The sequence below is a fragment of the Phodopus roborovskii genome, unplaced genomic scaffold (assembly GCF_943737965.1).
Source record: "Phodopus roborovskii unplaced genomic scaffold, PHOROB, whole genome shotgun sequence".
NCBI lineage: Eukaryota > Metazoa > Chordata > Mammalia > Rodentia > Cricetidae > Phodopus > Phodopus roborovskii.
In genome coordinates this window covers 11,481,105-11,552,429 of record NW_026126480.1, presented here as the reverse complement: position 1 = coordinate 11,552,429, position 71,325 = coordinate 11,481,105, and the positions used below count along the sequence as shown (strand labels likewise).

The following is a 71,325-nucleotide window of genomic DNA, read 5'->3' as shown; positions in this document are numbered from 1 at the left end:
TGTAGGTCTCTAGCCCTTTGTTTAGGTTCAGTTTTCCATAGTCCTATTCTTATGGCTGACCTTAGACACTTCATGTAATTCTCTTCTCTATCCCGCGCCCTCTCTCCTTTCTCCCTCTCTCTCTCTGTAGCTCTCCTTGTCTATGTCTTTTATTCTGTTTCTGTCTCCTGATTTCTCCCTTACCTATCTACATTCTCCCATGATGCTTCTGTTCAAGCACATCGAGCTAATCAGCCATGAACCAATCCCTCTGAAACTGTGAACCAAAACAAATCATCTATCCCTTAAGTTGTTTCTGCTAGGTATTTCGGTCACCACCATGGGAAAGGTAACACACCTGATTTCCACAGCCCTGTGCAATAGTAGTCAGCGGGGCTCAAAAGCAGACTGTGCCACACAGCACAGCATCCCCATGTATAAGCTACTTCCCGTGATACACTTCCTGTTTCTGTGACAAAATACCCTGACAAAAAGCTGAGGCTGGTTGTTTTTACTCTTTGCTTTTTTGGGGGGGCACCACCCAGCTCCCAAATAAATCAAACATGGAGGCTTATTCTTACTTATAAATGCCCAGCCTTAGCTTGACTTATTTTTAGCAGCTTTCCTTAATTAAATTAGCCCATCTATCTTTCACCTCGGGGCTTTTACCCTTTTCTATTTCTGTATATCTTTCCTTCTTATTCTAGGTCTGGCTGTGTGGCTGTGTGGCTATGTGGCTGGTGTCTTCCTTCCTTGCTCCTTGATCATCTCTTCCCAGACTTCTCCTTCTATTTATTCTCCCTGCCAGCCCTGTCTATCTTTCTCCTGCCTTGCTATTGGCTGTTCAGCTCTTTAGTAAATCAATCAGGTATTTTAGGCAAAATAACACAGCTTCACAGAGTTAATGCAACACATCTTTGCATCATTAAACAAATATTTCACAGCATAAATGAATGTAACACATCTTAAAATAATATTCCACAACATTTCTCCCCTTTTCTAAATAAAAATGAAAGGTTTTAACTTTAACATAGCAAAACTATATACAACAAAAACAGTCATCATGAATTACATTTACACTATTCAGTCCATTTGTATTTAGCAAATGCAGAGAAAATACCCTATTGTCTATCTTATCTTGGTGATTACAAAGTTTTATACCTAATTAACTTTCTAAAAAACTAAGGAAAACTATGAACTATTTAGTCTTTAACTCCCTCAAAGATACAAGAAGGATGTAATATTACCTAACAACAGAGACGTTTGGCTGCCAAATGTCACCCAAAGTTCCTCTGCATCTTAAGTCTACGGGCCTAGAAAATCTGGAAGACTTTTCAGTGAAGCAGGAATCTGAAAGGTCTGTCCTGCCTTTTATGGGCAAAGTTCATCAGTCAATTTCCTCTGTGTCCTGTAGAATATCTGGCAGATTCTTCTGTGAAGCAGGAATATCAAAGAACTGTCTTACCTTGCCTTGGCAAAGGTCAACAGTCACTTTCTGGTGAGTCCTGCATGTCCAATTTATACAGCATACTGTGAGAAGTCAAGGTAAAAGCAGTTTCTTGCCCAAATAGCTAACCTTGCCACCTTGAAAGCAAACTCCTATGGAGGTTTTTTGTTTGTTTGTTTGTTTGTTTGTTTTGATGCCCATCGTTCTTTTATGAAGTTAATTGGTGCTGCCAGGAGCAAACATGTCTCATTGTCATGTAAAACTTTAGTGCTGGGATGAAAGGCATGTGCCACCACCACTCTGCTCTACTTTATTATTTTTAAATGATTTCTTTTTTTTTTCTATAACTGTCCATACTCCTTTTCTTTCTTTCTTAAGCCTACACACATTGTAAAATACACTGAAACCCGTTTGGAGGGTTTTTTTTTTTTCCATCTGAACCTCTTTTACTTTGTATCTTTTAGCAACTCCCCCACCCCATTTTTTTTTCTAAACTAGTAAGCTACAGTGGGGTCCTCCCCAGGTCTATTGGCTGGCTCCACTCATTTCTAGGTTGATGAGAGTCAAGCCTAAAGTCTGAGACCAGGTCTAAATTGTGTTTGACCAGGAACTGCATTGAGCCTTCCAGCTCTGGAATGCCATTCCTGCAATGTGGCAGGCATTTTTACTTAGTTTTTTTTTCTATTTAGCTGAATGGCAATACTTTTTTTGGAGATGGGGTTTGAGACAGGGTTTCTCTGTGTAGCTTTGGAGCCTGACCTGGAACTTGCTCTGTAGACCAGGCTGTCTTCTAACTAACAGAGAAACCACCTGCCTGTCTTTGCCTCCCAGTGCTGGGATTGAAGGCATGCACCACCACCACCAGGTGTCTTTTATTAATTTGTTTGTTTATTTATTTATTCATTAATTTAATTTTAGACCCTATGGAAATTCAAGAGCTCTGTGTCAGGTGTCAAAACTTAATTGATTGTTTTTACTCTTTGCTCTTTTGGAGGTACTCCACCCAGTTCCTAAATAAATCATACATGGAGGCTTATTCTTACTTACTAATGCCCATCCTTAGCTTGACTTATTTCTAGCCAGCTTTTCTTAATTTAAAACATCCCATCTACCTTTTGCCTGTGGGCGTTTACCTTTCTCTATTTCTGTATATCTTTTCTTTCCTTCTCATTCCATGGCTGGCCCCTGTAATCCCCCTCTCCTCCTTTGTTTCCTACCTCGATCTTCGCTAAGACTTCTCCTATTTATTCTCCCTGCCAGCCCTGCCTACTTTTTGCTGCCCAGCTATTGGCCATTCAGATCTTTATTAGACTAATCAGGTATTTCAGACAGGCAAAGTGACACAGCTCCACAAAGTTAAACAAATGTAAAAGAATGCAACACATCTTTGCATCATTAAACAAACATCCCACTGCATAATGGAATGTAACATGTCTTAAAATAATATTCCACAACAACAACAACAAAAAAAAAGCAACTTAGGGGAGAAAGGGTTTGTTTTAGCTTAGTTTCATGTTTTTGGGAAATCAGTGTTGGGAACTTAAAGCAGCATGTCCAGTCAAGATCAGAGAGAGCATAAATGCATGCATACTACTCAGCTCTTACACAACTTTTACACAGTTCAGGACCCAAATTCAGGGAATGGTGTTACCCACAGTGAGCCGGTTGTTCCTACATAGATTAATGTAATAAAGACAATCCCCCACTGATAACCATAGACCAAACTGTTCTATAAAATCTCTCACTGCTATGCATTGAAGAGTCTATATTGTAGCAAGTTGACCTTAGAACTAGCCATCACAGATAATGACAAATCCAGTTTTATTTTTAGACTCTGAACAAGGGTACACATTTCTTATTTATTTCTATACTCTCAATAGTAATGTCCCTTTGTTTCACTTTGTATTGTAATAAAGTCTTCTTTCTTTGTTTCTTGGTTACTACAACTAAATGTTGATGCATTCAAACAGCCATCCTAGACTTTGTTTTCTGTTTTATTTTAATTCTCTTTCCATGTATTCCTGCTCTTGTTTTTATAATGTTTTGATTATTGTATATTTGAGTTTTGTTTGCTTTTCCTTTCTAATTTCTTACAGTTAAAAGTTAAGTGATTTGAGTTTTTCCCTTTAGTGTAAGCACATCTTTTGCTGTACACCATAAGTTTTGGTAGACATTCTCATTTTCATTTCCCAAAGTATTCTCTAATTTTCTCTGTGATTTCTTCCTTGATCCATCCATTGTTTCAGACTGTGCCATCCAATATTCACATTTATGAGTGTAGCATCTAATAGCTGAGCTTTTTATTGCTTTAAAGATAACATGCAAGGCCAAGCCTGATGGCACATGTCTGTAGTCACAGCTACCTATGAGCTGAGCCGTAACACCAAAAAATAAAATACCCAGAGACAGATATTGGGGTTCAAGCTTCAAGCTGAAGATCAGCAAAGCAAGCAGCCAAGCTTCTCTCACCTTTACCTCACGCTGAAAGGGCTGATTCTGTCTCCACAAGCTCTCTCCGAGCCTCAGACTGCTGCCTCTCCACAGCATGGCTAGAGAATCAATGCCTGATACTGACTACTGAAGACCCTGATCCTGTCTTTTTACACCTCTCCAGTGCTGGGATTAAAGGTGTGAGCTTCAATTTTCTTTTAGACTGATTCAATCTGGTATCCCTGGGTGGCCTTGAACTCAGATCTATCTGCCTTTTTCTCCTGAGTCCTGGGGTTAAAGAAGTTTTCTATGGCTAACTAGTATGATAGCTTTGCTATTTTGATCTCCAGTGGCTTTAATAAACCATAAACAATATATCACCACACTGAGCCAGGAAGACTGGGAGTTTGAGGCCAGTCAGAGAGTTCTCATCTCAAAAAATTTAAAAAAATCAGAAATACTGAACAGGTTATTTAAACATGTTTCTTAAACCAAAACAAAAAAAATGTTTGAAGTATTGGAGTTTTCAAAGAGAGGCAAAATTTTAGTGGATACAAATCTGGGAGTGTATTTTGGAAAAAACAAAGGAGAGAATGAAAATTAAAGTGAATCATACAATTTGAAACACAAAGAGAAAACACAAAATAAGAATTTGATATTACTAATTTTTTGCTATCATGAACATACACTGGGGAAACAGTATCATTATAAACATCATTCTTATAATTAAGTCATGACTACAAAAATAACTGCAAGAGTACATTAGCCAGATTCCCATCACTGTAGCAAAATACCCAAGCTAATCAAGTCATGAGAAAGAAAGTCTATTCTTGGCTAATAGTTTCAGAGGCATTACAGGGTGTCATGGAAACTAGGAGGTGGGAGCTGGCTGGAGTCAGTTGTTCAGAGGGCATGACTTACATATACTCATCAGTCCTTCTAGGTCACCTTCTGGTTCCTGCCTTCCATAGGCTGAGCAGCTTTGCTCCAGCATGTCTGCTTGCCACCATGATGTTCCACCCCACCATAATCTCATTACAATAGAGCCAGGTGACAGAGCATGTCTGTCATTGTGAGTCAAAATAGATCTCCCCTCCTTTAAACTGAGATGGAATGTATGACATAGATTAAATGTAGTCACATGCCCCACAGTGACATAAGATAGCCATTGTTGGACTACCTGGACCATAGCCTTTGAGCCAATTTAATTACACACACACACACACACACACACACACACACACACACACACACACACACAGTTTGTGTATGTAATATTCATATTCATTCTATCACTGATCTTCCTGCCTCCCCCTCCCAAATTCTGGGATTACTGGAGTGCATCATCACACTTGGTTCCTGTCTTAGTCAATGTTTTATTGCCGTGAAGAGACACCATGACCTCGTCCACCCTTATAAAGGAAAACATTTAATTGGGGCTGGCTTACAGTTTCAGAAGTTTAGTCCATTATCAGCATGGTAGGAAATATGACAGCACACAGGTAGATGTGGTTGGTTCTGGAGAAGGAGCTGAGGGTTTTACATCTGGATCTACAGGTGGCAGGAAGAGAAGAGACTCTGGGTTTGGAATGGGCTTTTTGTAACCTCAAAGCCTCAATGACACATTTCCTCCAATAAGGCCATGCCTCCTAATCCTTTCAAGTAATGCCAACTCCCTGGAGACCAAGTATTCAAATCTATGAGCCTATGGGGGCCATTCTCATTCAAACCAGCACAGCTCCTCTTTTCTTTTCAGCTCCTGGCCACAAGGTGGACAAATCCTTCTGTCATGCATGTTGTCTCAGACCCAGAGCAATTGGGTTAACACATTATGGAATCAACTTTCAAATACTCTGAAGCAAAAATAAGACCTTCCTCTCACTGAGCTGATTTATCTCTGGTATTTGTTATGGTAACATAAAGCTAACTAGCATATATCATTTTGAGTCTTTATCTTTTTGTATAACCCTAAGATCTATTACTTGATTTAAAAAATCATGATTTTGATTATGTTCATGACAGTGCAGGTGTCCATGGGGGTTGGAGGTGTCAGCTGTAGTTACAGTACAGGAGGTTGTGAGCTGTCCATCATGAGTACTAAGAACAAAACCCAAGTCCTCTGGAAGAGCAGCAAATGCTCACACCTGCAGAGCTATCTCTCCTGTTCCAATTCTTTAACTGGTGTTTTTTCCCTGAACATTTCATAAGTTGAAGAAACGGTATTATGCTGGATCAAACAGTACCTGACTTCAACATGAGAAACCATGTTTTAAGAAGTGGTTATACCAATTGACAGCTCTTGGTACCACTACCCTAAAGACCAAGTCTTTGCTATGTGGGATTTTCAGAGGCATTCAACATCTAAACTCTAAAAATGTCCACTGCTGGAAGGTAGGAGGTATGGGTATGGAAAGTTTTTGAACACCTTGGGCTGTAATTGATGCAAGGACCAATGCTGGGATGCAGGCAAAGGAGAACAAACCCAGGAGAAGGAAGAAGAAAGACATCACCATGGTGACCTACAGCCCATGTATGTCTGGAAAGTTCCTAAGCAGTGGGCCTGTCTTTAGAGCAGTTGTAGCAGAGAGAAAGTTAGCTGTAAGAAGTTAGTGATAAGGAATTGTGTGGATGTCTTAGGGTTTCTATTGCTGTAACAAAACACCATGACAAAGGGGTGGGGAGCAAGTTAAGAAGAAAGGGTTTATTGGGCTTACAGTCCCATATCACAAGGAAGTTAGGACAGGAACCCAAACAGGCAGGAACCTGAGGCAAGAGCTGAAGCAGAAGCCATGGATAGCGGTGGCTTACTGACTTGCCCCTCGTGGCTTGCTCCGCCTGCTTTCTTATAGAACCCAGGACCACCAGCCCAGGGATGGCACCACCCACAGTGGGCTGTGCCCTCCCACATTGATCACTATTTAAGAAAATGCCTTATAACTAGATCTTATGGAGGCATCTTCTCCACTGAGTTTCTCTCCTTTCAAACAACTCTAGCTTGTGTATCAAGTGATACAAGAAGAGCCAACACAGTGGGTTTACAAACTGGGCTATGCCGGCAAGACCAAGCATTTCTCACCAGGAAGAATGGATAGATTAAGAGCAAAATCAAGGCTGGGTGGTGGTACATGCCTGTAATGCCAGTAGGGGGCTGAGGCAGGAGTATCACAGGTGGGTGAGTGAGAAGTCCTCTTGTCCATTACAATTCTGCTGTTGAATAGATTCTTTTCATACCTGTGACCAAAGAACAGCTCAAAGCAGGTTTTACTAGAGCCAGAGTTCTCAGGGATGTTAGCTCATCGCTGCTGAGACCTTGCTTGAATAGAGCAGCACGGTAGCAGGAGCACAGAGCTTGAGCTCTTGCCTCAAGGGGAACAAGAAGCACAGGAGACATGGACTGAGAACCATGTACAGCCTCAAAGGCCCCTCCTAATCACCTACTCTCTCCAACGAGGACGCACCTCCTAAAGTTTCTACTATAGCACAACCAGCCAGTGACCAAGTATCCAGAAGTGACCATTTGGTCATATTCAATCCATATTCAATCTGGGGTCAGCAGATGGAACTAGGGAATCAGGACAAATCTGGAAACCAGAGCAATCAAGCGATGCTTGAAGGCTTTGAGTAGACCATACATCACTTTCTCTCTAGCCATCATTGTTACCCCAGCATTGTTGGGAAGTATTATCTTAAGATGTGTTGCATTTGTCTATGCTGTGGACCATTTGTTTTAATAATGCAAAGATGTGTTGCATTCTTTTATGTTGCATGCATTTGTTGAACTCTGTGAAGTTGTGTTACTTTGCCTGCCTAAAACAACTGATTGGTCTAATAAAGGGCTGAACGGACAATGCAAGGCAAGAGAAAGTATAAGCAGGGCTTGCAGGCAGACAGAATAAATAGAAGGAGGAGAATGTTAGAGGAATCAGAAGGAGGAGCAAGAAAACAAGGAGAGGAGGGGCAGCCACACAGCCAGCCATGGGGTAAAAATTAGTGTAAAATACAGAAGTAAGAAAAGAAAAAGCCCAGAGACAAAAGGTAGATGGCATATTGTAAATTAAGAAAAGCTGGCTAGAAATAAGCCAAGCTAAGTCTGGGTATTTATAAACAAGAATAAGTTTCTGGATGATTTATTTGGGAGCTGGGTGGTGGGTTCCCAAAAAGAGACAAAAATAATAATTTTTAAAAAGCTAACAACTCAACATCCTCTCTCTCCCTTTCTCTCTCTCTCCTGTGTGTGTGTGTGTGTGTGTGTGTGTGTGTGTGTGTGCATGAGTATGTGTGAGTGAGTGTGTGTGTGTGTGTGTGTGTGTGTGTGTGTGTGTGTACATGGAGACCATACATAGGTTAACAATAGTTGGCTTATACAATTTCTCTCCACCTTAGATTTGGAGATGAGGTCTCTCACTGAACCTAGAGCACCAGTCAGGCTAGACTGACTGGCTAGCAAGCTCCAAGGATCATTCTGTCTCCACCTCCCTCATGCTGGGATAACAGGCACAAGTACTGAATGGCTTTCCACATGGGTGCTGGGGACCTAAACTCAGGTCCTCACATTTGCATGGCAAGCACTTTACCAACTGAGCCACCGAGAAATGTTACTATATAATAACAATGCTCAGGTTTATAGAAAAACATAACAGCAGTGATTGAAAATGTTGGTCCATTTTGGTAGAAAAGAACAACATTTGCAAAGATCTGGGCAGTAGCCTCAGGAGCCTGAAATTCAGTCCCACTGAGGGAAAACTTCAGTCAGCCTATCTTGTAATGCAATGGTAGGCTTGAAAATTAGGCACTCAATAACATGTATGTAATACTGCAGTCTTTTGGGGTGGGATAACAGAGAGATTTAACACTTATGAGCCAGACTGAAGACCTCAGGGCAGCTTTCTAACCTTAAATCCTTTAGTTCTAAAGAAAAAATAAAGTAACAAGAACCAAATCAAGACTACAAGGTCAAAGGGCAGGTGCCATCCATCCGAGAGAAAGAAGAGGAGGAGGAGAAGGAGGAGAAATTGTTCAATTGCTAGGATGCTGACCAGAAAATCTAGTTGCTTCCTTAAGGACATGGCCAAGGCTTCCATTAGTTCCTGCTGCCATGGAGGAAGGAACATTCTGGTGTGGGTATGTGGACCAGTCTCCTTTGATACAAACCCCTCCAGTATACATCCCTACTTAATTCCTGAAGAGGAGTCTTCAAACTGAAGGTAACAGACTCACTGAGTAAGAGTGAGTGAAGTTTAACCCTGGCTGTGTGTGGAGGGTAGGGTGATGCGGTTTACTCTGAGGTTCTCTTAACTGCACCTCTGAGCCCAGAGGAGTGGCACTGGCCTCCGTGAGAACTCAGCACAGGAAGGAGGTGTGAGGGACAGCTGGCACGCTCCACTCTGCTCTGTACTGGATTCCATTTCTCTCCTGCCTAACTTTCCTGTCCCTCCATCTGGGCGGGAAGATGCTGATCCAGCCTTTACTGGGACTTGTTTCTTTGGCAGCTGTCCAAGGCAGGGCATGCTGACATCTGGGTCACTGCTACTTCCTGCGATGCTTGAGCAATTTGATTCCCCTTGGGTTTTCCAGCATCACCTCCTGCTCTCTTGTCTAACACAGTCTATCTTTCCAGATTAAGTGTGGAAACGGCCTTGAAGAGAGTCGTGGCTGTGCCCTTTCTCAGGACTGTAGAAATCAGGCTGCGACAAGGTGGCATAGACGTGTCACCTCCTGGTCAGAGGAAGGTCATTGTCAGATCTTGTCTAGTAACCATACTTCCCAGACATGGTATTGGCTCCTTCTCCAGCAAGCCAGTTTGTCTGGGCAACTTAGACTGCCTCTCTGGTTTCATTTCTCTAATGAGGCCAAAGGTTTTCTTCTCTGTTTCTCAGGCAGGTGTCCGTCCGAGACAGGTATAAATTTCAGTTTTGTACCCAGAGAATTTAAAACAGGTTCAGATGGCCTGGGTGATAAAGAGGTGCTCTGAATAGTTAGAAAAAAAATGTTCTCAAATGTGACTTAAGAAGAGAGAGACTAGTCACATCTTCCTGAAGAGAAGTCCTTGCAGCTGCTTCACATCTGGAGGGTAAATCTTGGCCCTTGCAACCTGGGTCACCATGAACCTGTGCCAGTATTTTTGATTGGTGAGTTCATTGATAAAAGGTCTAAGCTCCCTCAAATGGGTCAGTCAGCAGACCTGTAGCATCTTTTTAAATTTTCTTTGCTTTTCTCAACCCAGTAAACACAAACAGGTACCTTCTCCAAAAGCGACAAGTCTGAGGAAGAGTTCCTGCTGATTTGGACCTGGAACGCCAGAGCCAGGGTTTTGGTTTTGACTTTTTTTTTTTTTAAGCTGTTGTTGCCAATAGGTCGGGGAGGCCCAGAAAGGGCTATGCCATAGTCTAAGACACATGGTGGGCAACTTCAAAGCAGAGCCGGGCACCCAAAATAAATCAGGGCAGGGGAGAGAGTCCCCAGGCCCCTCACTGTCTGCCTTTCCAGACATGTCCTCCCAACACTGGGCCCCTCCTTGGGCTATACCCAGTTCCGGACATGTTGTTTTGTTTTATGTGTATGCCTTTTGCCTACATGTATGTACATGTACCACATGGATGCCTGGACCCAGGGAGACTAGAAGAAGCCATCAGATTCTCTGGAACTGGAGTTAGGGATGGCTGTAAGCCATCATATAGGTGCTGTGCAACTGCGTCTGGGTTTTCTGCAAGAGCAGTAAGTCCTAACAGCTGAGACATCTCTTCAGCCCCAGAGCACTTTAATTTTAGCTTTCCTGTCTGGGACCTTTACAGCTTGTCCCATGCCAGCCCCATCCCGGGAAGTTGCACCCGATCCTTTCTCTCCCACCAAGTGCCTCAGTGCAAACAGCCAGCTTGGGATGGTGCCGGACACCACAAGTCCCCCTAAGAGCCTGCCTTACTAGCTGCTGCCATCTTGGCCTTCGAGGATCTCTTGCTGGAGCTGTGATCTGCATTTTAGATATATTCTCGGGTGGCTTGTTAGCTGCTACTACTGGGCTTTGTGAGAAGAACAACAACAAGATTAATCGTCCTCACTGGGACACAGAATTTTGTGTCCTCTGGGGCCCCCCACCCACAGAGCAATGGCTGGTATCATCACCTAAGGATGCCGTAGATCTGAAGCCCCCCATTTGCTAACTCTCTGTGTAGCTTCCATGTCACCTGGTGATGCAATGAGAAAAGGTGTGAGGATTCACTGTGGGAGTGGAAAGTGGCCATGTGGACCCTCAGGTGTCTGAAAGCTGTAGGAACAGGCATTCAGTTCCCAGGCTTCACTTTCTCTCATTCACTTGCCGGTTCTCTCTCTTGCTCACTCTGGCTCTTTCTTGGCTACCTTACAATTAGCTGAAGTATAGCCTCCAGCAGGGAGTCCTCCAGCTGCCAGCGTGTCCCCTCTTCATGGGAATAACCAGGCCCAGCTGTGAATGCTGCTGTTTTAAATCATAGAGAACACTGCTTCATCAATCATTCTGTCTTGAGTGAAGCTGGCTTGATCATGGTCAACTGTCAATGGAGTGGAGTGACCTGGCATCCTAGCTATTATGATCTGTGCACTGGGAGCCCAGAGGAGGGAACAAAGTAGGGTTACCTTGTGGTAACCAAATTACCAAATTAAATGAGGAGAGCTTGGCCAGGCCCGTGAGGATGAGATCAGACAAGCCACAGGGGGTGGGAAGCTTGGGAGGAGTGTTAGATGGATAGGCAGAAGTTTGTTTGGAATGCTATGTGTATGTCTTGTATTATCTATCACACAAGGCCTCATGTAGTCCTGGCTGGCTTCAAATTGACTATGCAGATGAAGATAACCTTGAACTCCTGATCTTCCCGCTTCTGCCACCCAAGTGCTGGGATTAGAGATGTGTGTTTCCTTCCTTCCTTTCTTCTTTTCTTCCTTCCTTGCTTTCTTCCTTCCCCCTCCCTCTCTCCCTTTCTCTCTCTCTCTCTTTCTTGACAGGGTATCACTATATAGCTCAGTCTTGCCTGATACTACTGTACCCTGGGCTGGCCTCGATCTCTAGATCCTCCTGCCTCGCCCTCCGAAGTGCTGAGGTTAGAGGCCTGCACTGCCACACTTAGCTGACTATCTGTGATACATCTGAGGGCTGGGGGAGATTCTGAAAAGATGAAGCTAAAGTAGCCAACAGGCCAAAGAGAGAAGAGTCTCTACCTCCAAGCTCAGGATGAGAACTCAGTGTGGGGATGCTGGGAACCTGTAAGGGATGATTTTGTGTGTCAGCTTGACACAAGCATCAGAGAGGAAGGGGTCTATGTTGAGGAAATGCCTCTGTGAGACCCATCTGTAAGGCATTTTCTCAACAGTGAAGCCATCCCTGGGCTGGTGGTCCTGAGTTCTGTAAGAAAGCAGGCTGAGCAAACCATGAATAGCAAGCCATAAGCAGCACCCTTCCATGGTTTATGCATCAGCTCCTGCCTCCAGGTTCCTGCCCTGCTTGTGTTTTTGTCCTGACTTCCTTTGGTGATGAACAGCAATAAGGAAGTATAAGCCAAATAAACCCTTCCCTACCCAACTCGCTTTTTTGGCCATGGTGTTTTGTCTCAGCAATAGAAATCCTAACTAAGACAGAGCCGGTCCAATCCTTAGTGAGACTAACACAACCAGGTACAGGTATCAAAAGCTCATGGGTTTTGTGGCAAGAACAGTGGGTTAGGGCAGGAGAGGCTCCAAACAGGCAGATTGGCAGGGTGCAGGGTGGTGAAGAGGGGGACAGAAACACAGCTGGCCTCAGACAGAGCTGTCCTGTGCCAACAACTGTGCCCTAGTGCTCACATACTTGACTTAATATGAGCAGTATTGATTTTGCTATATAATATGATTCCTGGGGCTAGGAAGATGGCTTCTTTGGTTAAGTGCTTACCACACAAGCATGAGGACCTGAGTTTGGGTCCCTAGCACCCATGTAAGAGCTGAGCACAGCAGAGTGTGTCTGTAATCCCAGCACTGGTTTGGGGAAGAAGGCAGATACAGGGGGATCCCATAGTTCATTGGCCAAACTCAGTACTCCAGGTTCAGTGAAAAGCTTCATCTGATAATAAAGTGTAGAGTGACCAAAAAAGACAATCAACATCAACCTCTGACCTCTACACACACACACACACACACACACACACACACACACACACACAGACACACACACACACACACACACCACACATTTGCACACAGCAAGAGAGACTCGAAGAGAATGTTATGTGGCATGTTCCACAAAAAGCCTCATGTATCATAGGCTTGTGTCTCTGTAGGTGGCACCTCTGAGAAGTGCTCTTGTGACTGAAGGCATTTAGAAGGTGATATCTGGTCAGAGGGAGAGGGTCACTGGTGGCAGTTAGTATGCCTTTGATGGGGATATCTTATCCTCAGGTCACTGGCCCATGTCTCTTGGATACGGGGAATTGAGTAGCTTTGTTCTGACACACTCTTCCTCCCATGATACTCTGTCTTCCCATAGGCCAACAGTGATGAGCCAAATGACCATGCACTAAAGCCTCTGAAGACATGAGCCAAAATAAATGTTTCCCTTCCTAAGTTCTTTGGAGGGGGGTATTGTGTTACAGTGATGGAAAGCTGATTGTAACACCTTGTTTCATAGATTAGGAAGGTCAGAGAGGTGAAGTAGCCAAGGCTGCCAGGGTCTTTCTGAAGAGCCAATAGCATGTTTGCTGTTAGTGTTCAATCCATCAAGAATATCTTTGCCCTTTAACCATTAAGGATTAGAGACAGCATGGAGAAATAAAAGAGCTGATGGTGGGAGACTTTAATATCGTGTGTTTGGTCTTGGATGGAAAGAGACAGTATCGACATTGAGTGAGATGGAGAACGTGGTGGTGGGTAGCAGGCAGCTGAAGTGAGATGAAGGGTTTAGAAAAAGATAGTGAGTCGAGCTTGGGACACATTGCATGTGGGGAGTTTAGGGGATATCCCCAGGGAGGCTCAGAAGAGAGCACTGAGGTGCAGGACATGACCCTGGGGGATCCAGCTTGAGGTTGAGACAGGCAAGAAATATCTGTAAACAACAGTGAGAGCCACTTGCACAGGGGGTGAAACACACACAGGGGATGTGTGACATGTGGAGGAGAGGGTGCTAACCAAGGTGAGTGCCAGTGGACAGCTGTGCCAGCAACATTGTACAATACAGATAGAGGCAACCATGGGGTCACACATTCATAATCCCAGCAAGAGGATTTAGAGTTCAAAGCCAGCCTGGCTACTTATCAAGACCCTTAACCACCAACCAACCAATAAACAAAAATACTACTAATGATGGGATCCAGAAAGATGGGATATGAATATGTCTGTGAGATTCATTAGAGAGGTCCCTGGTGACCTCAGCATGATGGGGTACAGTAGTAAAGAAGCTATGAAGGTCGATCAAATGGAGAGATGTCTGGCTGGGGTCAGAAATATCTAAGGACAGCCTGGTTGCTATATCAAATGACTTCAACCTGGGTGATTGATAGATGACAGATTCAGGAAGCTCAAGGTCAAGTTTCAGTGGATTCCTAGGCTTCTGCTTCATAAATACCCTCTCCTAGCTGGGCCTTTGCATGGTGGGGCCCAGACAAGCTCCTCTTGGCACTTACATAGGGCCACTGATCCACCCGCGAGGTCTCTGCTCTTATGACCCAAATGCTCTTCCCACTGACACACTGTGGGCGGGGTTTCAGTGTCTGACTTGTGGGAAATACTTCGGGGTTGAAGGCTGGTGTGGTGGCTATTCTTGGTTGCCAAGTTGACTGCATGTGGAAATAACCAAAACCCAAATGACTGGGCACACCTGTGAAGGATTTTTTTTTCCTCTTTGAAGTGGGAAAACCCACTTCTAATTCGATCTCTGTGGTGGGAAAATATGCCCTAAATCTATATTTTTTTTTTGTGGTATCAAGATCTAGCTTTAAACTGGGCTATACCTTCTCCCGGCAGCCTATATACGAGACGTGATGGAGGAGGCTTGCTCTCTCTGCCTACTGGTTCTTGCTCTGGCTAACAAGTCCCTTCTCTCACTGACATTAGAGCCCATTTCTTCAGGATTCTGGTATACACTGAAGACCAGCTGAGACATCCAACCTCAAGAACTACTACTGGATTCATGGACAGCTATTGTCAGACTTGCTGAACCACAGCCTTTAAGCCATTCTTAGAGAAATTGCCTTTCTGCGGTTTGTTAATGGGGAACCATGAGCAGAGGGTGAAGCATGAGGTATCAGTTGCTTTTCTTGTTGCTGTGGTGAAATACCTTAATGTGTTAAGGAAGGAAGGAAGGAAGGAAGAAAGGAAGGAAGGAAGGAAGGAAGGAAGGAAGGAAGAAAGGGTGTATCCAGGCTCTCAGCTTTGGGTGCAGTCCTTTATGGGGAAGGCATGGCATCAGGAGCATGAGGTGCCTGGTTACTCTGTATCCACTGTCGGGAAGCAGAGAGCAATGCATGTTGGTGCTCAGCTCACTTTCTCTATTTTAAGCAGTCTGAACCCAGAGAATGATATCACCACATTTAGGGTAGGTCTTACCGCTGAATTAACTCATGCCCAGAGCCTTGTCTCCTAGGTGACTCTTTAATAGAATCTGTCAAGTCAGCAATATTAGCCATCACTGGGAAGAAGGAATGGGTGAGCAGAGCATAAGACCTCTGAACTTAGGATCTGGGCTCCAGGCACAGGTGGGGAGAGGCAGGCAAAAACAGAGAAAACTAAAGGGTACCTTGTGAGCTGGGGTGAGGGTTAGTGGCAAGTCTCCTTTAAGACTTAAGGAATGGGTTCAGAGGCTGTGCATTTGATCACCACTGGGTAGGCCTGGGGATAACAGAGTGAACTAGGCTCAGATCTCGGTGATCTAAGCTGACTTAGACCCAAGCCTTGCACATCTGATAATCTGTTTCCTTCACTATGAAACAAAGGCTGTTGATCAAGTGAGGGTTTCTTAAGAGTTCTCTCTGTGCTGATATAGTGCAGGTTAAAAAGAGGTGAAAGGTGCAAGCAGACACCACAAACACATCTCATCCATGCTGCACAATCCATGTCCCTCTCCTCCAGGACCAAAAGAGGTCCACATGCTCACCGCCCCTTCTCTCCCTAACTGTGAAGTGGAGAGGTCCTGAGATGTCTCCAGGAGGAGTCACACATCTCAGGAGCATGTACACACTCAAATCAGAAAACAGTCTAGGGCAGGAGAGATGACCAATCCCTGCAACCTAGGTGGTGGAAGAAAAGAACCAAGCCCTGTGAGCTTTCTTTGTCTTCCACATGAACACACCTGTGTGTGTGTGTGTGTGTGTGTGTGTGTGTGTGTGTGTGTGTACACTAAAATGAAGAAGAGAAGGGAAGAAGAGGAAAGAAGGAAGAAAAGAGAGAGAAAGGAAGAAAAGAGAGAGAAAGGAAGAAAAGAGAGAAAGGAAGGGAGGAAGAAAGGAAGAAAGAGAAAGGAAAGAAAGAGAAAAGGGAAGGAAGAGAGAAAGAAAGAAGGAGGGAAAGAAAGAAACAGAGAGAGAAAGAGAAAAGAGAGAAAGAAAGGAAGGAAGGAAGAAGGAAAGAAAGAAAGAGAAAAGCCCTCAGCCGCACAAGCAGCTGGCCAGCTGCTGGTGCCCGCCTGGACACCTCTGCCCTGGGAGAACTGGGAATGGTGACGTGCTGTCTCTCTCTGTCTGGCTCCCACTGTTCCTCCTCATCACCTCCCCCCCCCTTAGAGGTGTGAGGTTCTGACAGACATGACAGGCTGGAAAAGGAAAGTGCCAAGGAATGAGGGGAGTTAAAAATACATCTCAGGAGAGCCTGGGTTCCTTCCCAGCCATGGGAAGGAGGTCCACAGTGCATTGTGGAACAAACCAAGCTCAGCACTCCATGTCAGGGCCTCTAGTGTGGCTGTCCTTGTCATCCTCACTTCCTCCAAGAGGCAGTGTGACCAAAGCAGATGTCCATTTGTCTCCAGGGTCAAATGCACCTGCGTTGGGATCTGTGCTTGGAGCCACCAAGCTGCTGTGCATCCTGGGCAAAGGGTGATCAGACAATTGATGTCTCAGGTGAAAATTTAGTGAGATAGTTTGTGCGAATGATTCCTTTGCAAAGGGAATAGCTAAGCAGCCTCTGTGCAGCTCAGCTCACTGCCACAGAAAGCACACATGCACATGTGTGCAAACTCACACGCACATACACACACCCCTCCCTCTGAGGCTTTGTGCTGAAATAGCTGCCATGCCTCACTTGTTTTTCTTCAGGGTGTGCTGCCCTGTGATGAGTGACCCCAGGGTACCTCCATCCTTGGTCTAAGGTCTTAGATGCAGAGGAGGAGACTTTGTGATGGGGCCAGACCACCAGGCGCTCTTTAGCCTAGGACCTGGGAAGCGTAGGTGAGCCTGACCGCACCCATGTTCTTCCAGAAGCTGAAGAAACATTAGTCATCTGGGAGCGTGGGTGGCCGCGAAGGATTCAGGAAGGGTTTTTATCAAAGGAACCGCTCAGGCTCGGGCATGGAGATTGGGGGTTCATGGAGCAGCTCAGGTGTGAAGACAGAGTGCATGGAGCAGCTTAGGCATGGAGACAGGGTGCACAGAGCTTCAGTGAGGCTAGGAGAGAGCTTATGCCTTAGAAGTGATGAGCAGTGGGCATTGTGTTAAAGAACAAGCTTTGCTCGTGGAGAAAGCTAGGTACAGGAAGCTGGGGGCTTGGGGGATCCTTGGGAAGGATCAGGGGAATTGGACGAGGGTCCAGGAAAAACGTGAAGTGGACTTTGGGTACAAGGTGGGACAGGAGCAGAGAGGAAAGTGAAGGGCATTGCCGTGTAGGTTGAGGGGAGAGACACCGGTCGGGGATAGGCCTGGTTCTGAATAGACTTGGGGTTTCGGTTCAGAAAGACCAGTTTCCAGGTGAGCCTCCTGTACCTGAGGTCAACACAAAATGGGGAGACACAGTTCGGGAATGGGGTGGTCTGTGCTAGAGCAGGGACCTTGGAGTCATTAGCTGGAGCTCAAGTGCTTCCTATTACATGTGGAAATCTGAGATTTGACAAGGCAAGTGACAGACAGGCCTAGACCACCCAGACAGTTGCCAGTGGGTCAAGCATTCACTCAGTATCAGTACTCAGCTCTGTACTCAACACAAGACATGGAGACCAGTGGCTGACAACCAAGTTCACACTGGCCTCTGAAACAGTTAGGACTCCGACCACGGACTCTGACTACGGGTTTTGCCAGACTACCTAGGTTCTGACCATGACCTGTCCATTGCCAGCTGTGTGACCTTGAGCAAATGCTTTAGCCTCTCTGTGCCTCAGCTTCCTTGTCTATAAACTGGAGATACTAGTAGGTTGTTGGCAGCATTACCTGAGCCAACACATGCACTGAAAACAGCGCCTGACATATGGTGAGTGTCAGCCGTCATCAATGCACTCTTGAGGCAAGCATAAGGAACTGAATTTGGATCTCCAGAGTTTGGTACCATGGGGCACATCTGCAATACCAACACTCCTGTGGTGACATGAGAGGCAGAGATAAGAGAATCCCTGAGACTCTCAGGCCAGCTGTCCTGGTATGTGCTGTAGTGAGCAAGAGACACCATCTCAAACAAGGAGGAAGGTAAGGACCTAACACCCAGGTTGTGCACCGTATCACTAACACACATACAGAGAGAGAGAGAGAGAGAGAGAGAGAGAGAGAGAGAGAGAGAGAGAGGGAGGGAGAGAGAGGGAGAGGGGGGCTTCTGAGGCCCACTACACCACAGTTCTGGGCCCAGCTCTCATTCCAGCACCACCCACTTTCTAGGGGAATCCCCTGCCCTTGGCTTGGGGAAGCCATTCCACCTGAAAAAGCTGATTTCTTCCCATGTGAGGGTCCCTGGGTCTGTTCTCTCTAAATAGTGAAGAGAGGACAGCATTTGCATAAGGCCAGCCTTATCCAGAACAGTTTAGACACATGTTCTAGAACCTGAAGCAACCTTGTATGCTGAATGGAGGGCATGTGGTGAGGAGATGGGAATAAAGCAATCTCCAGATGTAAGCTGACAAAACTCTGAATAAACAACAGTGATGGAGAGAACACTGGACCAGGTCCTGTCCTCCCTCGACCCATAGTGTTGGCAGCAGCAAACAGGTACCCTGCCTAGCCCAGCCTTGGCTCCAATGCCAGGCCAGCCCTTCTGGAAATGCCATGTGACCCAGGCCCTCTAAGTGAACAGCCCAGAAGCTACTACAGCTATAGGTCACTAGTATTCTTGTCTTCCACCATCAGACTTGCAGGCTCATGAGCCATCAGGGAGAAAGTGAATCATCTTCCTGCATGAAGTTGGTGGTGTGTTCCCCAGCTGTCATGGCCTTTGAGAGCTTGGTAATGAATGATACAGCAACATGACCATGGGCTTCTAGACATCACTGCTTGCTTTTAAAGAAGAAAGCAATCATGGTGTTGGATGGACACCATTACCCCTTGACAGTTTCGCACATAGTACATGTACTAAGGGCCACCAAACTTTCCACCTAAAAATGGGCAAGATAAGAAGAGCATGGTGGCACACACCTATAATCCCAGGAGTTAGAAGCTAGGAGGATAAGGAGTTCTTAGCTACATAGTGAGTCCAAGGCCAGCCTGGGCTATATGAGACCCTGCTTCAAATAAACAGTCTCGGAGGCTGTGACAGGAGATTGGGTGTGAATTTTAGGTCATCCAGGGATACAAAATGAGACTATCTCAGAAAGATGAAAATTAAAAGTTAAAGAATGCATTTAAGCTTGTGCATACCTCACCACTGTGAAAGTGAAGTAAAACAGCTGATAAGTGGGGAAGCCAGAACTCACACATACAAAACATCCTTGTTTGTCTGATGCTGGTCCTTCCACAGGCCACTTCTGCTGTTTCTGAAATCTGGGAGGAAAGGCCAGGGTGAAGACTTCCTCTCTGCCTCCAGGGGGCAATGTTGCAAAAATCTTTGGGGGAGCCAGGCTCTTCCTACCAACTCCTCCTTGCTGGCCTTCTCCGGTTCCCTCTCTGCCCCACTCTGTCAGCACTCTAGCTCCCACTCGTGCCCCCTCCAGCTTTGCTGCACCTATCTGTCATCTCCTCAAGGACACAAATTATTACTAACTGTAACCCCATACTTGACTCTTTGTGAACACATCAGTTTATGCCATCCTTCCAAAGTCAGAGATGAATGGGACCCCCTTCAGCAATCTCTCCATTTTATAATAAGGAGACTGACAACCAGTCAGGGGCAAGACCTAACCAATGCTAGCATAAAGATGGCAGAGTGAAAGCTGGGGTCCCAGGCTACCTAGTGCCCAGCTGGAGTCCTGTGAGAGACCCCCTGAAGCACCCACGGAGCTCCCACTGTTGACACTGCTCCGCAATGCCCCAGCCAGTCTGCTGAGTTCCTGGTTTGCCCTTGAGCTCCCTTCCATCTGGCTGGGGAGTTGAGGGCTTCCTTCCTGGAAATTTATTGCCTTGGGGCCATCAGTCAGGTCAGGCTGACATGATGTATACCTGCTCTGATGGACTTCCTCCCCTTCCTCTGCTTCCAGAGTCACAAGTCATCACTACAGTCAGCATGGTTGCCATATCAATAATGAGCCTGTGGCTGCTCAGCTCTTAGAACTTAGCAAGCACTAATCCATCCATCCATCAACTCATCCCAGCCTTGATAGCTCTAGAGAGGCATTTCACAGACAAGAGCATGCAGGATCAGAGAGGTCAATCAACAGGCTCCAGGTCACCCAGAGAAGGCCTCTCTGGAGAGAGGATTCTGCCTCTTGGAGAGAGAGACTATCCACTCTCTAGGGAGATGGAGCACAATGATGATGCTCTGTGTGGTCCTGCAAGGAGGTTTGTTTGTTTGTTTGTTTGTTTATTTGCTGCAGGAAGGACACTGACCCTCAGAGCATTATTGCTGGGTCAGGTTTGAAACATCCAGTGCCTAAAATGCATTAGATGACTAAACTGCTCTCTGGGAAACCAGCCTGCCACTTCCAGAGGAAGATGAGGTTTGTAGCCCAACATGGAGGCAGTGGGACCCAGGGGAAGTCTGCTGAGACATAGAACCTGGAGTGAGTGACATTCCCATAGTCTAGGCAGTGCTGGGGTGGGGGGCAGAGTTCAGGTGAGCTAAGCATCCTCTGTAAGTACAAGTGGCTGAGCAGATTGGAAGTGCCAGGGGCAGGGCTGAGTTAAGGGAAGGATCGTGGCACAGACCCTCCTAGAGCCCCCTTCATCCAGCTGGCCTGCAGACCATGATGTCCTGAAAATGACACCTCATCAGGATAGAGCGGGCCAGCAAAAGGGGAGGCCCTGACTCTTAGCGGGATGGAGGCTGTTTCTCCTCTATGGGCCAGGGAGAAGTAGACAGTCACTCCAGGGCTCACTGCACTCCCAATCTGAAGAAGGGACATTGAGTTAAATGAGCTCTTTATTCCTTCCAACACTGACCTCGATGCAGCACACCTACCTTTGATGCCCTTACTCAAAGCCTGTCTCCTGCTGTAGAGAAACTAGGGTATGTGTGTATGTGGTGGGGGTTGACTGAGTAAGTTACCTTTCTGAGTGGCAGTGTCCTTCCCTGAACAGGGCTAATGAGCCACACAAAGAGCAGGTCTATATAGCCGCATCTAAGGCTGGGAAAGCCCAGGCTTACTGAAGACCCTCATTTGCCACCCAGCTAGGCTACAGTTCATTTATAGATATCCGCTCCCTGACTGGCAGGCCAGAGGGAAGTGAGAATGAAGATGCTGAAGGTGCAGTTTGGGGTGTTTTGGGGGAGGGCGCCTCTAACTATTCCTCCCCTTCTTTATCTTCTGAGCAAGGTCACAGTGACCATCAGGACCTTCCTGGTGGGTTGAGGCTTTGATTACTTAACAGATGGTAAGACTGGGTCCTAAGGAGTAGAGGATTTGCCCAGCATCCCAGAACAGGGTTGTGACAAAGCTCGGACCAGACCAGAGCTCAGTAATCTGGTTCCCTGCATCCTTCTCGTGTACCATGAAGCAGATGGTTTCACAGATGAAGTCTCCTGTTGTGTCAGGTTTACAGAAAGACCTGTCTCTACATGGGCTACTCAGAGAGAAAGGCTCAGGTTCTGCCAACAGCTCGGGGTTTACAGCAGCATCCGGCTTGGCATGAACCACGGGACTTTGAGAACGTCAAGGACCCTAGGAGCTACAGAGTTTTGCAAACCATGCCAACAGCAGGAGAGGACGCTAAAAAAGGCATCAAGTTTCACAAACAATGGGAGTCTGCAGATGGTGTTTTGGGATCTGCACACCTAGTGCGGCTGTGCAAAAAGCACGGGTGGCAGCAAACACCAGCGCCCCCAAGTACTCGAAGCCAGGGAGCAAGGCAGTATCATGAAGTCTGGAGCGCCTGTAGATGGATCCTACCAAACTATTAGTTCAGGAGCTGGTCTGAAGGCTTCTTAGCTCAGGCTTCATAAGCTCGTGTACGTCCCTGACCTTTTCTCCAGTTAAGCACACCTGGATTCAGGAATTTTCTGGTTCCATATAGAGAACCTCTGAGGCTAAGCTGGTGGTAAGAGAGTTTCTAGAAGTCTAAAGGGACCTTCCTTCTTGCAATTGTGCACCTATGACTTGGAATCTAGAGGGTTCCCTGCTCTGCCAGTCTCTAGGAAGACTCAGCGCTGACTGTGGAGTGAAGGGCTGAGAGCCCAGATCTAATGTGTCTCCCCAAGCAGGACCAAAGCCTGCTCTTTCTATCAGTCCAAGACAACTGCTGGCCCTTCCTACACTGCCATGTGCTCACTTGGCTGGTCCTTCAGGGACTCCATCATTCTAAAGGTGCTGGACATTCGCTGAGTGTCTACTAGGTGCCAGGCAGATCTGTATTTCACATAGCCCTGTTCTCTATGGCCAAGAGGACTAAAGCAAGTTTCTCTATCATTGCAGAGGAAGCTAGACTCTAAGCCCACATCCCCATTGTATGCAAAGGTCCTTGTCTAGAGATGGCCCTGGGCTCATTTCCATATCTTGAATCTAGGCAGATAATTTTCTCCTGAGAAGACAGCCTGGGTTGAAGGAGATAAAGCCTGGTTCTAGCATCGGAGGGCCAGAACATGCTACCTCAACTAGTGGGGTGCTCTATGGCAAGTGACTGCGATTCTGTGACTCATCTGTGAAGTGGGGGGCTCCCAGACTGCTGGATGAAAGGGACCTTAGGGAGCCTCACTTGCAGGCTCTGCTACATAAACCAACTTTTGTCTCCTCAGCCTGGTAAAGGCCCCACCTCTTGCCACACCTTCCAGCCTCTGGCCTTCATGCTTAGCTTCTTTATATATTTATTGCCTCACTATTCAAGTCAGCCAGCCCTGCAAAGGAGAAATTTGGTCTTGTTCAGATGAGGTTACTGGCATTCAGAGAGGTGCAGGGACTTGCCTGTGACGCCTTGTCTCTTGACTAGGGCCAGCACTGGGATGGGACCATTCCTTCAGCTGTCTGCAAGGCCTCCTCGTCCGGACAGCTCTAAGAACTTCACATTTATCCATCTGTCTTGCTTCCTTTTTTCTCACTTCCTTCTTCCCTCCATCAGGCTATGCCTGATGGAGCTTTGGGGGACCATGATGCTTGGGGGAGGGGCAGTTGTTTGTTAATCTGAATCCTTGGGGCAGATGGGAAGGGGCAGCTGTTAGTGAGGGATGAGGGGGACAGGGGACAGGAGTGTAGTAAAGGAGGACCAAGACTCGGTGGGGAAGCAAAGGCTTGTTTCACAGCAAGGGAGACAGGGAGACAGCAGCCCCACAAGAAAGCAGGCTCAGACTGCAGCAAAGAGACTGAATGTTCTGGAATATTTGTCTCCTGAATGGACTTAAGAAGAGCCATCAACAGCTTCTCTTGCTTCTGCTGCTAACACAAGGGAACTATCCAAAGGGCAAGAGCTAGGAAGTAACCCACACAAAGTCTAAGGGTGGGAGCAGCTTCCCGCCAGCATGGGGGCTGGACCTAAATAAGCACGCCTCCTTTACAACTCTGGCTGGCCCTGGGCTGTCCCAAGCCAGAGATCAGAAGAATTCATGGAGCTAAAGAAGCAGACACAGCAAGGGTCAGGGCTGAGAGCCAAAGGAACAAGTGCCCAGCACTCTCAAGAAGGGCTCAGAGTGAGCTGGGTCTCTAACACCTCTGCCTTGAGGGCAGCTGCTGTCCGGTGTGGTCAAAGAACTAGCCTAGTGAGGGACAGTCCTGTGTAGATGTTTCCTGCTGCTGCTCTGGGAGGTTATCTCCAGGAGGCGACTGACAGGCTCATTTCCTCTTTGCTGAGCTCCAGGTTGAAGTAGAGGCCACAACTCTCTGCATTCCCCCAGCCATGGGGCCTAGAATAGGTAAGTGCAGGTGAAGGGAGGGAGGGAGGGAGAGGAAGGAGCCTGACTGCTCATCAGCTACACAAAGGGTGCCTCTGCTGAGGAGACAGGTTCAGCTCTACACTGAGCTAGCCACTGGTCTAGGGAACACAGGGAAGTACATGAGTGAATGAGAGGGGCAGAAAGGGAAGCCATTTATTCAGTTGTAGGCAGGGAGCCCAGCCAAACCGCCCTGGTGAGCTAGAGACCTGAGACCTGCCCAGCCACCATCAAGCTAATCCCCCAGTAGGAGAGAGACAATGCAGAGATGAATGAGTGAGGTAGAGAACCACAGAGAGAGGGTGGGTGCACAGAGACACGGGGACCAACAGGTATCAGCAGAACTAAGGGCTAGACTGGGGGTGTGGCCATGGTGAAGATCCAGAGGGACAGAAAAGCAAGAGACTGTGAGTGTGAACCAGAAAGGCAGAAACCACCAGACCACAGGGACAGATGACCGAGGGGACTGACGGGCAGATGCTAGGTATAGTCCACAGGATCCACACAGAGGAGAGAGAAGACCCACATACACTTACCTGGGTAGATGACAGTGGAGTATGAGGAGGCTAGAGGGAAAACATCTGGAAGCTTCCAGAAACCAAGCATAATGAAAGCACCAAGTGCACAGGGCAGAGTGACAGACCTACCTGTGACAGCAAGGGAACAAAGGGTCTTTACACAGGGTGGCTGGGCTCCATGTCCTGTGGTAAGTAAGGCTTGGGCTCCCTGCAGCTGCCTGCCAGCTGCAGTGTGGGCCTCACACCCCTTCAGGCAAGGCCAGGCTTGCTCCCAGGCTTCAGTCAAACAGACTCTGCAGTGTGACAGACACAGCTTGGGGATCCTGGCACACCAGGAAGGGTGGGGATGGGTGCTTCCTCTCAGGAGACCTCATAGGATTGGGGGTGGGGGTGAGGTCAGGTTTGAGGGAGTGGGGTTTGTTTTTGTTTTGGTAATACAGGATTTTGCTTGTAGCCCAGGCTCACCTCCAACATGTCGTCCTCTGGCCTCTGCCTCCAGTGTGCAGGGATCACAGGTGGGCACCACTGAACCTGGTTTCAGTGGGTTCATGGGCCATTGACTAATACAATTCCCATTCATCTTCTCAGCATGAGTGGTGAGGGGGGATTGGAAAGCTGTGGCATGGAAAGAATTAGAACCCTTAGTGCTACAGCCACCTCCCCTCCCTATAAACGCTCGGCTCTGTGTCCTGTGACTGATCCCTGACACACATGTAACAGGAAGCCATCCCAAGTCCTCCCATTAAGTCACCAGAAGTCACATCCAGCTGTGCTTCCTCAGCTTCCTTCTGGGCTACGGCCAGGCTCAGATTGAAGGGATGCAGATGACAGTCTTCGGAGAGGCCAGGGCCAGCTGTCCCATCTGGGGCAGACATATGTATCTCCCACAGAGAGAACCTGCCAACTTGCATGTGCAGCAGGCAGCATTCTCCTGTCCATGTAGGTAGGAAGCTAATATCCCCACACTGTCCCCATGGTGAAGTTCAGGGAAACCACTCTCAGGCCTCTGAACCCTTTCTCAGAGAGTCCCTGCCCACACAGAGCCTTGGGAAAGTTGACACTTCCAACACTTCCTAATGAAGTGTGCCTGGAGGCCTCCCTCCAAGCTAGAGGAAGCCTCCTCTGTTAGCCTCCACTACACAACCAACACATATGCGCGCGTGTGCGCGCACGATCGCATACCTCTCAATTCATCTTTCCTCACTCGAAGTGCGGCTGCTGTTGCTTGTTCTCTGTGGCCTTCCATGTTCAAATGAGGTCTTCCCGGAACAGATAGGGGAGTTGATGGACAATCTCACATTTAAATCCCCGCTCTGCCCATGGACAATATGAGAACTCAATGAAACTTTGCTCTATTTTAATAGGTGAGGAAGTAGATACTCAGAGAGGGCAAGTGACGGCCCAAGATCACCTAGTAGCTAATCAGCAGAACACCGATCTCCCTAATATTGAGGCCCTCTTCTCCGTCACTTGCCTGGGCCTTTCTCTTTCTTCCTCACTCCACACCGGCAAACTCTGGCTTGTATTGTATACTGCTCCACTGGCTCCTCACAAAACAAATTATTTTCTGGGTGCCACTGACTGGGGAACAGACATGATGGGGTATGTGTGTTATTTCACTCATGACTGGCCTAGAAAGTGCCAGGTGGTGAGCTAGCCTTGACCTTAACATGGGTACCAAGTAGTCAGTCAGTGCCCAGTCTCCCCTTCCCCCCACCTTTCAGGGACTATTTGTCTATGTTCACAGTGGGTGGCAGGTATAGCCCCTTGGTCCCGTTTGTTTATAAGCTTGTTCTGTGGAGGGGGCAGCAGAGCAGAGCCTGACTGGAAACCTTTACATCAGTGTGGGTAGTTGAAGCATGGGGAGCCATGAGAATGGTGTTGTTCCCCCTCAAGCTGCAGCCAAGGCCTAGCAATTAATTGCTCTGGAGAGCTAAGGAAGGAGCCTACCCCAGTGGACTGGGAGAGGAGGCTTGCTACCATTCACTCCTGAGCCCGTGGTCCCAGCAGGGACTGGACTGAGCTGAGCTGAGAGGATTGCTCAGTGAGTAAACAGTTCTGTGTCCTGGGTCCCAGCTCTGTGATGTCCATGAGCCAGAAACACAAACCACAAAAACAAAAATGCCAAAGCTTTCAATGCCTGTGGCACAGGCCTGTCATCCTGCTACCCCAGAGGCTGAGTCAGGAAGATTGAAAGTTCAAAGTCAGCCTGGTGAACTATGTCAGGGTAGAGCATGTGCCTAGCAGGCGTGAGGCCCTAAGTTCAGTGCCCAGGGTCACAGAAAAGATAAAGAGAAAAGAACACCGGGGAAAGAGAGGTCAATCCTCATGGAAGAGGATATAAAACTAATTGTTTTTCTAATTTCAACTGTCATATTTTTCTTCTTTTTGTGGTAGATAAGCGCATTAAAGTGTAATTGATAGTAAAAGTGTAGAACCCTGAGCAAAGCTCCATGCTTCTGAGTGACTCACTTCAAACTATAGAGAAGTTCACTGAGATGTACAGTTTGGGACAGCAAGCATCTGAGTGGCTGTTTTAAACCGTGTGATGCTTTTATTTGTAATCTCATTACAATAAAGTGATTTTAGTTTGAAAATAATACTGAAAAGAAAAGAAAAAGCCAAAGTTTGAAATAGGAAAACAAAACCAAAAACAAAAAAGCAGTCGGCCAGCAGCTGGGAGGAGTAGTCATCCTCCAGAAGGGGAGGAGGGCAGGAGTCTAGGGGAGGGAGTACCAACAAGGCCTGAACAGAATGTAGATTCTAGGAGGGTAAATGGACTGGGCATGTTTGTGGGCTCAGGGAGCAATCAGATAAGAGACGAGGTCACTGGGAGCTATCTTAGAAAATTAAACAAAACCAACCAGGGCTCTGACACAAGAGCTCATACGAGAGTTGTCATAGAAACTCTCTTAGAAGCCAATTGGGGCTGTAGAAGACATGAGGAGAGTGGCCATGCTTCAGTGATTTGTGTCCTAGGAAAGCTCACAAGAGCCCTCCTAGTGTGTCAAAGTTGTGAGTCCAAATCAGACTTCTGTCCAGTTTACAAATGAGGAAAACAAAGCCTGGGAGGAGCCAGCAACGTGCCTCAGGTCACACATCTGGTCAGAGGTAGAGAGAGCCAGGGACACCCAAGGGCCCTCTGGAGTCTGGACTCTTGGTGGCTACCCTTTCTCTTCAGAAACACACCAAAGTCTCCCAAGGTTCTGCCTGGTGTCCATTGGGATGACCTTATGTGTGGCAGCCGAGCCTAACCTGACCCTCAGACTCGTGTGTGATGCAAGAATGAGTGAATAGATGTCTTGGGAGATCAGCTCAAGCACTGAGAGTGACTGATGAGCTCCCCATGTGAAGGGAGCCAATAGCATCTTGTTTAGATTTAAGGACACTGCTTGCTTCCCCATTGGTTCAAGATCCCCCCCCACAAGCTCTAGGCTCTAAAGGTCATCATAGGTTTAGATGGGGTAGTCAGGGCCAGAACCGGGAACAGAAAGTCCCAGCACAGGGCCCCTGACCCAACTTGGAAACCACCAGAGTGCCTGCTCCCCACCCCATCCTGATAGAGCTCCCTCAAAAAAACAGCAGCTAGACCTCGAGATCCTTTCCTTGTTCACAGGCCACCCAAGGGTCCTTCCAGAAGGAATTTCCCAAAAATGACAGCCAAACCCAATTCCTGTCTGGAGACTCCCTCCCCATTTTCTGCCTTTGACTCTTCCTCCTTCACAGTCCTGAGCTGCGTCACATTGTAACTGGTGCTTCAGGCCCCATAGTCACCTTGTGTAACCCTGGACACCCCCCACCTATGTCCCAGGCTCCAGTTGTCAGCGGTCTCATTCAGGTGAACTCAACTCAACAAGCTTACTCTTCAGTTAGGCTGGGGCTGAGAGATGAGATGTGATAGGCTGGGGGAGAAAAGCCAGTCAGTCAAGGGCATGGCATTTATGAAGGCTGAGGGCAGCATCTGGTCAATGTGGGGAATGGCAGGAGTCTATTGGGGCTAGACAATCATGTTCTATAGGAATGGGTAGATGAAGCCTGAGGCTCTCAGGGGCCGTGAACTTGAGATTGGGATGACTCAACCACTCTCCACTACCTGGATGCTATCCTTCCCAGGCTCAGACACGGTGCCTTTAGTAGCTTTTCCAGTGATACTAATCCACTATCTTGAAAGGTGGAACTGTGGTGGAAGGTCCTTTTCTTTCTGCTTTTAGCTGGGGCACAGGATAGAGCACATGACTCTCAGACCCCCAAATGTGTCTTCAGCTCACGCCTTTTACCTGGAGGCATGATCTCCTAGGGAAATACCCCTCCTCAGGTGGCTGTGCTACTCACCCAACCTTATGTCTGGTGCTGAGAACAGTCATTCTATCTTCCCAGCTCTCAGCGACCAAGCTCACCACAGCAATATACCAAGACAGGCATCTGAGCTTCCCCAGCTTGTCCCATCACTAGGTCCATCCAATCTCTAGCCTCACACCTCTTCTGTACTCCAGCCTTGCCATATTTTTTCCCTATCAACTGTTCTATGTTTACACTACTGCTTTTTTTCAGTTTCTTCTTCTGAGAAGCCTTCCAGCACCTTCCATGACAGGCTAAAACTTCTCTGCTGTTTCCATATCCTTGACAAGCCTGATGTTATAGCACTGGACATCTGCCCCTGAGTCTGTTTGAGGTTCTTTAGTAGTAGTGGTGGTGGTGGTGGTAGAAGATCTAGTATGTGCATATGTGTGTGTGCGTGTATGCACACGCGTAAGTGCATAAGTGCCCGTGTGCTTGTGTGCACATACCACAATACACTTGACAGTTTACTTGTGGAAGTCAGAGAACAATTTAAGGAGTCTATTTTATCCTTCCAGCATGTGCATTGTGGAGGCAAATGCCTCTCCCAAATCTTTACTCTCACTCCTAGAACCAGCAGAACGCCCTCTCTGTGCCTGCCACGGTGATTCTGGATACTTTCTGGGTTCCTTTGGCCTGTTTTTCCACCTTCAAAGTGATTTACCTAACCCAGGGATCATGTCCAGGTCCAGTGTTGCTACAGAAGGAAGACAGAGAATCCCACAGGCAGGTGAAAGGGGCCCCGGAAATGGCCCATGGCCACCCCCACTGAGACTCCAGCAGGGTGAGCTGCTCTGAGCAGACAGCGCCATAGACCCTGAGTCCTCTCAGAGGCACTGCGTGCCAGATCTGCTGATCTTTCAAGACAAACAAAAATCTGCTGTTTGATGTGAAATTTCCTGATTTAAAAAAAAAAAAAATGCTGGCAACTAATTTAAAAACAGTCAGCAAGCCAGCATTTTGCAGGCTTCAAAACAAGTCCTGAAGAGCCTTTAGGCAGGACCAGCCCAGAGGACGCCATCTGCCTCAAGGGACAAGGCTAAGAAGAGGCCTTGGGCTATGGTTTCCCAGTCACAACCTCTGCCTTGTTTTCTGTGTGCTGTGTGGGTGGGTGTGGTGTTTCTTCTTGTACACCAAAGTTAGAGAGAGAGAGAGAGGGAAAGAGAGAGAGAGAGAGGGAAAGAGGGAGAGAGAGAAAAAGAGAGAGGGAGGGAGGGAGGGAGGGAGAGAGGGAGGGAGGGGAGAGGGAGGGAGGGAGGGAGGGAGGTAAGCCCTGAAATAGAGCTGAAGAGGGCAGAACCTTGAGGGAGAGGCAGTGAGGAGACTGGATGGTGGGGAGGGGCAAGCAGCTGTGGGGGAGGGGCTTCCAGTGGGGTCTGTACTGCTTCCTGGGTCAGATGGAAGGGAGTGAGTTGAACCTTCCAGAAGGAAAACAAGTTATTCTGAGGCCTGGTGGCCAGACTTGCAAACAAACTAACTGTTGAGTTTGGGGCCAAAGCAGACAAAGCTGGCCTCAGTGAGTCTTCCTGAAGTTGTCCAAACACCTTATCCCACACAGCCTCCTAGAGAGCGGGAAGCAAGGTTCGCTATTCTTATGTTACTGATCATCAGCCAAAAAGTACCCAGATCTGCATGGTTCTAGGTTTTGCTTTCTGTAAGGTGTTGGCTAGAATATTCTATAGAGAATATCATGCCTGATCCAGATTCTGCCTTGGCATTTCTTGGCAACTGATGCTGTAGTTCTCGAGAAGGTTCCAACCCAGGCTTTGGTATTGGGTCCCTGAACTGGGGCACTTTCAACTTTCTCTCCACTTTTCCTTTCCTAGCCTTGTCAGGCCTCAGAAAGAAACCCTTAACTGACCAGTGAGCTGACTGACAAGCTACAGAATGGGCTTGTCGAGTAACAGATGACAACACAGCCACCTTTGACAACTCACAGATGGGAAGTTGGGCCAGAATAAGAAGTAAGCACCAAGGCCATCAGTGCAGAGCTGGTGATTGACATCAGGAGCCTTGGAGTCAGACAGATGTGGGCTCACATCCGAATCAACATTCACCGGCCCTGGCATCCTGGGTGCCACTTCTTCTCCAAGCCTATTTGCCCACAGGCATCCCAAGCCCTGGTGACATACTCTGAGCTTGTGAGGATATGTGCATGCCCAACAGAGCCTTGCATTTGGTGGTGTTCATTCTGCAGTAGCCCCTGCTTCGCCACAGATCAAGAGGGCACATACTAGCTAGGTATGGTGATGTGTCTTTAATCACAGGCTCAGGAAGCAGGACCTGCAGATCCCTATGAGCTTGAGACCAGTCTAGCCTACATAGTGAATTTTAGTTCAGACAGGTCTACACAGTGAGAGCATGTCTCAAAATAAAGAGAGAGAGAAGGGTAGGAAGGAACGGAGGGAGGGAGGGGGAGGGAGGGAAGGAAGGAGGGAGAGTAAGGGAGGGGGAGAGAGAGAAAGGGAGAGAAGGGGAAAGGAAGGAGGGAGGAAAGAAGGGAGAGAGAGAAAGAGAGAGAGAGAGAGAGCACCCAGAGCACAGTCCCTAGTGGGGCCCTACAACTGCCCACAGCAGTGAGCTTCCACCCCACTGCCTGGTTCTATATCTACCAATTCTTGGGGCTTCGTGGAATCAGGCATCAGTAGAAGCAGGTGGTGCCTCAAGGCAGGACAGACAGCTGATAGAAGGAACTTTCTAACAGGGAAAAGAGTGTCATTCATCGACCACACACCATAGATTGTGTCAACACCAAACATGACCAACATGACTTCCCAGTGAGGGAAAGGTCATTGTGAGCAGCAGCTAAGACCCTGCAGTGCATTCTGTGCTTTGTCTACACCCAAGTCAGGCTGAAAAGTTGGCAATCTGACTCGAAACCTTTCAGTGCAGTGGGGGAAGGGTGGCCAGAGACCTGAGAGGGACGAGATAAGAATCATAATGTGGCAATTCGGGATTGGTGAAAAACCCCACAGAAAGATGTGACCTTGAGGCAGGAGGAATCAAAGGCACTCGGAGGCTGAGGCAGGAGGCTTGAGGATCTGAGGTCATCTTGGGCTACAAAGTAAGACCCTGTTGATAGGAAAGAAAAGGGAAGGGAAGGAGGGGGAAGGAGGAGGGAGGGGGAGGGAAGGGAGGAGAAAGAGAGAGAAAATAAAGGGAAGGAAGAAAGAGAGGGAGGGAGGGGAGGAAGGGAAGAAGGAAGGAAGGAAGGAAGGAAGGAAGGAAGGAAGGAAGGAAGGAAGGGGCTGGGGTAGGCGGCAAGATGGAGGGAGGCACTGGAAGGCCAGTACTCTGTTGATGGCTTCCCTTGAAGAGTGGACCACTCCCATACTGAACAGTTTAACCATTTGTTTGAAATGGATAAACTAGAGAGAGGAAAAACTACTTATGAAGACTGTAGAGGAACAGCACCGTGTTGCAGAGACAGGCAGAGTCTGGAGGCTCTAGTGTGAGGTCCCATGCACAAGCAGGCAAGTTGGGTTCTCAAGGATGCCTTGTGCACTGGAGAGGAGGGGCTGCTGTCCCTGCCCTGCATGTGAGTAGCCAAAGTGACCTGAATCTAAGGCTACTGCCTGAACTGTAGGTTGTACTCCAAATCTTGCTCATTGCTTTTAGGGCCACTGGGTACCTGTGGAGAGGGTTGCAGTCCTCTGGGTTTTGTGGTTGACTGAAACCTGGATGAAAGAGGGAGACAGGCAATCTAGAGGTGAACCATGGCTCTGCCAGAACAAATAAGAGAACTTGGAAGCAGGAGGCGGCTCCAATGGAAGTGTATTGTCTAGGATGTTTTGGAAGATTTATCTGGAATCAATGTAAAACGGCTCTTGGTGGGAGTCAGTCGGAAATTCGGTCCTGCCTCATGGGCCTGAGGCAGTAGAGAATTTTCTTTCCTTCACTGATCCTGGCATCAGGCCAGAGACACTCCAATAACAGATTAGCAAGATAAGAAGCACACAGAATTATTTAGTCTAAAGTTCATAAGATATGGAAGTCTTCAGAAGGAAACATGAAGTGTATGTGTGTTTATGTTAGGTCTGATGAATATTGATCGTGGAGAGGCACAGTTGGACAAATGGTGTATGACCTGATAGTGATAGACTGAAGGGGATATAGCCAAGCCTGTTTTGAAATGGTTCAAATGGGAGGGGAGGGGAGAAAGTCACTTAGTAACTTACCAAGGCCACTGACCTGGGGGGAGGGGAGGAGGAACATGGACACATCTGACTTCTGTTGTTTTCTCCATTGCTAAACCTGTCATATTTGGGAGCTGTGTGCCTTGGATCCTGTCTGTAGATACTGTCACCCATAGCTGTAAGCTGAGGAAATCTGGGGCTCAGAAAGATCAAGAGACATGTTCAGAATTAACTTGAAGGTTTGCAGGCAGCTGGGAGTCCAACTCAAGCTTGAAGAAGCCTATACCAGCTTTTGCTGGTTTGCTTTTGCAACCTGAGGCTGGGAAGAACTTTGGATTAGGCCTGAATCTTCACAGGAAAAAATGAGCAGAGAGGGAAGAGGCAGGCTGGCTTCTGAAGCATTGCCCCTTGTCATGTAGCTGCAGCTAGACTGAGCGACGGCTCTTGTTCATGAGGAACAGTCTTGCAACAGAGGCTCAAACTGACCAGCTCCTAGGAAGCAGAGGTTTTGGCTGTCAGATGTTCTGGAAGATGACTGCTCCCAGAGCCGAAAGCATTTGCTGGGCTTCCTTCCCAACCTAGAGAGGAGAGCTATGGAGTTTGTGCATCAGAAACTGTCATTCCACTAATGGACAGAATAAGCCAGGGAGACTTTGAGCTTTGGCAGGGGAGGCTGAGGTGGAAGCCTTAGGAAGACCCGGACTGAGGCTGCAAGTAGAAGCTCACCTAAGGCAGCTGAACAACACTGTGGGAATGAGAAGATGACAGTGCACAGAGGAGAGGGATGTGACTACATATAGGAAGGATTGTCCCCAGGGTCTTGAGATACCAAGCTGAGAGTCCAGGCTCTGGGCTTGAGCCAGAGAATGTGTGTTCTGAGGTGGCCAACTCCCTTCCCTTCCCTCATCCATCCCTTGCATTTCTTTCTGAGGTAGAACATCAAGTCAGTGACTTCAGATCTTCCAGCCTTAGCTCCAGCCATGCTGTCTTATTGGCCAGGCTTTGGGGCATTCTGGCACTGTTGCCAAGGTGACCTATCTGGGCTGGAGTGGACATAGACAGAGAAAGGTACTGTGCTTTCTCCCCTTGCTCAGACATGCTCAAGGAGCAAGTGAGAAGGGCTGTTGAGTTCAACTTCTGGAATGAGCTGCTGGGAGTCCTCAGAAGCTTGGAGACACAAAGGACACAGGACACAGAGCTCTAGAGAGTGTTTATGTGCTATGGATGCATGTGAAGACCTAGATGGCAACAGGTAACAGTCCACTGCTGGTGACGGGAGCTGAGGTTCAGAAGTAGTCCCCTCGGTGTCTCTGGGAACATTTCTTTAAAGACCCTCACCCCCTTTTCTTCAGGTGACCTCTGCAGCCTCCTCCTCTTCCCCTTTCCAAATGGTACTCCCCAACTCTCCCCTGCCAGGTGTTGCTTTCCTTTGTTTCCTCTGGATGTTTGTGCCCCAAAAGGAACTCCTCCCAGACATACGCACTTCCATTTCCTCAAATTCTTCCAGTTACTATCTAGGCATTTCTCCAGAGAGTTATAAAAATGACAAATATGAACATAAAAAGATGCCTGCCATCATAATCAAACCATGCACATCGCATCACACCTACCTGAATGGCCATCACTGAAAAGACGGACTACAATATCTCAGAAAAGGTGTAGCAAGACCAGAATGTTGTTAGTGGGCTTGTAAAATGGAGCATCACTCCATGAGCCTTGAGAACAGTGACTGGTGAGGAGGGTGCCTTTCTCTGTTTAGGCCCACTCAAACCTAGCTACATTACCCCCACAGCGTACCATTATGTCCTGGGTCCAAGCCAACCAGACAATAGGGCTGGAAGAGCTGCAGCAAACAGTTGAATGGTTCCTCAAATAGTCAAACATAGAACTGTCATGGGACCCAGCAATTCCATATCCAGATGTATGCCCAAGAGGACAGAAAATAAAAATACATGCCACATAAAATGATGCAATGACTGTACACAATATTCCAGATTACCCAATTTTTTAGCAGTTGATGAGTACATGCACAAAAAACAAACTAACCGCATAGAGGAGAGCTATTCATCTGTAGAAAGAAAACAAGCACTGGCAGATGCTACAATGTTGAGCACCCTTGAAGATATGGGGCTTTAGAAACTAGCTACAGGTGACCAACCACATATTAGATTGTTTCATCTGTGTGAAATGTTCAGAATTGGAAACCCACAGAGCCAGGAAGGAGATTAGGGTTTTCAGAATCTGGTAAGGAGGAATGGGAAGTAACTGGTGGTGTTTCAGGCTTCCTGCTGCAGGAAGGAAGAGTTTTTGGACTGGACGGTGGTGATTGCTGTGCAATTTTGTAAAGGTACTAAAATCCATGGATTGTGAACTTTTAAGAGTTTTATGGAATGAGAATTCTATATCATGTCAGTGATTTTGCTTGTTGGGGTCACAAATACCTGACTATAGAACATCTTAAAGGAAGGTTTGTTTGGACCCATAGTGTGAGGGTACAATGTATCACTATGGAGAAGGTGCAGCCAGGAGCACAGGATGACAGGTTACATTGTATCTGCAGTCAGAAAACAGAGAGGTAAATGCTGACATGCTGGTACTTCACTTTGTTGTATTCAGTCAGAAACCACAATCCACAGGATGGGTCACCTCACTCTAAATGCATCTTCCTCAGTTAAATCTTTCTGGAACCATCCTCTTATGTGATTATAAATCCCACTAAGTCACAATTACCTATGATCTGGGTAACAGTTCTCAGGATTGGAAGGATAGTAGTGTATTTATATTGTTCTTATAGAGAACTTGAGTTCCATTCCTATTACTCACATCAAGTGGCTCACAAATGTTTAGAACACCAGCTCCACCAAGTCCAATGCCTCTGACCTTTATGGACATATGCACACATGCCTACATGTACGCTTTAAAATATGGTGTGCCAGCTCCAAGGTACCTTGTGTGAAGATCACACAACCTTGGCATGTGGAGGTTCAGGGTCTCGGGAGCCCTTTATGAGTTTCTTCTGGGGATGGAGATGAACTCCATGGTGTGAGAGGTGTTCTCCAGCAGACCATGTGAAATAAAAGGAAGCTGTAGCCTGTGGTGAAGGGGACATGGGACAATGGAGGAGGCTATCCACAGGAAATGGAGTGGGCTGCAGGAAGGCTCTGGTTGCCAGCTAAAAGGATGCTGCCCCACAGGTTGGACTTGTGGGATTTCCATTAAGAACCAGGAACAGGATAGAGTAACAGACATGTTTCCATAGTTACTGTGTAAGAAAGCCACCATGGCAATGAGATCAGGAATCCCATATAGCTGTGCCTCCTGGTCTGTTTGTCCAGAAGATTCCATGTTCGTATGTATGGATATTTTATGTATGTTTTGATGTATGATTTGCAGGCTTGACTGCTTGGCTCTGTGGCTACACACAGGATGGTGTACTATGACAGCAAGGAATCACTGTCATATAAAGGGAAAGTCTTTATCTCCTGGTTCTGGACCCAACCTTGACCTCACCCCTGTTCAAAAGCCTACTGAAAGACTACAGCTCATACTTAATGTGAGGGCGCTGTGAAGGTGGTTGCTCCAGAGCTTGCTGTGGGGGAAGAGGACTGCTCCTCTTTAGAAGGTGTGTGCCTGAATGGAGTGAAGGTCTCCAGCAGAAACACATGGGACCCTTGGCCTTTCAGGAAAGTCCCTCCCAGGGATAGCAGATGAAACTGACTCTCAGACCCTCACAACCACCAAGGTCATGCTTTTCCAGAAACAATTTGCTCCTGAAATCAACCTGGGTCAAGGACTATTGTCTGGGATTTTATCTTATCACCTGGTTGAATGTTCCATTGGGCCCACAGGCGAGGAACCCCAGATGCCAAACAGAGACACCAAGACCACAATGGGCACAGAAGACATGCATGAAAGCAAAGTCAGCATAGAGCCTCAGGACTCAAATCAGGATGCACGGCCCCAACCACTGTTCCACAACGTCAAGGTACACACCTTCGCATAAGGCAGGGAAGGGGCCAAGCCCAGCAGTTAACATCAAGCATCTTCCTTCCTGCTTCCTTGTCTGGAGGGTGGGTTCCTGGGCCGACTTGGGCACAAAGAAGGTAAACAGGTTCTCCTCGTAGAGGCTGGTGCGTGTTAGTATATGGGTGATGGAAGATGACTCCTGTTGCCTCCGGTTCCCTTGGAGAAATAGGGACATGCTATGCAGTCATAAACTCGTGTGAATACTTGGAGTTCTGGCTCCACAGCAAGGACACTAAAGACTCACCCAGTGGTGTCAGATCCTGTGCAGGGTGTTGCACACCCCATCTTTTCTGTTATTGTTTTCATGACAAGAATGGAAGCCTAGACCTTGCGCTTGCTAGGCCAGTGTTCTACCACTGAGCCCCACCCCAGCCTTCAAGACCTGAGTTCCCTAAATAATCCTAGGAGGTGCCCCCCCCCACCAACCTAACGAAGAGACCAAGGCGCCAAAGTATTGAGCAAACGCCTCAAACTCTGGCCTAAATATTCTCAGATTTTGATTCTTTAAAGCAAGTTTTTCTTCCTCTAGGAATTCTTCCAGCATTTTCTGGGAAGGCTGGGTTGTTTGGGGTGAGGTGGGATGGGACAGCTTGGGAAAGTCAAAAGAGAGAATGTCTGCACAGCAGTGATGGAAAACAGGGTGGGAGTGGGGTGGAGATAGAGCTAGGAGAAGCTTCTGGTGAAAGATGTGGTGTTGTAGAGCAGAGAGGAAGGTCCAGCCCAATGCCTGGGGAGATCAGAGGGTCGGAAGGGCTCTGACGTTCCTATTTTTAGTCAAGTGTGTTTCTGATAGCACCCATGTTCCTAAATTCAACTTGAATGAGACTCCATTAATTACTCCAATTCTCTCTCTCTCCTCTCTCTCTCACACATCTCTCCCTCTTTTTTTCCTACTCTCATATATCTGCCTCCCCTGACTTTGTTTACCCAACTTCTTCCTATTCCTTGCTCATCTTTTGACCTTACTCTCCCTCTGTCCCATATTCTGTCTGTATCTCCCTGACTTCGGTGGTGTCTATCCACCTGCCACCACCACTGCCTCTTCTACAGTTCTTTGTCCTGTGCCACAGTATACTGCAGCTGGCTCAGCTCATGATCTCCGGCTACCTCAAGAGCTCTATCTCCACAGTGGAAAAGCGCTTTGGACTGTCCAGTCGGACATCAGGGCTGTTAGCTGCCTTCAATGAGGTACTATTTATTGTTCCCTAGATCTCCCTCAGGAGTGCATGCTGAGGGAGCCCTATATTCCTACCTCTGCCAGCTTCCTTCCTTACACTCATAAACATTTCCTCCCCATGTCCACATAAAGCCCCCAACATTGCCTGTTCCCCCCAACTTCCATAGCTCTTCTCTCACAGCATGCTGGCCCAGGGTTGAAGCCTAGAAAAGCCTCCTCCTGCCCTGGATGGCCCTAGTAAGAAAAGATACCCAGCCATCATTCCCTTAGGAGCTCTTTGCTAGGGGACATGAGATATTGTCTAGCTTGCCAGATTTGGGTAGACACCCACCCTCCTTGTGGCTCCTTTGTGTCTTGAGTCCTATAGCTATTGGCTGTCCAAGGAAGGAATCACAGGATGTCACTTCTCCTGTCCCAGAGAGAGGCTTGAGTTACCCCCAAGACACCCTCTGACTGACCTTGGGGTGACAGGAGGGAGGGGTGACACTGCTGTGGAAGTCTGGCCCCAGAATGTCCTGGATCCATAGGCCCTCAGTGAAGCAGGGAGAGGCTGAGCTGTTCCCTGTGGATTCTGTGGCAATTGGTTCTGCTGGGCCTCAGCCAAATGTTGTCACTCTCTGAGAAGAAAATTCTGCTCTCTCCAGCCCCATCAGATTTCTGTGAAATTCTCTTCCCTGGATAATAAGCCACATCCCTCTAGATCCAAGGCCCGGCCCAGCAGCTGCACAGTGTCCCATCCCCAGATGGGTCTCAGCCTGATGCTACTCTCACATCTCACATGTGCGAAGGGAAAGTCAGTCCATTTTGGTAAATGGGAACCATGCCTCTACTTCACAGTTAGGACTAAACAACCCCTGTTGGTGTGGCTCACTCCCTTTGAGGACTCTGGAACTCACCCACCCCCCTCCTAGCTCCCTGGGAGGATGAGTCTAAGACTTGGAATTCCAAGCCTCAGCCCCCTGCTTTCAGTCTTTACTTGTGCCTCTCATTCTTGAGGCTCCTGAAGCTCTGAATCACTTCCCTCTACTGCTCATTTACCTCCAGAGCAAAATTGGCCAGCCAGCTTTGTCCTCATTTTCCTCCCCTGAAGAGGCAATGAGACCATTCCCTTTCCTAGGGAGACTCAAAATCTGCATGTTATTGCAAGTTTTGTGTTGTGTTTGTTGTTGAGATAGGGTCTCACTATGTAACCCAGGCTGACCCTGAGTTCCCAGCCATCCTCATTGACTCTCATTTGGAGTACTGGGGTGGCAGGCATGAGCCATCATGCCTGGCTCAGAATGTCTATTCAACACACATCTAGGGGGTTCTTACTCAAACTAGTCTGTCTAATGTACAGATGGGAACACAAAAGGTAGCCATAGGAAGGATGGGCTTCAGCATGCTTTACTTGTCTTCATCTCTTTACAGGTAGGGAGCGTATCCTTGATCTTGTTGGTGAGCTACTTTGGCAGCCGAGTTCACAGACCCCGAATGATTGGCTATGGGGCTATCCTGGTGGCCCTGGCAGGCCTGCTCATGGCACTCCCACACTTCATCTCCGAACCATACCGCTATGACCACAATAGCCCTGGTAAGAGACTGTGCAAGCAATGACTGAGGAACTTCAGTACTGAGCATTGGGCCCTTCCTGAAGCCTGTATCTGGGATGGGTGTCACTCCAGTGTACCTGATAGTTCTCTCTACTTCATCCCCAGTCTATCTGATCCTGGCCCTTGTTAGGAAGGGCAAAGATGAAATCTTCTAGTTCCCTCTGGACAAGGATCTGCTAAAGTGTCACTGTGGGGTTTTGATGTGGGAGTGAACTTATAATGCAGCCTGCATGCAGAAACTCCTTAGGAAAAGTCTGTAGAATAAAATGACAATAGTATAATGTGCTTCCTGGATGCCACACATAGTTTGAAATATTTCCTTTGTATTTGTCCATTTAATTTTCACAAGCATTCAGAACAGAGGAGCCAGGCTTGGTGGGGCACCCTAGCCCTTGGGAGGTAGAAGTAAGAAGACTGGTAGTTCTAGGCCATTCTTGGCTACATATTGAGGCAAGGGCCAGCCTGAGATGCATGAGACCCTGTCTTATTTTTTTGTTTTTGTTATTGCTTTTTTGGTTGGTTAGTTGGTTGGGTAGTTGGGTTTTTGTTTGTTTGGGGTTTTGTTTGGTTTTGGTTTTGGTTTTCCTAGACAGGGTTTCTCTGTGTATAGCCTTGGCTGTCCTGGATCTTACTTTGTAACAGACTAGACTCAAACTCACAGAGATCTGCCTACCTCTGCCTTGAGTGTGCTGGGATTAAAGGCATATGCCACAATCCTCTGGCTGAGATCCTGTCTCAAAAAGAAGAAGAAAAGAACAATCAATGTTTGCTTAATTAGGGTTTCCATTGCTGTGAAGAGACACTAATGACCATAGCAAATTTTATAAAGGAAAACATTTAGTTGGGTGGCTTATAGTTTCAGAGATTTAGTCCATTATCATCATGGAGGGACATGGCAGCATGCAGGCAGACATGGTGCTGCAGGAGCTGTGAATTAGTAGATTTTGACCCATATGCAACAGGAGGTGGTCTGAGTCACAGTGATATTTTCTCCAACAAGGCCACACCTACTCCAATAAAGCCATACCTCCTAATAGTGCTACTCCAGATGAGCTTATGGGGCCCAATTACATTCAAACTACCACAATGTTTAAAAAGTGGATGAATGTAGTAAAATTAACTAATTAAATGATAACAGGATTTTGTTGAGAGTCTAGTTGAAAAAATAATGTTCCTTAGAGCAAACAGTTGAGTATTCACTTTCCTCTTCCATTCATCCATATATTCATCCATCCATTCTTCCATCCATCCATCCTTCCATCCTTCCATCCACTAATTCATCCATCCTTCCATTCATCCATCCATCCTTCCATCCACCCACTAATTCATCCATCTAATGGTTCATGTAACAAATCTATAATGCTACCTCTGTACCCAACCCCCTCAGGGCATTCAGCCTTCTGTCCAGACAGGAGAAGCCTAGGAGAGGAAACAAACAGACAGAAAACCCAACATGCCAGTTTCACTTCTAAAGTGTTAAGACCCAGAGGTGGGGCCATGAAGCAGACATGTGCTGGAAATTATGGGATGGGATGAGTATGCAATTCTACATAGCACCTGACTGCTTAGAAGACTGGGAGAAAGCTATTGGAGCCTGGGTAGGAGAAGAACACTGGTAACTGGAGGGAACTACCAGGGGCTAGAGGAGACAGCATAGGAGAAAAGGGGACATTACAGGAAGGGGTGTGGCAGGGATAGGGTCCCCCAAAAAGTGCAGAAAGCATGAAGAAAGCAGAGTCGAGTTTGGTGGTTCACACCTATCATCCTAGCACTCAGAAGGCAGAGGCCGGTAGATTGCCTCAAGTTTGAGGTCACCCTGAGTCACACAGTGAGTTCCAGGCTGCTCAGGCTACACTGTGAGCTCTTGTCTCCTATTTTTCAAAAAGTGCTGAGTGACTATCTAGAGCAGAGAGGATAGTTGTCAATGGGGCATCTTAAGATGCTGAAAAGTAAGACTTCCTCATGTTTCTTTGCCCAGAACTTCCACTTCAGTGGAGATTTTTTTTTTTTTGTGCAAAGTCACACTTGTCCTCCCTGCCAGTTCTGAGCTCTCTTGTCTGAGCCTCTGCGTTTGCAAGATCAGCTCAAAGGTTGCCATGACTCTAAGCTCCAAACCCTCTCCCTGCTCTGACATGCACAGCTCTTTGCTCAGTTTATCCTCTCTGCAGTAACCATGCAGCTGTGGGATAAGCCAGGCCGTCTGCAAGACCTTCAAGACCCGGGGGGGGGTGCAAAAGGCAAATGTGACCTCTAGGTTGACTACTGCATGTAATGTCCACTGGTAATTAGACAGCAGCACCATTCACCACTCCATCAAAGCCCCCATGGGACAGAGGTTACCATGATTGCCCTGAGGTCAAAGAGGGAGGTACAAGCCCAGGCCCATGGCTAGAACCATCCAAAGCTAGAACCCTAGATACCATCCAAAACTATTCTGTTTTTAAACTTCTAATGTCTAGAGAACATCACCCAGACTTGAGATGTGAGGACCAGAGAGTCAAGGGTCACACAGTGGGACAGTCACGAATGGCTATGGAATAGCCACTGGTTGTGGCCACCAGTCCAAGTCCACTAGCCCACAAGTTCACTGGCAGAACAAGATGCCACTACAACTGATGGCTTTGGTTGCATGGTTTTTCCCAGTACCGGGTGTGGCTCTCCAGGTTAACCTGACACCCTTGTCCCTTCTGTCACAAATGGAAGGCTACACTGAGAAGGCCACTTCAGTGCATTGAGGATAATAATAAAATGAGGGTCTCCTCAAGTTTGCTCACCAAATATTGGTCAAAGAATAAATGTCTGGTACTAAATTAAGAAAAAATGTCCTTTTCTGTACTCTGTTTCCATGTCCTGACCTGACACAGCTCCCTCCCCAAAATAAGTGCCAAGCACATCAGAGCCCTCCATGGTCTGGTAGCTTCCTGCTCTTGCCCAGCCCTGCCTGTAGCCCTGGCCTGACCCTTACTCTGCGACTTGCCGTTCAGAACATCTCATTCCAACACTCTGCCCTGCCCTTCTAAGGCCCTGGGTTTGCTCTACTATGAACTCTCACAGGAATGTTCCTCCCTCCACCCCTTTCTGGAAAACTCCTGTTTGTCATTCACTCAGTTCAAACTCTACTTCTTTTTGGTCACCCCTGTCCCTCCACCCAAGAGCCACCACTTTCATGACCCTTCTGAATGTCCCTGCTCAGAAAGGTGACCTGTAGCAAGTTCAGAATAGTAACTGTGAATCCAAACTGAGGGGCCCAGCTGGTTGGCATGTCTTTGGTCTGTGAACACTAGGTTTTGGGGGGGATCAAGTCACTTACACCCAAGCACTGAAGACAGTCCCTTACATTTGGTGAGTGGTATTCACCTTATAGTCATATTCTTATTGGCTTCTCTCAAAAGATAGGTCACAGAACTTGGATGCTTCCTTATGCCTGCCCACAACTGTCGCTCCAGCCTCTGCCCTCTCCAATAACAGCTGTTCCAGACGCACAGAAGCCAAGCATCTAACTATGGTGGGGATCATGTTCATAGCACAGACCCTGCTCGGCATCGGTGGTGTGCCCATTCAACCCTTTGGGATCTCCTACATTGACGACTTTGCCCACCATAGCAACTCACCCCTCTACCTTGGTAAGGGTGGTCTCTTCTCATAAGCTCTGAGAATGGGGCTAGGCCCAGGCAGGAGGAGGAGAGGTCAAGCATAAGGAGGGACCAAGAAAATTCTAGAGACGCCCAAGAGCCACTGGTCCTAACCAGGAGACAGGACTGCTGTTGGAAGGTTGGGTAGGCAGAGACCCACTCAGGGAAGGCAGAGATACCAACTGAGGGTAGTTAGAGACCCTCTGAGAGTAGGTAGGGACCCACTAAGGACAGGCAGGGACCCAATGAGGTATGAGGGGACCTACTGATGATAGAGAGATGTTGATGGCAAGTGGTACCACAGTATCCTCACCAAGGCTTTGTATTTGCAGGGATCCTGTTTGCAGTAACCACAATGGGGCCTGGCATGGCCTATGGGCTGGGCAGCCTCATGCTACGCCTTTATGTGGACATTGACCGGATGCCAGAAGGTGAGCCTGTGGAGTGTTCATTCATCCTGAAGGGCACACACACGCTCTGTAACTGACCACTGGTCTTACAAGAGTCACAAAACCAGGAGCCCATTGGGAGCCCAGCAGCAACACTGACCATGGACAAGCCTTTTCTTTCCACTCTTTGGGCCTCAGTTTCCTCATTCTTGAGATAATCTCTATCCTCCTGTCTCCCAAGACTGCCACCAGAATCTCATGTAGTGTTAGAGGTAAACTGTGAAGAGCCATCTTCTGAGGAGCTGTGCCTCTGTCACCACCCTACTTTGTTGCATACCTTCCCTCCCTCAGGCACAGGCATACTGTTGGCAGATAATAAAATATACCCACTTAGCTTCAGAGGGAAAAGCTTCCAAAGACCAGGGCCATGGCATGCTGAGAACTGAGAGCAGAACTCAGTGACCAGTGTGTTCCCTTGCCCCCCCCCCAGTTGAGACACAGCCTGGAGCACTTCAAAGACCCCTTTAGCCAAGGTACTGCTTCAGAGTATGAGAAACTTCTAGAGGCATCATTTGGAAAACTGTAATCTCAGAATCATCTAGAAGTCATAATGGGCCTAGGAGTCCAGCTAAAGTTTGTTCTGAAGGTGGCCAGGAAGAGGTGTGTAGGGGCCCCAGAGCCCTGGATCCCTTCTTGTGTGAGGGGATGGGGATGGGGATGGGTAGGATGGGGGAGTTCTATTAGAGCAGGTCACTGTGAATTCCTAGCTGCCTGCTTGTCACACTAGCATGCGAGTGCCAGGTGTGCCTTCTGCTTCCTACTGCTCAGAAGCTCTCTCTCACTTGGGGAGCCACCAGCAACACATATGAGACTGGGAGGTCATTCTGCAACTTGTTCCCATGGGTTCCCCCAGTCAGGACAGGTCTGAGCAGCTCTACATAACCAGCATGAGTGACAATTCTGCCCATATCTTTCCCTTGTAGAATGCTGGACCCCAACACCAGACCTGAGCTCTGTTACTAGCCCCTGGGAGTTGGGTGACCTAGGTTTCCCAGCCACCTCCACTTGGGAGAAAGTGTGTATTTCCTATTACTGTTGATACTGTCTTGACACTGGTGAATGTTGATTTCGAGCCACCTCCCAGGTCCTTTCTTCGTGGGGGATTGGAAGGGTGAGTGGTTTCTGCTTGCTGCAGGTACAGACTAGCATGTGCATGAAGAGGAGGTGGCTCTCTCTAGTCTGGCATGGGGCCAGGCAAGAAACAAGGAAGGCAATGAGTACTACTGTGGAGAAGGCACACCCATCCCTGCTCTGGAGATCTGTTTGTTAATTGCTGGCTATGCTCCCTAACCCCTGCCCGGAGATGCCAGGATCCAGCACCTGGAGAACAGGCTGTGTGAGCTGCTGGTTGGTGCTACCAGGGACTTGTATTTTTATAAAGTACCTGTGATGCTGGGGTGTTGTGTGACTTTTCCTGGAGAGAAATGAGCAAAAGTTTTTTTCGCCCCAGATAGGGTGACGATGACAGCCCAAAGTAACAACTGCCTCTGAGGTGAGCTTGGTAAGACAGTGAGTTTATTGGTGTTACTTATAGGAGCATGGAGGACTCCAGGGTGTCACTGGGAGGCCCACCACAGCTTAGGTGACAACACGCAGAGTCTGTATCCCTGAAGCTCCCTGCACAACTTGCAGATGGTCCCACCCAAGAGGCTCCTCCTGCCTAGAAATTGCCTACTGCTTTTATGACTTTAGAGAGGGGCTCTGTGGATCTTGTAGCTTTCTCTGCCTCCTGAGTCTTATGATCCTCACCTCGGAGAAAATAACTACACAACAAAGGGAGACTATAGGAAGATGCTTCAACCCTTTGCTTTAGAAGTTATACAGGCAGGTATGCATCATGTTCTAATTAAAACAGGTAAGGGACCAAAACCATGGGGACAAGCCACCTTCCCCCAAAACCCTGTGGTCATTTGAAGGAAGTCTTCAATAATGCCAAATACTTCTGTTAAACAGTCCCAGTTCTTTTAAACGTGCCAGTCAGAAAACAATAGCAATCCCACCCTCACTTGACTCAGCAATAATACTTCGTCGAATAGTGGAAATTGAAATAGGAATAGAAGCAGGAGAGGAAGGACATGCGCCTATAAAATACACACCCCTCCAAGTGCTCTTCCTTCTACCTTTCATGGGTTTTGTTTGTTTTTTGAGACAGGCTCTCATATAGACCAGACTGGCTTCAAATTCAAGGTTTAGTCAGGGGTGACCTTGAAATTTTTGATCCTACCGCTTCTACTTCCCAAGTGGCCAGCTTAGATTTTAAATTTTTAATTAAATTCTCTCTTCTCTCTCTCTCTCATTCTGTGTGTGTGTGTGTGTGTGTGTGTGTGTGTGTGTGTGTGTGTGTAATTCTCCCAACAACCCTGTGATGTACGAAATCCCATCTCCTGATGTTATTGATACCTGTATATCACAGTGGAAGAAGCTGAGGCATAGAGATGTAAGTTATCACTAGATTCTGAGGCTTCCCCCAGTTCTCCACCAGCTTAGTGATTGAAGGTCCTCAGAGGTAGAAATGACAGCCAGCCGTGACACTAACACCAGCATGGTTTTCTCTTTCAGGAGGTATCATCTTGACCCCAAAAGACCCCCGATGGGTGGGCGCCTGGTGGCTGGGCTTCCTCATCTCTGCTGGACTGGTGGTGCTGGCTGCCAGCCCCTACTTCTTCTTCCCCAGGGAGATGCCCAAGGAGAAACATGAACTGCGCTTCAGGCGGAAAGCCTTGGCTGGTACAGCCTCCACTGTCAGCAAGGTAAGTGTCCTCCGTGTACCCACCATAACGCTTCCTAACAGAGGCTTCACGCTTGCTGAGCAAGCTCCACTGTGTCCTCCTAGCAGGCCTGCACAGTGACCATCATGGGCCCCTTCCATGATCCAGGAGATGTCGGGCCAGAAGTGAGCAAGTTCAGTGAGCAAGCCAGGGAGGCCTCTAGCGAGAGCACAGGCTTACTAGGGCTCACATCCTGCAGTGTTGGTCACTTAGAAATTCTGGTAATTCTGACCATGCCAGAAGATGCTAAGAAGTGGAGGTTGTCGAGCTTGGATTTAGGAAGAGATCCTGAAAAAGGAGGGGTTTGGCCTGGACATAGGAGGACACAGGCAAGAACAGACAGGAGAGCCAAGGGATGCTGGGTGCAAACAGCCTCAGCTAGGGTTCCACAGCAGACATGAACCTGGCCATTTCTGGCACAGTGATAGGACTAAGAACACACTGAGTACTCTGGGCCAGGCTGGTGGAAGGTCTTGTCCAAGGTTACACACTGACAGAGAGGCCAAGAGCTGTGAGCCACAGGACAGCATAGATGGTTCTAAGCCAAGAACTCCTAATTTTCCAGGAATTCACAAAAATATGCCAAAAATACAATAAGATGATTCCAAATGAAAAAAATTACAAAGAAACCTTCCCCCCAATACTGAGGTCTGACCCTCTCAAGCCTTACACATGCAGGGTGGAGACTACCACTAAGCTATATCTGTCTGGTCCTGGAAACAAGTTTTAAAAGTTTATTTTAACAACATAATTTCAATTTCATTAATATTTTCAATACATACAAAATTGACTATATTCAGAAGCTTTGTGCATTGTGCTTTCTTTTTCCCCAAGTATGTAAGGTGCTTGTGCAAATCTCAAGTGTGTAAATGAAGTATGATGCTTGCTACCAAGTCATTCTAATTGCAAAAGAACAATTCATCCAAATCTTGCTAAATATTCTGCAACAAAAGGATTCTACTTCCTGTGGCAGTCTGGGGCTTTGCTTCTGGGAGTGTTTACTGCTGTGTGGGGGAGGGCCTCCTCAGAACAAGAAAGTTCAACCTAAGAAGCAGACCTGAAAAGGCCACTTATTTTTCATCATTTTTTAAATTGAGGGTCAATTTATAGAATTGGGAGTTCAAGTCTATCTAAGTAAGCACAGGTCCATCTGCCCTGCTGAGTCAACCACCTCACGCCAGGGCTAAGACAGCTCTGGTTAGGACGGCCCGCAGGGGCCAGAATCATACAGCCTTGGCTGCCTTCAAGACCTCTATGTGTCCCTGGAGAGACAGGAAGCAAGGACTCTCCAGCTGCTTTATTAGGTGCTATGTGTGTGTGTAAGGACTGAAGGCCAGAAAGAGCATGTATAATGAGAGGCCACTGACACCATGATAGCCATGATGGGAGCCTGCGCAGAGCACCTAGGGGCAGGGAAGAGGACGACATAGGCTCTGCTGCTCTGGGACAGGGCTTGCCCAGAAGTGATGCTGTTCCGCACTGCTGATTCTCAGACATAATAAATGTCTGGGCTGATGGTTTCTGTGCTGGCTCAGAGGCAGGGGAAGGAATTTCAGCAGAAAAAGAGAACTTGGAATTCTAGCTAGCCTGGCCTAGCTCAGGCCAAGGATTCAAATTCCCAGAATCTGGAGAGTCCTTGGAACAAGGAGTGTCACTTAGGAGAACAAAAGGCTGTGTGGCTGATGACAGATACTCTCAGTTGGGCCCCATATTTGACCATAGAACAATTGGAGCGGGTGGCTGTCTGCTGGACTTGGTCACAAGTCAGCCATGTGCTTTTGCAAGTCACTTCTCTATGCTTGCTGTGGTGTGTGGTGTGTCTAAGGTACAGAGGCCAGATTGCTAGAGCACTACCCAGTTTCCTTGGGTTCTCAGAATGTGCAGTTCCAGCAGCTGAGGTCCCTAGAGTAGGCTTAGAGAGCTCTGTGCCATGAAGCCTGTGACGCTGGTCCTGATTGTGTGCCTGGCTGGCTGGCTGCATCTACCCTGTCAGCTCGTGGGGTTCTGGGAGGCGAGGAGCTGAGAGGTCTTAAGAAAAGGTTGAAGGCTGAGAACATGGTGATCTGTTTCCAGCAGCTCTTGTGCAATAAATATTGATGCAGGAGGAATCGATCCTCTGCCTCCACCTCCTTGAGGCTGCCAGGGCTGGCCAGGCTGCTTGCAGTAAGAGTGGCTGACCTGGCTCTTTAGGGTCACTAGTGAATAACCTGGAGGAGGAGAAGGGGTCCCACTGGGTGAGAGTGGCCCATAGTTCCTGCTTGTGTCTGTGTGTCTCTCCTGCAGGGAGGGGGATGGGTAAGAAGGAAACAGTCAAAGCTAGTGTTTGGGAAAGCTTTGCAAGCTTCTTCTCCTAGACTTAGGGTTCAGAAGCTCCCTTGTAAATGCAAACATTAAAGGTAACCAAGAGATTGTGGTATGTAAGCCAAAGCTTGTCTGATCATGAGAGGATCTAGCCTATGTCTAATAGGTGGGCAGCAGATTTGACAATAATTGTCAGATCTACAGACTGAGGCTATGTCCTCTAACTGGCTCCGTGTCACTGGGTTGTGACACCCATACAACTGCACTGAGAAGTAGAGGAAGACCAGGTGCAGGGAGATGGGTGCCCGTATGACAGCTCAGGGATGAGGGCTCGGCAGGGTCTTTTGGAACAAAAATGCCTCGTAAGGGCTCTCTGACAGATTTCTGGATGCATTTCCCCTTGGGTAGTAGTGTCTGTATTCACAGCACTCTCCAGTGTTCATAGATCCCTCAGAGAACCTGTGTTTGGGGCTGAGCCGGGAACTGGGAAGGGGCCTGGCCACCTGCTTCCTTTCCTGGCAGGCCTCTTGCCTCTTACATCAAGGACCCTGGCCATGCCCAGACTCTAAGTGCCATTGAGTGCCAAGGCCTTCTATTGGGTAATATTCCCAAGACATTTGTGTGTTATTCCTACAAAAATTCTGAGTTTAGAATCCTACAGCTATAGTCTTAGTGCTCTGGGTTTTGTGTTTGTTGTTGACTGGTTGGGGTCTTATTTTTTAGACACTTGGACCTCAATCTGGCTAACCTACAACTTCCTGTGTAGCCTGGGTTGATCTCAAACTCATGGTGACCCTTCTGCCTCACCTTCCCAAGTGCTGAACTGAGAAGTGTGAGCTACCACAACCAGATAAAGTTCTAATTTCTAATAGCTGGGGATTTTCAAGCACTTGTCTTCTAAAACAAAATAACTGTGTGTGTGTGTGTGTGTGTTATGTGCATCTGTGTGTACCCGTGCAAGCATGTGTGTGCACTAGTGCATACTTGTGTTACACATACGTGTGTGTGTGTGTTTATGTGCAAATGTAGGTACATATGTATGTGCATGCCTGTATAGACCTGAGGATAGCCTTCTAGGGTGTCTTCCCCTAGTGTTTGAGTTTGAGACAGGACCTCCGTGGGTAGGGGACCAGCCCAGAGAGCCCTAGGTAGCTACCTATCTCCACCTCCTCTGTGCCAGGGCTACAAGTGTGTGCCACTGCATCCAACATTTTTACATGAATCCTGAGCATCAAACCAAGGTTCTCACATTTGCATAGCAAACACTCACTCCACTAAGCTAACTCCCCAGACCCTATATTCTGAGAATAGATGTCTGACAGTCTTTGAGTCCCAAAATCCACTTCTCTGTCTCCACTTCTCTATCTTTGTCCCGTTCTTCCTCTGTCCTTCTCCCTGTCTCTTTCTGAGATAGGGTCTCACAGTGTAGTGCTGGTTAGCCTAGAGCTTACCACATAGACCAGGCTGACCTAAAAATCATAGAGAGTGGTGTACATCTTTAATCCCAATGAATGCTGGTATTAGATATGCACCACTACCCCTGGCCAAAATCCACATGTTTAAGTGGCTAAGAGGCAATGAGTCCATGACACTGGTTGTCTGTCTCAGTCATTAACCTCAATGTACTTCTATGGGATGATAGCCAAGGATAAGGGCAGAAACATGAAGTAGGAATTTCTCAAAAACCAAAACTTAGGGCTAGCCTACTAGGATCACTCATATTCCTCCTGGGACTTTTGGGTTCCTGCTGTAGCCTCTTAGAGTACAAGGTGACACTGGCCTTCCTTGCCACCTGTGCCTCCCCCTTGTAGGTCCTGTTCTAGATTCCTCTCTACAAGCCTTGAAGTCCTTTGTGTCTCCCTTCCATCCTGGCAATGAAGGGCTGAGACTCCATCCTTAGGGTCCCTTTGAGCCCCAAGGCCCGAGTGATCATGTAACCCCTACTCTGTGTCATAAGAGGAGGGACCCTGGGGGATCCAGCATGTGGTAGCCCTGTGTCTGTCTATATGAGGCCAGTTTCTGGCCCAAATGGTCAAAGGGGAGTCTCCCTTTCCTCATATCAGAGCTAGAGTTCCTTTCGGGTGTACTTGAATGAACTTCAAACTGTATCCCTTACAACACCAAGGATGACACCATAGAGAGAATGAAGAAAGATGACCTCTCCCGATCTCTTTCTCTCTGTCTCTCTCTCTCTCTCCATCTCTCCCTCTCTGTCCCACACACAATCTCACTTTAGTGCTTTATAGCAGTGTATTTGTTTCTGTTTGCCCAATGCTGGCGTCTGGTCTCAGGCACGCTAAGCAAGTGTTAAGCCACTGAGGTGTTACAGCCTTTATCAGACATCACGATGGGATTTCAAATTGGATAAAGGTTTGTGTTGCTAAGAAACAGCTGAAAGAGAAGAAGACTGAGGCTAAAGAAGAGGTGGAACCAGTTGTAGCATCTCATGATTGTAATCCAAGCATTTTGGAGGCTGAGACAGGAAAATGGCCATAAATTTAAGGCCACCTGGGCAACATAGTGAGGTCCAATCTTTACTGGGCTACACAGTGAGACTCTGTCTCAAAACAGACAGGCAGGCAGACAGACAGACAGACAGCCACACACACACACACACATAACAGCAACAACAACAACAACAGTGCCCTCTGCAGCCACTCCTCCCTAGTCCTTGGCAGTCCCTGAGAACCACCCCTGCACCCTCCCTTCTCAGAGTTCCAGAATTCCAATTCCTTAGACTTCATCTACAAATATCTGTTTGGGGCTAGCTTCTTACACGTAACATAATGTACTACACATCCTGACAGATGAGAGAATGTTGTTTCTTGTTAAAAATTAGTTTCACATGGTCTTCCTCCATTCACCTGCTAACAGACACTAATGCACTTATTGACATTAGACTCAACAATTGTGAATAGTGCTTCAATGAAGGTGGGCATGCAGCTTTCTCTAACACTAGACATTGTTGATTCACCTGCCTATTTACTTTAGGGACCCAGCCTAGGATGTATGCATGCTAGGCAAGTACTCTACCACTCAGATGGATCCCCAGCTCTATTTTCACCTTTTCTTTTCTTTTCGAGACAGGGCCCTGTGTATTCCAGGCTCATTATGTAGCCAAAGAGGATAATGAACTCCTGATCCTCCTACCTTCCCTTGCCATGTACTGGAAAAACAGGCACAGGCCACCCACCACACCCAGTTTATGTGGTAGTGGGGTTTGAACCCAAGACTTCATGAATGCTCTGCAAGCACTGTACTAACTGAGCTACACCCCTGGTCCTCTTTTTAGGTTTTGTGAGGCACTTGCACTCTCTTTGGCTTACACTAATTCCCATTCCCACCAGTAGTGTGTGAGGGTTTTTCTTCCACAGCCTCAACAGTGTTTGCTGCCTTTTGTCTTCTTTTTATCAGTCCCTCTGACTGGGGTAAGGCCATTGACCACTGTGTTTATTTGCTCTCCAAATTCTTCCTTCATTATATCCTGGAGAGAATTTTTGAGAGAGCACCCAGGCCTGGTGCTAGTACTAAGTAAAATAGTAGGGATTGAGCTAGCGTTTATGTTCTTCGTGTCACTCTGCTGGGTTCTATGTGTGTATTATTCATTTAATCCTTACTGCCTGCCTGTATTGCAGATACAGCTGGGATGTTCTATTCACCCCTGAGGGACTTAAGTTGCAGAGAGTAAATAGCATAGTCACATGGCTTGTAAATGCCACCGAGATTCAGTTCCAGGAAAACCTATCCCCATGCCCATCCTCAACAAATCAATAAATCAAGATGAAAGAGTGGCAGAAACTTAAACATGAACAAAGGGTCCGTGTAACGAGAGAGTACCATACATAAGTGCAGGGATCAACTCCGGGAGGATAAGTGAGCCTTAGTGGACTCAGAGCTTCTGATGACCTGCTTCAGTCTTAACAGAAGAAGCCAAAGGCCAAGATGCCCTGGTGCTCTGCCGCGCCCCCTTAGAGGGTCACCAGCTCTCAGAGCCAGTGCCTGTGACTACTTTCTGTGATGACACAAGATAGGTACTGAGAGCTGGCAGCCCAGCTCTGACTCCATGAGACTGGCTGGGACCTACCCCCAGGATGAAGCCTTCTAGGACCTCAGCTGTCCCTAAAGATAGCTTCAGGATGGCTAGAGGCCCACAGCAAGTCCTGTTCCACAGAATGCATGTCCTGTAGGCTTGCAGCTGTCAGCACTAAAACCCCAAGAGAGGAAGTCCTACCAGGCTTGCTGACCTGGGCAAACCGCAGGCCAGATGGGTCACCCCAAGCCTTGCTTTGAGCAGCACAGTGTTTCCTGTCTGAAGAACCCACTATTAGTCAGCGGTCCTCAAAACAGATGATATTTGAAAAGATAGAAACAAATTGAACACATAGGGCGTATGAATCTGGGGGCACTGGAGGCTCCTGACACCCCCAGAATAGAGTCTCTATCCCTTAATCTGGTCATAGACCTCCAAGGTATGGCTCCAGTCTGTCACTTGTCCCCAGTTGCTGCTCCAGGGAATGCTGGATGTAGTCAGGTTTCAGTGGTGCCCAGGGTCTGCCCCAGTGCAGGCTCCATCCCCCTCCATGGCTCAAGTCATCCTGTTCCCTGCTCTGTCACCTCTCCTTCCCATCCACACTGCTCTCTGATCATGCAACCCCTACTCCATGTCACAAGAGGAGGGACACCCCGACCCCCATGTCCCTGCAGATCTGTCTCTCCTCTTCCATCCCCAAACTCCATCCCCTTTGTAACAACATGTACCGGCAGGTACCAGAGAACCTGAGTTTGATGGCCTGCTCTACCATATCTCTTTGGTGGCATTTCCCACTCACCAAATGAGTGCAATAAAAACATCAGCATCAGACAGACAGTACCTGAACTGAAGTGACAGGACAGACAGCAAAGTACAGCCAACCTGACAGGAATGTACATGCAAAGGGCAGGTGACACTGTGACCCAGGCACAAAGCTTACAAGACTCTCCCTGCTCTCAAGGGTGAGCCTGCTCCTCCCTGGTGATAAATACAGAGAAGATGTCAGTCTGTGCCATCTGACTTCTCCTACTTTCTTCTACTCCTGGCATCTTTCCCTCAGCTTTCCTGGCCACACCATTCTCCGTGATGTGACCACGGAGGCCTCCAAGACCTCTCCATGGCAGTGTGTTCAAAAGAGGCTATAAGACGAGTTGTGTATGTGGTATTAATGTCTCTCATAAATTTAAACTGGGCATGATGTCACAGGCTTGTAATACCAGCACTTGAAATGTTGAGGCAAGAGGATTGGGACTTTGAAATCAGCTGTATGTGATAGTTCATGGCTGTTGTCCCAGCACTCTGGGAGTTGAGGTAAGAGCATGGTAAGCTCTAGGTTATCCTGAGTTACACGGTGAGATTCTGTTTTAAAAGGAGTTCAAGGTCACCTTCAGTCAACCTGGACCACATGAGAACTGTCTCAAAAAATACAAACACATACATACACGCATTCCACTATTCCTGAAATATTCCAATTTGGGGATATAATAATATAAAAAGTTTATTCCTATAACTTGAAAATGCAATATATATAGTTTATGCTTGTGACATATTTTAGTTGGACTAGCCATATTTTAAGTGTTTAATCACCACATGTGACTGGTGACTGCTATATTAGATAATGTGTCTGTAGCAGGCATGCTCAACCTATAGCCCAGGGGCTACTATAATCCAGGATAGTGATAAATGCAACCCACCACAAAACCTTGGGTCTTAATTGTACTACTTTGTAGCTTTGTGATGCCTATTCTTGAAAGCAGAAGACTCCCCACCCCCCTCTCTTTGCAGGTTTCAAGGTGGAGAGAACAAGTTCATACACCCAAGGTCTAGCATCTTCTGGCATCTAACTCAGTTCTGCTAGCCCTTGGGGAGCTCCATAATTCACTGCTGGACTCTGAACTATCTCAGTCTGAGGACTGCCTCTGAGTGTCACAGCATCTCCTCTCGCTGTTCTTATTTTTTCTTCCAAGAGCAGCTGGTGCAAGCCATCTCCAGTTCTTTCAGTGGAGATTTATCAGATAGGATTTTGCTTCAGGTCCCTGTAATGAACAGCACAGTTCGAAGAGAGAATGAGATAAACACAAAGCCTGCTTATACAGAACCCTGTCCACCAGGAAACAACACAGACCCTGAACAGTTTTGACTCAGACCTAAGTGTTTGTAAAATATATATTTATTTCCTTTCTATAAAAAATAGATTTAATTTCTATTCTGAATTCCTAGGCTCCCAGATCATCCAGAAAGCCAACCCTATTCTCTCTCAGGGCCACCCCACCAAGGCAAAGCAAATCCGTAGATCTTACACTGTGACCACTCACCACAGAGGCCCCAGCTCTACCCACAAGGACAAACATCAGTCAACCCCGGTCATTATAGCATTGCCCACCTACCACCCTGGCCATATGGTTCCCCTTGGCATGCTTGGAACAGAAGCATCCTGGTATAGTGGGGAGTTTGGGAACACTGCCTCTCTGAGGTACATGGCTCCCTGCTACTAACAGAGGCTAAAGACTGCTTGTTGTCTGCCTCATACTCATTTCCTGCCGCAGTCTCATTTCTGTTCTTCATCACTGAATGACAAAACCCATTAGTGCTTTCTGCCCTGCTGCCACCCCTCCCCAGACCCAGGCCAGGAAACCCAAAGCTGCACCCAGCGAAGATGTAAGAAGATGGAAAGGCAAAGCCCAAGGGAGATGGCATGGCTAGATTAATATTTGAGTGAATTGCCTGCAGAGACCGGCCAGGCTTTGGCAGCCAGGGCAGGGCAAGGCAGGGGGAGCTTGGACAGTGGGTCTATGATCCAGGTGGCCCACTGGTTCTGAAACAGGAATATAAGCATGGCACTCTCTTAAAATATGAGATGTGAAGCTGAGGCACAGAGGCTTATGCCTAAAATCTTAGCACCCAGGAGCAGTGGCCAGAGGATCACTTCCTCACATTTTGAAGTCAGCTGGTATACAAGTGAGTTCCAAGCCAGTCAGGGTTACATGGTAAGGCTGTGCTGGCTAGTCTTATGTCAACTTGACATGAGCTAGAGTTATCTGAAAGGAGGGAATCTCAATTGAGAACATGCCTCCATAAATTTCAGCTGTAAGGCATTTCCTTAATTGGTGATTTAAGGGAAGTCCCCAGCCCATTGGGTTTCCATCATTGAGCTGGTGGTCCTGTGTTCTATTAGAAATCAGGCTGAGCAAGCCAGTGGAAGCAAGCCAGTAAGCAACTCCCCTCCAAGGCCTCTGAACCAGCTCCTGCCTCCAGGTCCCTGTCCTGGAGTGATGAATGGTACTGTGGAAGTGTAAACCAAATATATCCTTTCCTCCCCAACTTGCTTTTTGGTCATGGTGTTTCATCACAGCAATAGAAACCCTAACTAAGATAAAGACCCTGTCTCAAAAAGAAAAAAAAAGGATAAATGGGTTGAGAAAGAGGTGTCTATCTCAACCACTGAAAAACTCAACCTACTAACCTACTCTCTCTACCCACAAACTTGTTCCAGAGAACTGGCTTCTCCCTACACCAAGCCAAAATCTTCTCCCCTGACACTGCTGACTCTGACTTCAGGCTGTATAGAAAAGTGTAATGACATCAGACCACAGGGACCATAGGATGCTTATCATGTTAGGTGATCTGAGTTGTGAAGGATGATGGTGACACTGATGATAGATAGCAGTAATGAGATAGATAACCTTGGTGGAATGTTCCAACTTAATTTCCTGTTGCTGTGATAAACCCCTCAGACAAAAGCAACTTGGAAAGGAAAGGGTTTATTTCATCTTATGGGTTACAGTCCAAGCTGGATAAGTCAGAGCAGAAACTCGGGGAGGGCTGTTCCATCTGGGGAACTTCTTAAAGTAGATCTCATGGAGGAAAGCTACTCATGGAGTTTTCTTCCAGGCTCTTATTTAACTTTCTTATTGCAGCCCAGGCCTACTAGCTTAGTAATAATCCTGCCCACTGTGGACTGGTCCCTCCTACATCAATTGGCACTCAAGAAAATGACCCACAGACATGCCCATGGGCAATCAGATGGAGACATTTCCTATGTGTATCAAGTTGATAACCAAAATTAGTCATCACATAGTGTCAGTGACATTGATAGTGATGTCAATAAGGAAAGTGTTATTGGTGGCTGCAGTGATGATAGGACTGTGAATTGAGATGTCCCTTTTGATAACATTAGTCATTTGGTGATAGAGATGAGGTTGGTGACATTGACGCTGATGAAGGTAATTAAAGACAAGGGTGACGATATTATAATCACAATGTTGGCAGTGATTTTGAAGGTACAGGTAACAATGATAATGGCAGAGATATCCTGTGGCTAGGGCAGAGGCGGTGATAATATTATGATAATATCATGAATTGGTCATCTAACTGGTTATGAAGATAGTACTAAATATGTAGAGATGTTAGGACTGATGATAGTTTGTGGCTATGATTGTCACCAGCACTGTGTTTAATTTATCATGTTACGGTGACGTGTTACAGATTAACCACAAGAGTTTCATTCAGTCTTTCAAGTCTTCTTACTGAGTACTTAAAGAGTTGAGAACCAAAGGAAAAATGGTGGCCTGTGCTCCTGATGAGGGACCAAAGCTCCCTTGCCTATCCCCCTGCCATCCCTGAATGGATCTCTTACATCCAGCTGACTGGGCCTGACTATGTGTCTTCCTAGGGTGAAGAGCTTTCCTCTCAGCATGAACCCTTAAAGAAAGAAACTGGATTGGCCCAGATTGCCCCAGACCTGACTGTAGTCCAGTTTATCAAAGGTAAGTGAGCCCAGAAGAAAATGGAGGGGGGAAATAAAAGCTGCCTTTGAGATTATCCTGAACACAGTCCCTTAAAGCTATTCTTTATTATTTAATCTGCATCTATGGGTCTTTCACAAGCCCAGACACTCCTGGTAAGTTTGGTCATATATACCTCTCTGCTAGAAACATCTTCTCTTACTTATGTCCATCACAATCTTTCTTGTCCCTGTTGGTCGTGTTCAAGAGCCCTTCTGTCCCCTGCATGTGCCTGGCTCCCACCAGTAGTAACAAGGCTACATGCCATCATCCTCTGGGCTCTTAGCATCCTTGGGGCTTCTGTCTTAGTTCTGCCTTGTCTTTGTTCATCCTCTGCCATAAGCAGAGAGCTCCTGGAGGTCAAAGCTCTGTCCTTCACCCACTTTCCTCTAAGCCTGCAAGCAGGAAGCCTCGAGTAAATGCTCAGTAAATCGCCAAGCTCATTAAATCCCATGGGTAGAAAGCCAAGGACCTGGTTCTTTGTCCTTGCTTCTCTGTGGTCCTTGGATTCCCAGAACAATTTCTCAGTACAGTAAGAAATAGACTCACTGACAGACACTTCATGCTACCCTGATCCTGACACAAGAAAATCAATCAGTCAGTCACCAGAGCTCACAGTGGGACCAGGCAGCATTTTCTAAAGAACTCAATCCTGTGGACATTGATTGAGTGCCTGCTGTGTGCCAGGCACGTCAAAAGGCCCTGATGTAAGGTCTGCCAGACACTGGTCAGGGCACAGTCTAGTGGGGCTCTTTTCTGTCTCTAACCTGAGTTTCCTCATGTAAAGATGAGGTTGGTAAATTTGCTTTGCCTTTCTCAATGGTTGGTATGACTGTCAAGTAGGATGAGGCATGGACAGATAGCCTTGTCTACTATTTTTTTTTAACTGCCTATGTAAGGTATGATCTGTCCTAGGAGCACACCTACCTTGCTGTTCTTATCCATGCTTGTGGATCTACTGTGGTTTCGGAAGGTGTTACCACCTTTCACCAAAGACATTTAGAGCAGGAAAATTGGATTCAAATCTTTGCCAGTTTTCTAAGATTTGATGTTGGGTTATCTGGAGATGGACTGTCTGAATGGGGCTGGGGCTGGGCCTGGAGGCAGTGGCCTGCACTGCTGATCTCAACACCTCCGACTGCTGGAAGGTCTGAGCATGCTATACCACAGAAGAACAGATTAATCACTGCTCTGCCTCTAGCCCCGAGAGCAGCTGGATGGGCCTGGCTATGCAAGTTAAATCTTAGCATCAGTGGTCTGGGTCAGTTCATCTCTGGACCATTCAGCTTCTAGAGGAGCTTATAGGAGCTGGAGATGAGCCTATCTGTAGGCCCTGTGGCTAGCTAGCCAACTTGGCCTCTGGACAGCAAGGCTCTACAAGGGCCATTCTGACTCCAGGGCCTGGCTTTGACCACCTGCAATCATAGAGAAGACAGTCCCTGGCTGGGGAAGTTATGTGATGGGGAGACACATTCTCTTACAGTCTGTAAATGGAGGGGGAAGCTGTCCGGTGGGAGACCTGACCAGGATGCTAAAGGAGGGCCTTGCCTGGTGGGTATGATATGGTCCAGGAGAGGGAGGTTTCTGAGGGAGAGAACAGCACTAAGCTGAGGGCACACTCGTTCTGTTTAAGGTCAGTGCTTGGCCTGTGAGCAATGCTGGTGAGGGAAACAGACATTACTGAGTTGAGGGAGGTCCTGGCATGTCTGCTGTGGAGACCTTGTGCTGAGTGAGGGAAGCCCTGTCTTAAGAGGAGGTTGAGTCTCTGAGCAGGAGACATACCCCTAGAATTCCCCTTCAGGTAGCTTAGGGAAAGGCATGGCCCTGCCCTCCAGGAATTTTCCATCCCTTGTGAAGGCCATGGCTGCGGAGGAGAGATGGGGGATGGGCTTACAGTCCACTGCCTTGACAGTACAGCAGAATGGAGGGAGGATCCTCCAGAGCCAGGCAGCTGGAAAGAACAGGAACAGAGTGGGAGGGGCATAAGGGAGACTGGTTCTGTGCAAGAAGTGAGGAGAGCAAGAGATATCCTGTGAAAAGTTTCTGCACCCTGATAAGCCTCTCCAATGATGCAGCAATCCAAATCAGACCCAATCAAACCAAATTAGAAAAAAGCCCATGTTTAATGGACACAATACTTCTAGATGATTTTCCAGCTATTGCCCCCCCCCTCCCCAGAGGAGTAGGGAAAGAGAGACCAGAAAGCTATGAGTCTGTTTTCTGAGGGACAGTTTAAATACCCTGTGGGAGTGGTCTTGAGCAGCTCTGGGGGAGGGGTCATCATTTGGCAGTCTTTCTGAGATGAGGCAGGGTTTGGAGAGAGAGAGAGAGAGAGAGAGAGAGAGAGAGAGAGAGAGAGAGAGAGAGAGAGAGAGAGAGAGAAGGGGATTTCCCACCAGAACATTCCAGACTCTTTGGGTATATGAATGCCAGGCTCTGGACAAACCGTGTGTCCTTGCCTCTCTCTGGGGGCCTACCTAGCAGTGAAGGCCAGATGATTTAAGCATCTCTCAGTGCATAGGGAACTTCAGATGCTCTGGGCAACTCATGGAGGGAGGAGAGAAGGAGGAAAGGAGGAGGAAGAGAGAAAAAGGAAAGGGAAGAGGGCAGGGGCTGCAGCAGCTACCTGGAGGCCACCTACCACATTCCAAATGCTAGCTGAATATACGATTTGGAGGGAGGGGACTAGGGACCTGAAGGAGAACACATTCCACAGTGTTAGCCCCTACGCACCCCTCCTGGGCTGATTTTACTTTCTGGCTCTGAAGGAAACAGGCCTAGGCCATGAGGGTAGCAACCATGCTACTTTGACTATGTTCTGAGGACAGATACAGATAGAAGGTGCCTCCTGTAACACAGGGGCAAAGGCTCTGGTATGACAGGAATAGGCCTCCTCACATGACCCTCATGGCTTTGTCTCTCTCACCAGCACACCCTGGTTTATCTTTCCCTCTTCCACACACCTTATGTCCAACAGTGGAGAACTCCATGCATCAGAACAGAAAGTGTCCTGGGACATCCCCAAACACCCTACTCACCAGGACACTGAACCCAGGAGGTGCCATTAGCACTTTCAGGGTGGGAAGCCTGAGTAAGGCACCAAGGCAGGATTCAGGAGCTACCCAGAGCCTGGTGAGGTCTCCAATGCCAAACACAGTGACTACTGTCTGTCTCCAGGCTGGTGTCCTACCTGGAATTCCTCTCCAAGTTCCCTCATTCTATCAGTCCTAACTATGTCCTACATTCAGGAAGCCTCCTGGCCCAGGGCTGCCCAGAGTTCCCTTTCTCTGGAGGCCTGAGATTCTGCCTCAGGCATTGGGATGCTTGATCTGGTCCCCATTCATTAAATAGTATTTACAAAATGACTAGTGTGTCCTGGGCTCTAGTGATAAAGCAACGATACCGTAAAAATTACTACTCTGAAATAAAATGAATAAAATGTGTAATCTCTTAGGTACAGTGCTCTTGGGGAAACACACACTAGCTATGAGACAGCAGAGAAGCGGTGAGCACCTGAGTTGAGGACAAAGAAGGGAGGACCCAAGTCCAGGTTGGCATGGAAAGAATAGGACAAGATGGAAAGGACCTGGTAGGAGTAAGGAGAAGGGAGAATAATTCAATAGACTCAAATGAGATGGCATGAAATAGGGCTATATCAAATGCAACAGAACTGAACAGAAATAAACATGTTAAATAATCCCCCATGTAACTCGATGAACTGGAAGAAATGAAGAGAATTTCAAAGTCGGAGCAGAATGGAAAGGAATCAGGTGTAACGGGATAGCCTGGGATTCACTAAAACACTAGAATGAAGTGGAACGTAATGGAAGAAGCAGAAAAGAACAGAAGGGGGGTGGAAAGACATTGATGGTGTGGCTGGCTGCCCATGCTGACCTCCTTCCCACTTGTTCCAACAGTCTTCCCCACGGTGCTGCTGCGGATGCTACGCCATCCCATCTTCTTGCTGGTAGTCCTGTCCCAGGTGTGCATCTCATCTATGGTGGCAGGCATGGCTATCTTCCTGCCTAAGATCATGGAGCGCCAGTTTTCCATCACAGCCTCCTTTGCCAACATGCTCCTTGGCTGCCTCGCTATCCCCTTCTCCATTGTGGGCATCGTGGTAGGAGGTGTCTTAGTCAAGCGTCTCCACCTGAGCCCCATGCAGTGCAACATCCTCTGCCTGCTGGCGTTGCTGTTGTGTCTGCTGCTCACCTTGCCACTCTTCTTCATTGGCTGCTCTACTCATCATATTGCAGGCATCACCCAGGACCTAGGGTAAGTAGGCATGTGCATGGGAAGGTGCACGCTGAGGGTAGTCAGTGAGCCACCCATCTCTCTCACCTTCCCTGGAGCGCTGTCTCCTCCCAATGCTTACAAAGCTCTATGCATGCCCCTCCCTGGGCTTGGGTATAAGCAAGCAGTGGTCATAGGATGACATCAAATGCCATAGAAGAGGCATGGATGGAACATCAGGGGAGCTAAGGCCTGGGAAGGGCCAGAGGTTTAGTCACGGTGCAGCCACCTATGGGATGGGATGACGTTTCCAGGGAGGTCAAAACCTGTGGGCCAGCAGAGTGGGATAGAGGCTGCCCACAGGAGGCAGGACCTAGTGTAGCCTGAGGGAGGTTTTTGTTCCCAGCTGAAGTTACATCTGCCCTAAAGCGGCAAGCTGCGTGCCTTGGAGAAAGAGGATGAGCAGGGAGCTGGGCAGTCCTTCTCAAGGAGGCAGAAGATGTTAAGAAACTCTGCTTGTTCCTATGATGACCTCCTTTTCCCTGGAAGCTGTTGTAAGCTTAGTTTGGCCTAGTACCCAGCTAGAATCCCCCAACTTCTTTCTCCTTGGCACAGCCTCCCTCACTCAAGTGCCAGGTTCCCTCACCTGGGCTCTTAGACATGACTGCAGACTCAGATCGAAGCCAAGGCACCAGGCCCCTACCCTTAATGCTTTCTGCCTTCTTTCTCCTTCCCCCTGCCTTTTCCCAAACAGCCAGGCTCTCTGGAGTAGGGGCCTTCCATATGCAGAGTCTGTCCTAGGCCTGTAGCCAGGCCCTCAGGAAACCCCAAGTCTGAGCAAGCACCAGATCCTCCTACTGACATTTCATGAAAGTCGGTGGATATTTACCATCATTTTACAAATCAATAGAAAAGGCAATAGAACAATGCCAGAACCCCTTATAGAGATTTCATGGGGACCCAATGAAACATACAAGGGAAGCCTGGAGCCTGCTTGGCGTGTAAGAGACCTTGGTTCTGGGCAGATGTCCACAATGCTAATTGTACAGGAACTAGCTCGCTTAGTTGGTCTCAGACCATGCTGCCTGCCTGTGTTTTCTTCCTACTCCTCCTCTGCTCCCTCAGCTCTGACATGGAATTCCACTCATAGTCTCACCAAAGTTCTTATAAGCTAACTCATGGGTTCTGGTTCTAATTCACTGAAGCTTTCCGAGTGCCCCTCTTATGTTCCATTGAGTCTCCGAGTTATCTCTATCATGAATTCTATTGTTATACCCACTTTACTGGTGATACAGTGTCACCTGGCAAGGGTGCTGCATTTCCTCCTAGCATGGAGCCAGGTCATAGCCTCTGCTCCAAAGCCATCCTCTTGCCCCCGACCCCGGAGAGCTCACCCCTTCAGACTTTGGGCTTCTGCTCCTGTCCATCCTCTGAGTTCTCCAGCTAGGGCAAGAGCACACCTAGGATCTTGGAGTAGGTCCTGTGGTGGCGGTGTGTGACACTGTGAGAAGAACAGGAGAATGAACACAGAGGTTGTGAGATTTCAGAAGGGTGACAGAGAGGAGGGAGCCCCAGCCCAGCTAATAGAGAAATGAAGGCCCCAGAGGAAAGCAGCCACAGGTTGGAGGCCCCACAGCTGGTTGGTTTTCTCGCCAGGGCCCCATCACAGCTGTACTTTCTGAGACAAGGAAGTAATTCAGCTCATAGAGAGAATGGCCCCTTTATCTGACACTCGCTTCTGGGAGGAGTTTCTCTTGTATTCCATCCAAGCACAAGGATATTTGCAGAAGTTTCCAGACATGTAGAATCCAGGATTGGAAGGGCGTGCCTCAGACTCTGGCCCAGACTCCTCCTCACTTCCACCCATTAGAAAGTCCCCTGAGTTGCAGTGTCTCTCTCTGGGAAAAGAGCTGCAGATGAAGTCGCTGGCCACTGCTCTCAGAGTAGGAGCCAGGCTGCAGAGAGGCCCTGAGAGAAGAAAGCCCAGCCAAACACATTTGCTTTCTCTCTTAGTGCCCAGCCAGGGCCAAGCCTGTTTCCTGGCTGCGCAGAACCCTGCTCCTGCCAATTGGATGACTTTAACCCTGTTTGCGACACCAGTGCCCACGTGGAGTATACCACACCCTGCCATGCAGGCTGTACAGGTCATGTGGTCCAGGAAGTTCTGGGCAAAAGCCAGGTAAGGCCAACTTCCCACCAACCTCTGCCTCCAGGACCCACCCTCCCTCCCCCAGTCTGTACTGCCTGTTATTCCGTGTCCCCCCCCCCACTCACTCTCTCTTCCCTCTGTCATTGCCTTGTTCCTCTGCTTTGGTGGGTGTCACTATCCTGGGGCCTGGGGCCTGGGGCCTGGGGCCGGGTAGGAGAGCCAGAGCTGGCTCCCAGCTGCTGGTCTACTCAAGGAAATGAGCCACAGGGATTTCAAGTTGCAGGTGGGCAGAAGTGATCCTTTCCAGTACATACAAGAGTTGAGGGTGACACAGCCCACTTGGGAGAGTCTCAGAGGGCTCCAAAAGAAACAGCATCTGTGACAGTCTTCCAGGGTCATTAGGCAAACAAGGACTTGGGATGGAAGGACTAGGCAGGGGCAACAGCATGAGATTTGAAGAACACACACTGCATGTTCTAGATCCCAGGCCCTGCACTGAATGGCTTACCTTGGTGAGCTCACTAACAAGAAAGCAAAGAGCCACAGTGCCTAAGAGATGTTAAGCACACACTTTTATTCTGCCTATTGTACAGCTAGGAAATGTAGGCCTAGGAAAGGGCCAGGCAGTGTCCAGAGCCTTATGCCAGAGCTGGGTCTAGAATCCAGGTCTCTGGCCCCCAGCCCAACCTGCACTGGATGCAAAGATGGAGGTCTGGATGCGCCATGTAGAGGAGGGGGATCAGCACTCAAGGTTTATCTCTCACCACGTGTACCTCCTCGGTTCAGCATAAACACCTGGGATCTGGGATGGGATGGTCTAGGCGAGGTTCACTCAGATAGGTGACAGAGTGAGACGGGCAAAGGTGGACACTGACTGAACCTCAGACTTATAAAGTAAAACCAGTACTGTGGGGAAGGCTGGAGACATCTGTGAGAACTTCGCATGCACATTGTCGCCTATGAGGAAAGCCTGGGGAAGAATCTAAAAGGCAAAGTGCCCAGCCGTGGTATCCATCCCCGCTGGCCTCCCAAGCAAAGAAGCAGTGTGGGGGCTACCATGCCAGTCCCCTGAGTTGGCATGTTTCTCCACAACCTGGCTCCAGGGGTCTCCAGCCCAGTGGGTTACTTGCCATGTAACTGGAGCCCAAAGGCCACTTTTTAGTTATATGAAGTGATGAGGGCTTAGGGTTCTGGCAGTACAGCCTGATCATGCCTATCAGCTCTGCATGGCAGCAGGCAGACATCTTGGATAGCCAGCAATCCAATCCCAGTGTCCTTCCTTCTGCCATCTTACTTCTCGTCACTCATTAAGTCTATCTCCTAAATAACTCCACCTTAAAATTCTTTCCCCATACATACTGACAACAGGACCTTCTGCTTGCTCATCCAGTCTATCCCAGGAGCCACTGAGCTTGGATCCTTCCAAGGCCCCTAGATAATGCCTAGGGTATCTCCGCCCTTCTCATACTGGGAACTATCCAAGGTTTCTGTAGTAAGAAGTAGGAAGCCCAGGGGTTCCAGGTACCCTAGCCAGCAGTACCACCTCTGAGAACTGATGGGACCAATCCCTGCACACCTGACGGAGGCCCTTGGTAACTGTGATCCATCTGTCAAGAAGGTCTGACCTGGTGCTTCAAAGATGGCTCAATGGTTAAAAGTGTATTGCCTTTGCAGGGGACATGAGTTCAGTTCCCAGCATCTATGACCAGCAGTTTACAACCATCTGTAATTCCTCCCTAGAGGATCTGACACCCTCTTCTGGTCTCCATGGGTGCCTACACATAGACACACATGCATGCACACGTGTAAGTAAACACACACATTGACACTTTGACCAATAGGAAAGGGAAAAGGAAAAGAATTCCCAGCCTTGCTCCTTACAGGCACCAAAGTGGCACTGGTGACCAGACCATTTCTTAGCTTATCGCCAGCTGGAGCTTCTCCAGGCTGCCATCAAACACACCAGGTCTGGGCTAGAGACAGTCCCTCTGCCTCACAGCTGTGGCCCAGTCAGTCTGCCTCCAGGCACCTTGCTTGACTCAATTGGTCACATATCAACTAATGGACAGAGTCTTGGACTCCAGCCAGCTCTGTTCTACTGGCTGTTGACACTTGGGAGCTCCCCAGGCTCTAGGCCCTTGGCCAGCTGCTGCTCTTGGAGGTTCCTGAAGGTCCGTCTCCTCCTGCTCCTTACTCCAGGTTTTCTACACCAACTGCAGCTGTGTGGCAGGGGATGGCACAGTGCCTGCAGGTTCCTGTGATTCAGCTTGCAGTCACCTGATTCTGCCCTTCATTCTCCTGATCAGCCTGGGGGTGGCAGTGGCCGGCATTACCTACACACCTTCCTTCATGCTCATCCTAAGGTGAGAACAGGGTGGACAGGGTGGATACCAGGGAACCTTTCACCACAGCCAGAATGGGACATTCAAGGGAAGAGTTGAAAGAATGAGGCCACTCCAGTGTCCTAGCTAGCTCCTCTATGTCCTGTCTTCATTCTCCTGGCAGCCCAAGGACATAAAGCTTTCTCTTCATCTTGCAGACAAGGAGCCTAGACTCAGAGAAGTTCAGGATTCAGGGCTAGTTTTATAGCCTAGCTGCTTCCTTGTCTGAGGATAGGGGAGGTCTCGGGCACTGACCTGGCTCCCTGAGGAGGGCACCCCATGGGGGAGAAGAGGTGGATCTAACCTCTTTCAATGGTGGGACACAGATGGATGCATAGGGAACCAACTTAATCCCTGTGGGCTGGTCCTGTGCACCCTTCAAGGCCCAGTCTAGGAAATTGGAAAGGAATATTAGGTTCCAAGTGTGGTGGCTCAAGACTTTAATCATCCCAGCATTCCAGAGGCAGAGGTAGGCAGATCTCTGTGAGTTTAGGTCTGCCTGGTCTACAGAGTGAGTTCTAGGATAGCCAGAGCTACACAAAAAGGCCTGTCTCAAAAGAATGAGAAAAGAAGAAAGAAAAGAATATTACAAGATAGAAAGTTCATAAAGCAGGCTGGCGTGAGAGAGAATGTAGAGGGAGCAGATGCTTGCAGGGAGCTAAGCATGCAGGCTGGTGTGACTTGAGTCCTAGCTCTAACCTCAACAGCTGTCAAACCCCTTGTCTGCAGAATAGGGCTAGTGACATGCCTGCCTTCCGGGGATTCAGTGGGCTGAGTGTAGAATCCCTAAGTTACCGGAATCACCCCCTAAGTGCCAGCTGTGAACACTGTTTAGGAGCCAGTTGCTGCTGAATACCCCAGGCCAAAGTGCTGGGAAAACTGGATCTGGTGCATAGCTGTCCCAGGATCAGATCTCTAAGTGGAGAATCCAGTGGGGCTGTGGGATGGAGGTGACTACAGTGGTGTCTGTGAGCCTGACAGTTGGTATGTGGAACTAAGATTCAGGGAACTAGGCTCTGTAGGTTGAGGGGTGACAGGTGTATGTCCTGAACCTCCCACACCCCCTGACCTTCAGCCTGGAAGGGGAGATTGACATAGCGGGTGGAACCCACCTATGGAAACCTGCTGCTTCACAGTGCCGGGGCTGAGTCTTGGTCTGTCCTCATACATCCATGTCTTTCTTGGTAGGGGAGTGAAGAAAGAAGATAAGATCCTGGCAGTGGGAATGCAGTTCATGCTCCTGAGAGTACTGGGTAAGAAGCTTGCCTGGGAACCTTGGTGGTAGTGATGGGCATCCAGATGTCTGCTGTGTGCCAGGCCTGGGAGACACAGGCATGAGTGGTATCTTAGGGCTCCCAGGCATGTGGGGTAAGAAGATCTGACCATGTGTTTGGAAGCATTGTGCCTTGGTCACACCAAGCCTGATGGAGGCTTCCTTCAGATATATGCTAAAGGATGGTGGAGGCCAAAGACTCCTGAGCCAAGCGACCTATCACCCTTGTGGTTTGCATGTTCTGAGGGTGGGGGATTGGAGCATGGTGACCCTCTGCTGTTCCCTGAGCCTCTCCTTCTTTAGCCTGGATGCCCAGCCCTGTGATCCACGGCAGTGCCATCGATACTACCTGTGTGCACTGGGCCCTGAGCTGTGGGCGGCAAGCCGTCTGCCGCTACTATGACCATGACCTGCTCCGAAGCCGGTAAGCACCAGGGTGGGAAGGCCCATGTCAGGACACACCCACCCTGCAAACCAGAAGCTACCTCTAAGAGAGGTCTCATATGCCTGGTCTGGAACTCCCAATATAACTGAAGCTGGCCTTGAATCCCCAATCTTCCTGCCTCTGCCTCCCAAGTACTGGGAATGCAGGCATGTGCTACTGAACTCTGGATTTTTGTTTTGTTTTTTTGGGTCAGATGTTATTTTATGCCCAGGCTGTTCATGAACTGACTAGGTCAGTCAAACTGGCCTTGAAATTATAGCAATCCTCCTGCTTCAGCATTTTGAGTGCTGGGATTTCTCAGGTGAGCTACTACACCTAGAGAGCTCCCCTTATTATACATGAGGAAAATGTCAACTAGAGTAAGAGGTCTCAGGCTCTTATGACAGAGCCACCTCTAAGCCATTAGACAGCTGCATCCTAGGGGAAAGAGCCCTGGCCCCTCCTCTGGGGCTCAGTCTTTCTATCTGTACAATGGGAAGCTCAGAGAAGCCCACAGGTGTGGATATCATAGGCTGGGTGGATGTGGAAGAACTTGCAACCAAACCAAGGCCAGCCAAGGGAATGGTCACCTCTATCTCTGAGCTACAGAACACAGTTCCTGAAAGCTGGGACTGTCTAGGGAGGCTTGGCCAAACAACGGCCTCCATGAGTGAAGTAGGGAGGCCTAGCCTGTGTCATACTTCTGTCAGTGGCAAAGCAAGAGGGATGTTTAGACTCATCCTGCACACCAGACCCTACCCAGCTTCCCCCATGCCCAGGCCTCAGTGTCTTAACTGCACCACATCTAGTGACTCTGCCATCCCCACCCTGAAGCTAAAACCAATCCCTGAAGAGCGCAGATCCTGAGTTCAAGGTCCCTCATTCTTCCCTCAGATTCATAGGCCTCCAGTTCTTCTTCCAAAGTGGATCCCTGGTGTGCTTTGCCTTAGTTTTGGCCATCTTGAGGCAGCAGAACAAAGAGGCCAGCATCGACGTCACTGTGAAGAGCTCTGACCTACAGGAGCAACTGTAAGCATCAGGACCAGAGAAGAAACCCAAGGATTCCAGGAGGTCAAAAGCCCCAGCCCCCCTGGCCAGGTGTGGCAGCCATAGCCATACATCTTCTGAGCCCTTTGCCCAAGATGGGTGTCAAAAGTGCCATGTTCCAATCCTGGTTCCTCCACTAAATTGTGAAGTGACTTTGAACAATCTTCTGGCTTTGCTTGCTCTTTGGAACCAAGGAGTTGTTGTACTGATCATTTCTCAAGCAAGAAGGTTAACCTTGTTCCTTCCACAGCCATATGACCAACCTAGGACTAAGTTTTGTTGCTGGGGAAGAACTGTCTGGCATCCCTCAGCCCCTTCTAGGATAGGAAGGTAGGCCAACTAGACTGTGCTGCACTCCACACAGAGCCTCAACCCAGCTCTGCTGCTCATGGAGACCCTTGGTAGGAGGGGATTCCAGCTCTCAGGCTCAGGCTCCAGCTGTGCACATCTGTGAAGGACTCCTCTCCTAGTCCAGCCTGGCTTCAAGAAGTGTCTATTTGGTGCCCCCTGGAGGCAGAGTCCAGAGATTAAGGAACACCCCAAGAGCAGGAAGGAATAGGACACCATGTTTGATGAGGTATATGGTCAGGAGCCTTAGCTGGGGCGGGAGAGGGGCTATCTGACTCAGGGTGTCACAGTTTTTGTGTTCAGGGAGCCACAATTGGGGAAAGGGAGATCTAATTTTTTTCTTTTGGAGGTCTTGTGACTTCAGAGACCAGTTTATATTCGGAGTTGCTCCTACTAAATGTCTGTTGTTAGGATCTTACACATTTGACCAGGGGCTGTGGGGAACAGAAACCTAGACCATGCCCCCAGGGCTTTGTAGCTAATACCTGGTTTTGTGATAACCAAATCAGACTGAGATCCCTGGATCAGTGTGATGCCTAGGGGCAGAGAAGAGCTTTTTTTTGCACAGTGGAGTCCCTGAAATTCCAGTTAGTTTCCAAGTCAGGCCTGGTCTGGCTTTCTGGCCAGTCTTATCTGGCTTAGCTGCTTCCAGGCAGCAGAAGAGCAAGCCCTGATATGCTCACTAGCCCAAGCTATTGATACCACCTGCCCCACCCATGTGACCACAAAGAGGGGAGAAGGAGTTAGCAGCAGTCCTTACCCCGTGTTCCTAGCTCTTAGCTAAGGGACAAGACACCTGTCTCCTGTGCAGAAGGAGCTATAGAAGCCCTCACTCCTGCCAGGTATGGTGGCACACGTCTGTGACCCAGCACTAAGGGACAAGATCAAGAGTTCAAGGCCATCTCAGGTACATAGTGAGTTTGAGTCTAACCTGGGCTACATGAGAGTGTCTCCAAAAAAAATCCAAAGGGAATAAAGAGGAGAAGAGGAGGAAGAAGAGGAGAAAAAGGAGGAGGAGAAAGAAGATGAAGAGCCTAGTTGCTATTCTATCCTGTTTAACCAGTACCGGAGCCTACACTAACCAGTGCCAAGAATTTGGAAGTGTCTTCACCAAGACAAGTCTGTTAGCAGGTTTTTATCCTGTCTTTTTTCCCGCTCCCCGGGTTGTACAGGAATAACCTGGCTGTGTACACACAGTTTATTATTAAATTTGTCTTTGCATAATGCCTCTTCCAAGACAAAAATTTATCCTTCTAAACTTCATTATAGGTTTACGTCAGCCATGTCGCTTCCAGTTATTTAGATTTCAGCCCACCAAGTTTATTCACTCTGGCATCTTGTATTGTTTCCTCTTTTATATTCTGGTCTAATTTTTCCTTTGACTGGTTTATTTCCTCCAGTAATGGTTCCAAAAATGGAATACAATCATGAGGCCATCCTCACCTGTCTCCATCGTCACTCACATTTTACAGAAGAGAAATTGCCTCAGAAAGGTTAAGTGACTTGCTTGGGGCTAT

At 48.0% G+C, this 71,325-nt stretch overlaps 1 protein-coding gene across 1 annotated transcript; it reads left to right on the top strand.

Moving 5' to 3' along the window:
• Positions 1 to 23,891: 23,891 nt before the first annotated feature.
• Positions 23,892 to 71,032, top strand: Slco2b1 (solute carrier organic anion transporter family member 2B1). Its single transcript, XM_051192337.1, has 14 exons — positions 23,892 to 24,184; positions 37,043 to 37,179; positions 38,271 to 38,408; positions 39,808 to 39,970; positions 43,382 to 43,612; positions 43,954 to 44,052; positions 46,630 to 46,820; positions 57,842 to 57,935; positions 61,871 to 62,228; positions 64,200 to 64,365; positions 66,535 to 66,698; positions 67,905 to 67,969; positions 68,293 to 68,413; positions 69,308 to 71,032. Exons 1-14 carry the CDS (start codon positions 24,169 to 24,171, stop codon positions 69,444 to 69,446), a joined length of 2,082 nt encoding a protein of 693 aa, XP_051048294.1. The 5' UTR covers positions 23,892 to 24,168; the 3' UTR covers positions 69,447 to 71,032.
• Positions 71,033 to 71,325: the final 293 nt, after the last annotated feature.

Coding starts and splice junctions, on each gene's coding strand:
- Slco2b1 (XM_051192337.1), top strand. Junction 43,613..43,953: donor CAACTCACCCCTCTACCTTG/GTAAGGGTGGTC, acceptor TTGTATTTGCAG/GGATCCTGTTTGCAGTAACC. Junction 62,229..64,199: donor GGCATCACCCAGGACCTAGG/GTAAGTAGGCAT, acceptor TTTCTCTCTTAG/TGCCCAGCCAGGGCCAAGCC.